This window comes from Rissa tridactyla, chromosome 1, assembly GCF_028500815.1.
Source record: "Rissa tridactyla isolate bRisTri1 chromosome 1, bRisTri1.patW.cur.20221130, whole genome shotgun sequence".
Classification (NCBI taxonomy): Eukaryota; Metazoa; Chordata; class Aves; order Charadriiformes; family Laridae; genus Rissa; species Rissa tridactyla.
In genome coordinates, this window is record NC_071466.1 from 163,092,922 (window position 1) to 163,162,530 (window position 69,609).

Genomic DNA, 69,609 nt, shown 5'->3' on the forward strand with positions numbered 1-69,609 from the left:
GATGGGGGGGCTTTGGGGAGCCGGGTTTGGGCAGGATGGGCGACAGAAGCTGGTTTTAACAAAAGCTCGCGGATTCAGCCCAGAGGGACAGGGAGCAAGCGATTAAGGGATTTTCTTCCATCTAATTAACACCCGAAGGGCGTCTCGGGCTGGCAGCTGTCCCCAAGGGGTGGCCACGGGCAGGACAAGGCGGGCCAGGGGATGCCCTGCCACGGCCCCCTGGGCGAGGGGGATGTTTGGCATGGGCTGCTGGCATGAGGGGAAGGAGATCCCCTGCTCTGAGCCAGATGGACCCACTGCCCCCAGTCCAACCCTCCCGGTGGGAACAAGGCAGCCCCCCACTGGCTGGGGGAAGCACTGGTCCATTGGTGATGCTCAGGCCAGGAGGGAGGTGGGGGTGAGGAAAGGGGAGAACCCTTTCCCAGGGGAGATTCCCCCCCGGCCCAGGGCTATCGCCCAGCTCAGGGGCACACCCAGGGCCACCCTGGCTCCTCCACAGCTGCAATCCCATGGACCCAGCTCCACCTTCTCCTTAGCCCAGGACGCTGCAGCCCATCTCACTTGAGGATCTTCACATAGCACGGAAATCCTGTCTTTTTTAATTTCCAGGTCTCACATCCCCACAGATGCGGCTTGTTTCACCTCCCCTGGTTACAGGGTCTGCCTGCGCCAGCACAGTCGCAGAGGACCTTGTTGGATGTGTCCGGTTAAGGCTGGCATCTGCCTCTCCAGCCTTCCTATGGCTCCAGAAAGTGTGGGTCAGAGGTGGCTTTGTTTGCTGTACCCGGATCCAGCCAAAAGCCCACTTGCCTCTGAGCAAAACCAGGGCGAGGGAGAGCGTGCCGTCCCCGCAGGCGCTTTGGCAGGCAGCGGTGGCAAGCTGAGCCTGACGGCACGACACAAATAGCACAGCACCTTGGCCGCACTCGGCTTCGGCGGGCAGCATTCCCTGCTGCCGGCCAGCCAAGATACGTCACTGCCGGAGAGGGCTCTCCCGTGACTTTCCCAGCCTCGGACACCAGAGAGGCATCTCAAAGCACCTGCAGCCTTGGCTAACGAAGCAGCGACTCCCCCAGGAAGCACCAGTTCCAGCCCAACCCCTCTCCCCTCTGGGCACAACCCGGATCACCACACCAAAGGGCAGCCCTGAGGGTGTTTTGGTCAGAACCAGATCCGTGGTGACACCCCACAGCTGTGTCCAGCCACTGCCCTTTCCCAGCACGAAGTACCGACTTCCCATGCTTGAAGAGCTGGTGCCCAAAACCCATCCGCTTTCCCCACCTGACCTTTTCCTGTAACCTTTTTATACCTTTCTGTGGGCTAGAGACTAACGCAGTGAATCTGGGACTTTGATTACACTCATTAAGAGTATTTTTCACCATATTTCTCAGATTAGCATGCTGTAAAGTGCACTCAGGCAAGCGTTTTAGAGTTGGGAAAAGCCTAAAGCACTTTTCAGCCACCAAGTGCATGGTCATGCTTGGATCCAATTCCATTTTTAAATGAAAAGGATGTGGGAAACCCACGCGAGATTCTTCAGAGCACTGTGGAGGAGCATGTTCAGGTTCTACTTGGTGCAGTTCAGCATTCACAAAGCACCACCCCCCCTTCCCTCAGCGTTACAGAAGACTCTGCCCAGAAAGGTGTGAAGACCCAAACCAGAACTGACCCAGGGTGCAGGAGAAGGTACTAAACGTGGCTGTATTTGACCGCAGAGCTGACTCCCCAATACCAGGTCGCTTACACCCAGAGCAGGTCACTGTCCACCACAGGAAGAGAAGACAACAGGGTTTGGAATGTAACAATTTATTGGGGTTAATTTTTATTTTTAATTTTTAACTCCCCATTTCTGGCATTGATACAATATTCAAGAGCAGCAGAAAGAACAAAATGTACAAGAATACAAGAGTAATTAGCACAACCCCCACCCCCAAACCTGGAGCAAAACCATTTTCTTGTGGGAAGTGCCAGGGGAAGGGGCGATTCCATCACCCCTCCAGTGGCTACGCCTCCCACCCATCCGCTCTAGACAGAGTTTAGCCAGCTGGGAACTGGATTTAAAAAAAAAAAACAAAACAAAACCAAACAAAAAACAACAAACAAAACGAAACTGAACAAACACTATATTTAAAATGAAAATTGCAAGACAAAAAAAAAAATAGATATACAATTCATCCGTGCACAATCCTTAAATGCTTTTTTTTTTCCAAAATAAAAAAAAAAGTACAAAGATACATATTTAGGTTTATTTTAAATAAAAAAAAAAAAAATACCACCTTCACTCTGTATGCCAAGTGAGGGGAAACAGAGAGACAGATGGGTCGCACCAGAACCACCAGCACTCTAGGAGTTAGGTCTGACCTTCTCTAAGAGAAAGGATAAGGCCCTGATGCTGCCAAAACTCAAGCGCAGGCAGAACGTGAAGCACCCACGTACCGCAGAGCTCAGTGGGGTAACTCGCCTGCTACAAGTTCGGTATTTGCAGGAATCTGCAGGATTTGAGCCTAAGCTTGGCACTGGGGAAGGTGAAAGGAAGGAACGGATGAGGCAGGCCCCTGTCCTCCACCACCGCTGGACAACTTTCTATCCAAAAAGAAAACAAAGAAGGGGGGGGAACAAAAAAATATTCCAAAAGAGAAAGAGAGAGTCCTCTATTCTTAAGGAGCGTACAAGGCTCAACAGCAGGGGAGAACAGAAGAGAGGGGAGGAGAGCACACCAAGTTCATTAGCTTGGGGAAGGCGCAGGCACAACAACTTTTGGGGTGTTTTTTCTAAGAAAAAAAGAGAGTCATCACAATGAAAATTTTTTTTTTTTTGGTTCTGTTTGAGAACTTGACCTAAGACTACGTCTCCCTTTGGAGCCAGGGGGTGGGAAGCAGTAGGCTCCCTCCAGGAGAGCTGAAGAGTGACTTACCTGCTGCTCTGCCCAGAAGGGAACCCTCGGCACCCCCAGGGAACGGGGCACAGCAGCCGGGGCGGGGGGGGCTGCTCGGGAGCATGTAAGGGCTCCGTTAGTCCTACGAGGCCCCGAAGCCCCACGAAGTGCTTTGATGCACCCAGCCGCGCTCCTGCGGTTTAGTGCAAGCTCTAAGTGCTCGGCTGAACAAGGAACGAAGTCAAGAACCGGGGCCCTGCAACGGGAATTAACACTTCAGCGGCTTGTCCTGACCATGCCCCTTCCCTCCCACCAGACACATCTTCTGAGCCACTGCTGAAGCTGGCATCACCCTGACTGCATCCGGCCGTTCTTCTGTCACCTTACTTCTTCCCTGCGTTGCCACACGGTGCTTGCTGCCCACCTCCCTGCTCCGCTCAGGCCGGGAGCGCAGAGAGCATCTTCATTCCTCCACCCACAGCGCTCACCCGAGGTGGAGGGACTCTCACCCCAAGGACCATGCTTTTGGATGGTCCTGGAGACATTTAGTTTCCCACCACACAGAAGCTGGAAGAGAAAAAAGAGCTGCCAGAGGCAGCCCACCACCACGGGAAGGACAAACTGGCTACACCTCCCTTCACTCCTGAAAGGAGAAATTTAAAGTAAGCAAGAAGAACTCGGGGCCCTGCGACTTCCTGGCAAGCGAGGCAGGTGGGACATGGGGCACCCCAGATGCACCACACAGAACACAGGCGAGGCTGCTGGCACCAAGGCTGCCGGCCCTGCACAGACAGGGCTGCAACCCCCACGTCAGTCTGACACAAGGCCAACATCAAAAGGGGAGAGAAGTAGAGGACGGAAGGGCAAAGGTGAGGACGGAGAATGACTCCAACATCTCCTCCCATCTACACTCCCCAAAAGAAACCATATGCATTGTGCTCTGGGGAGGGACCTAAAAAAAAAATTTAAAAAAAAAAAAAACAGAAGTAAGAAAAAAAAATAAAAATAAAGCCACTTATTTGTTCAACCCCAAAGCTTCGATGAAATGAAGATACTTGCTGGAGTTACCTAGGGAAGGAAGCACGGACAGGGAGAAGGGGATTTCTGAAGCAACACTCGGCACTCCTCTGGCTCTGTGCAAACGCCGCGGGAGTCGGGCTGCCAGCACCCTCAGCAGGATGGTCCCCTTCACCCACCGCCCCCTTGGCACCAGGGAGATCGAGGCACAGGGCAGTGACACAGCTGGCAGAAAGGCCACGGCAAACCAAGAAGGAACAGAATCCAGGAGGCACAGAATCCCCGGCCCCAAAATCAACCCTCTACAGCACACCGCCTTCAGAGCGGAGATGAGGAAGGCTGCGTGCGGGGTGGTGGGTGAGACAGGGTGGGGAAGGAGGGGAAAAGAGAGGGTTTCTTTTATATTTATATATTTATATATAAAAAGTAAATAAGATCCCAGCTCTTGCACGATTATTGGGCGATTGAAAAATGCAGCAAAAGCAAGCAACATTGGAGTAAAAGGATGCGCCAGGCAAGGAGGAAAAGGTCTCGTTCGGAAGGTGGGGAAGGAGGCGAAGGGAAAAATAAGCACTTAGCCAGACACGCACTCCAGGTTTGTTACACCTCCTTGGGAAGGACTTGCTCCCGAGCAGCCCCACTAATGCCATGACCTGGTGTGGGCAGAAGCATGGAGGACTTGGGACACCATCCTTCAGCATGGCAACCCCTTTCTGCCAGGAGGTCCCCAGGAAGGTGATCATCTCCAAACGCTGGGAGCTGCTAAAACCTCCTCTACAAAGAGGGGCTGGGAAAGGGAGTGAAATCCCTAGGAAGACTCAGCTCAGAGACAGCTCCTACCTGGTAAAAAGCAGGATTGTGGTTGGTTTTTTTTGTTTGTTTTACTTATTTCATAAAATCTCCCTGGGAACTTCGATAAGGGGAGACGCAGAGAAATGCTCCCTTTCTCTTTTGAAAACAGAAACTAAGCAGTGGCTCACCACAGCTGGGCCTGCTCGCCACACTATTTTCCCTGTTTTCCATCCCAAAAGGAGCTTGCATCTCATTAGCTTCACGCCTCCCCAGTCCCGCTCTGCTCAGCGAGGAGAGAAAGAGAGCACAAGACAGGAGGCTGCCGCTCCAAGCTGAAGGCCGTGGGAAGCACTGACAGAGCTCGATGGGCAGAGAGGAAAAGAAGTTCCCAAGAGCAGCCCAGGTTACGTGAGGCATCGAGACATCCGTCACCTGCCACTGTAAAGCCATGGGCACCAGAGAAGTCCAGACAAGAAAAGCTGTCCTAGTGTCCCCTGCCTGCCACCTTCTGTTCAGATACCAACATCTGGTGGCTTCCCTCCTCCCTGCAGTCACTCCCACGCACCAGATGAAAGCCCAAGCGGAGACATCTTGGATGGGGAAGCCAGCACGCAAAAGCTGCCTCCTCACTTTGAAGAAATGTTCAGGCAACTCTTGCCCGCCATCCCGCAGGAAGCGGGAGCAGAAGGTGGCAGCCCTACTCGAGCACAGTCCTGTTGGGGTGTTCCTCTCCCCATCCCAAAATCTCCAGCATTTGCTGGCCTCAAGAAAAGGGTACACTTCACTCAGCAACACAAGGCAGCTCTCTCATCTGCCTCTGAAGATCCAGCCACTGTCAGAGATGGGATGCCGGACCACATACATATGGGACTCAGTTTTCTGTCCTGATGTGGTGAATCCTATACGGAAAAATGACACTCCCCACCTGACGCTGGAAGAAGCTAAGAGACCCTAAGGAGGGGAGGTGTACCTGCTTCCTGGGATATAAGCCCACCGTGTGTAATCCTGCTTGGATATGGGGGGAAGGAAAAGAGAAGAGACAACGACTTGGCAGGAAAGGTACATGCCAACCCCAAATCTTAGCAGCTTGCTGTGCATGCAAAGAAAGTCAACTGTTTCCATGTTGGTGGCCCGATGCACGCTCTGGCAGAACGTGACTGGCCATTTCTGAGGGCCACTCGGCCGGAAAACCACTTGGAGACTCCACCTTAGCTCACAGGAGAGGTATGGGAGGGAAGGGAACTCACTCCAACACTTGGGAGGCAAGGACGGGAAGGGTTTGTAGACAGGGTTCCTCCAACACGCAACTTGCCTTTTCAGCTCAGCGATCGCTGCTTAGTCCCAGTATGCCTTTCCCTCCAGTTCAAGCAAGCCAAACACCATCCCAGACACACATGCTTCGATACTACAAAATACTCTTTTCTCTAAGGACCATCTAATACCACTACAGTTTGTGCAATCACTGCATTTATTATTCATTTTTAAACTCTCTCTCTCGCTCTCTCCCTGTAGAAATTTTTTTTAAACTTTTCTTTTTTTATGCAAAACTAATCATTTCACTTTTTCCACTCCATCATAAAATCTCCTCTAAAAACACGACGACAAGAGAACAAACATGGCACAGACACAGAGAATATTTCCCTGTTTTTGTTTTTCTTTTTTCCAGGAGTTAAGGGGAAGGGAAGGGGATACTTTCAAATAAACTCCTCCCTCAATCCCATACCCTTTTTAAAGGGCATGGATAGATCTTCTTTCCCACCTCCGTTAAGGAGCAAGGGCAAAAATTCAGAAGGAGGAGTGTAACCCACGTAAATACGAAGGTAGGTTAGTCAGCCTCAAGTGGTCCATCCACCCAAGGGAACTTGAGGCTGCTGCTGTGTTCAAGTTAGCAAACCTCTAACTCAAAACAGCATGGGATCCTCATTTCGGATCCAGAGGTTCAGGGTTTGGTTCCCACCTGGCGACCTACCCAGGGAGAGATTTGTCACACAAGCAGTCGAGCTGTGTCTGCAAGCCGGATCATACTCCTTTCTTCCTCCACAAAGAGGATCTACTGCACGAATTCCTCTGCGGCAACAAGTCCCCTCATCTCCTCACCACAGGAAGAAGGTCCTCACGGAGTATCCCTACAATGACCCACTGTTTTGCTCCTCACAGACAGTCCCCTTGCTTGTCACTCTGGAGAAAGGCAAAACCCCTTCAAATAAACAATTCCTGTCCCCTGCCCCCAAAGAACACCATACAAGAGACACTGGGGAAAAGAATTCTGCCAAGCCAACACATCTTGGCCAAAACACATCAAGAGTTTCCTATTAAAGTTCCCTTTTATCTCCCACTTAAACGCTTCAACTTTTTTTTTTTTTCAGAACCTCAATACCACGAAACAAAACACATCACCACATACACACCAAACAGCAACTCAACAACCTAAAGTGACTGGCCAGTTTGCATCCACCCCACAAAGAATCTCCTCTTATCTCACAGCCACAGAATAGTTCTTGTTGAGAAGGGGTGGGGAAAAAAGAGAAGAATCTCCTCGCTATTTCCCTAAGAAAGAGCTTTTCCCTATGCCTACAAACTGCTCATCTTTGAAGCTGCAGTCAAATGGATAGGCTATGCTAAAGTAAGGGATCCCCGGGTGTGCCAGGCACAGGAAAGATGAAAAAAAAAAAGAGAGACAAAAAATACAGGCAGGTATTAATACAGACACGCACACAAGTCCAACAAGTTATAGGAAGCCTTAGTTTAGTGAATGGATCGGGGAAGTCTCCTTCTCCCTGCCCCTAGCTTCAGCTGTGAATGCAGCTGCATCCCCAAACAGTCCACTAAGCTCTTCAACCAAGGAAAGAAAAAGAAAGAGGTATGCAAAGGGTGGTGCTAACAGCACCTGGAATCCCCCTCAGACTGTCTACACAGACATCGAACTGCAACTGGTGTGAATTCACTGTGCCCCACAGTGAACTGAATGCCACCCGCTGCAAGGCAAGGCTTGTGGGGAGGGCAGCAAAGATTTTATTACACCAACCCAGGCGCTGGAGGCGGGGAAGAGACAAGCTCTGGGCCCAGAAGCCCTAATTAAGGTCAGAAGCTGGTCTACCACCCCGACAACACCCCTTGGGCAGACAAATATTACGTCTCTCCCACAAACTGCCTCACTGCTACCCTCAGACCACTGCAACCACAAAATCACTACTCCACATGAGAGCACTCCTCGGAGCTGGTGGCTCCTGAGCATCATCATGTGGAAGCACCAGAGGGGCCAATTCCACTTGTGTTTACCTGCCCAGGGAAGGTTTCCAAGTAAGTGAGCCCTGGCGCAGGGAATTTTTTTCCACCCTTTTCACCTCTGCAGCATGTTATGTAGAAGTGACACCCCTCTGCCCCATCCCAAATCCCAGAGATAGGGTTGAGAGGGGGAGGCTCTGCCACAAATTGATCAGCACCTCTTTTCCTTGCCCCTACAGGCTGAGTCCTGTGCGAGTAGGGGGAGAAGGAAGAGCAAAGGACCGGCATCTCCCCATGAAGCTTAGGACTCACACAGAAATGAAGGAAGCCAGAAATGGCAGGCAAAAGAGAGCTTATTTTGGACATGAACAAGGGTGGTCAGGGAAAGAAGGAGCTGTGGGTAAAGAATAGCAAGCTGTGGTCTTGCTCGCTCCTACTTGCTAGAGGCAAAGAGAAGGAATTTTTAGATCGGCTCACAGGAGCTCTGGGGGAAGAGATCCAGCGTACATGCATACGATGTGAGAGAGACAGTTATTTCTTATTAGCACCTTTGGTTGACAGTTGTAAGGGCTGTTTCAGATGCTGAAAAGACAGAGGGGAATCCGCTTCCATGCCATCCACCACAGGGAAAGGAGAGCAGGAGAGACGAAAGGAAGTGGGAAGAGCAAACGACCTGCCTTAGCATCCGTCCCTCCCTCCTTCTGAGGAAGCGGTGGGAAGAAAAAAGGGTTGGGGGAAGCTTATGTGCAAGGTGGGAGACCAGCCTCACCCGGCTGAGGCAGCATCATGCTGTCAGCGTATTTTCCCCCAGACTGAAGGATGGACGCACGGCCCACTCCCACTTCCACCACAGAAAGGCCGGGGAAGGGCATTTCATGCCCACTCCCCCAGGCAAGTGCAAGTGATGAACACCAGGAGGAAGGTCTGGGCCAGAAGCAGACTCCCCTTTTCTTCCCTTCCCCCTGCAAAGCTGAGCAAGTTGGAAGATGCAGAAGAGGAGAGACCAGGCCACCTGAAAGCACCCATACAACTGCCAAGGTAGCACCAATAGTCAAAGGAAAGGGGAAGCCAATATGGGGTGTGTGCTGCATGGGGTACACCCCAACCACCCCAGCTTTGTCTCAAGCACCTTCCAGGCATGACGCTTCACCTGCCCCTCTCCCCTTCATTCTAGGGGCATCTGGATCAGCCACTGCCACGAGGACAGGATAGACGGCGGCAGATCCAGGCCACAGGCCAAGAACAGGAAGGATGGCAGGATCGGAGTCACAGCAAGGGGGAAACATAGGAATGGAAGAGACTCCATGCACATTGTGGGAGAAGGCTTGGGGGGAGTGGGCAAGGGCTCCAATCCTCTTACATCCTCCCCTCAAGGGTCTGGAGCTCCTCTTCAGTTTTTGTCAAAGATGGAAGGGGAAGGAGGGGAAAGAGTACCTTCCCCATCACCCCCACAGGCACACAGACACACACTCACCCATCCCTCATCCCCAAAGGCTCCACCGCCCGTTGGACAACACCACATTCAAGGACAAACAACCACTCCCCAAGCCCCACCACGACCCTCCCTGCCTCTCCTCCTAGCAGCAGTGACACCCAGGAATGGTGGGTGCCCCCACTCCCCCGCACTGACACGCTCCAGCCTTCAGGCAAGAAGGAGTAGGCAGGAGGAAAGGAGGAGGAAGGGTGGCAGTGAGGGCAGAGGGACAGCCAAGGGGAGAAGGAGAGAACTAAGGACAGCCATTCGCACCACGACTTCTCACAGGTATAGCTCCCCCCATGCCCCTGGAGCAGGGGGACCTGGCTGCTCACTTGCTGCCACCTCCACCACCGCCACCTGCTGCCACCTTCTCAAAATCTTCCGCGTTGCAGAACTCCTTGATAGTGACAGTGAGGAGGTTGCTGGTGACATCCGTGACCACCACATTAGAGCAAGGAGACATCTCAGGACGCCAGTCGCCAGCTTCATGCTCTGGGTCAGAAGAGGAGAGGGACAAGGAGGGTGTCTGCCCCCCACTGCACCCTCCTGGGGGAGAACGCTTGCTGGTGGCAGCCGACTCAGGTGGGATTGAGAGGTCGAGGACCTCCGACTCACGCCAGTCGGGGATGGCTGGGCTGAGGGTCTCGGGAAGCAGCTTCGGAGGGGAATCATCTGGGTCAGAGGAGGAGTGGGGGGCTGGCGATGGGCAGCCGGAGGAGCTGGAGCTGGGGGCATCATAAGGGGTGGAGCCCATAATGAGCCCACAGGAGGCCGCCTGGGAGCCTTCGGCCTCTCCTTTGCCCTCCAGAGAGGGGGCAGGTGCAGTGGACGGCTTATTATAGAGCGAGAAGGCACCAAACTTCATGTGACGGATCTGGGTGCGAAGGACGCTCTCGCTGAACTTCTTGCTCTTTCCGATGACGCGGTTTCGGGATGGGATCTTGGGCCGAGCCAGGCCCCCGGTCCCATTAGCTGGCTTCCCACCTTTGTCAATGACTTTGAGGTTGAGGATGATGCGACTGCGCTTGGGCTCACGGGGTTTCACCTTACGGTTGATGATGCGGACGGTCTCCGAGAAGGGCGAGACAGGAGGACGGATGCCAGCCCCACCACCCACGCTCCCGCCATTCTGGGGGTCTGGACGAGGCAGGGGGCGTCGGGACATGCGGTGGCATCGTCGGATGTCTTTCTTGAGCCGGTGCACCGCGGCGCTGGAGTGGAGCTTGGGAGAGGACGTGCTAGAACCAGGCTTGACAGAAAAGTGTACATCCCCAATGTGGAGGGCCTCCGCTTGGGCCCGAGCCTGCGGTGGTGGGGAGAGAAAAAAAAACAGGGTCAGAGAGGCAGCCTCGGTACAGCCAAATCTCAAATCTGGCATTGCTCACCTCAGGTCAAGTGCTTACCAGCAATGTCGCATCACATTTACACCCACATTAATGACAAGCACACATATGCACCTATGGACTACCAATAGCTATGGCACATATCCCATACAAGCACAGGGTACCGTCTATATTCTTTTTGGGCAGCCAATTACTCCCTAGGCACTGTCCCTGTTGGCACGTGCTTTCCCCAGGAGGAAACTGCCACCCTCCAGCCATGTTTCAGGGTTACAGTTAATGGTTCCCAAGTTGCTCTCTCAGTCATCAACAGCCAATGAGCACAACCCTCCACTGACAGCCAAACAACCAAGTGCCCTCCTAGGCACTGGGGCTGTTACTGTTGAATTAGCATCCAAAATTACATACTACTCCCAAGGCAGGGGACTGTATCTGGTCTTCTACAAAATGAGCACCAAACAAGGGGGAAAGGAAGAGTAATGCATCTAGTTTGCTCTTCCTCTCCCACAATGAGACTCATCTCCTCTGGAAAGTATGGTAGAAGGGGGTCTTGAGGAACTATGATGAAGGCGGGTGAGGGTGGTCTGATGGAGCTGTCTTAGCTAAACACAAGAAATGCAGAGATCCAAAGACTTAATTTTAACTAGAGACCATAAGCAAGTTGTTTATCCTTGCTTTGCTGTGGGAGAAAGGTCCAGTGTTTAAAGCCAGAGACCAGGCCAGCTGGAACTCCAAGTACAGTTTAAGTGCATTTCCACAGAAGAGATTGCCTTGTCATTTTGAACACCACACTTATTTGAAACCTACTAATGAAACAGAGTAGGAATAGCACTGTTTCAACTGCCTGGTACCAGCCCTCTCCAAGAGCCAGGGAAGGTGAACAAGACTTTTTAGCTCTTCTGGCACTTGGAGATAGTGCCAAAACCTGCTCTGGTTCAGACACCAGAGACGGGAATGTCTTCTGGCAGCAGGAAAAACATATTCATTGGTAAGCCGAGGCAGCATGACCTGAAGATCCTGTGGGCATGGAAACCCAGAGCATATTCTTACATCATCCCTTGTCAGTGCAGTTACTTGTAGAGTTCAGCCTCCCACCTGCACCCCATACTTTGCCCTAACACAGCCCCTTCCTTATTCCCTCTCAGCAGTCGTCACAGGCAGAGGTCACCCAGGCCTGGAGGGGACAGGCAAGGCCCCCCTCTGACTGCCCATCTAGCGAGCAGCTTCCCCCATCTCGTGGGCACAAGAAGAACTGCAGTGCTAGGACAAGACGGCTGCTTTTCCTCCCCAAGTTTTCCATCCCGTTGCCCCCTAGCACACGCCAAGACTGGGATGGCTTCTTGCCAGCTAAGAGCTTAAGCACTCCAACACCATCTCCTTTGTCACCCTGCAGGCTGTGCCTCCTACCACAGAAACGCCTGGGGAAAAAAAATGTGCGTGTAAAGGCGGGGATCTAACAGACCTAAGCGAGGGGCCCAGGCCCGCTCTTGCACAATAAGCTCAAAGCCCTGGCCCCACATCTCCAGAACTCTGTTGTCACCCAATGCCCGTCTTCTCCCACTGACATCCCCATGGGAACCACAGAAGATCCTAAATAAGCAGAGAACAGAGACACGAAGACATTTTGCTCCTCCCTGGCTAATGCCAGATCGTACCCTGCAGTACTATTTGTATGCTGGCTTTAAAAGGACTGCAAAGATAAGGCCTCCTTCCCCAGCTGCACGTGAGAACACAGACTGAAGGCTCATCTGCACCAGGGACTCTATCTAGACTTTGTATTAACCGACTGACAAAGAAACAGGGATGAGTAACACGACTGCCAAGGCAGGCACAGACACCCTCCACGTTAACCCTGGGCTGTACAGTCTGTTTCACCTAGCTGCAGGGAAGCATCCCCAGCCCAGACAAAGCCCAACACGTCCTGCTGTAGCAGGAAGCATCCCAGTGTCTAGCTAGTTTCTCTTTGCTCAGCCTCACGTGCTAGTCCGTGTCCCAAAGCATTCAGAAAATTAATAGTTAGACACGGTTCCTGCCCCAGGCATTCTACAGACTGGAGCACAGCAGCAGCACCAGACATAGTCCCTGCACCACTCATCAACTCTCCCCCTCCCATCCCAATGATCCACAACTTACGAGACCCCGCAGACCCCATCATGAGGTCACAGGCACATCTACAGCCACGCTTGCTCCCTGTCTTCACAGGTCCCTCTGAAGCAGACGGCAGACACCAGGACAAGCTACACAGTTTGCTTCCTGACATTACATACTAGCACAGCCTGGATTAACAATTTTATTCTTTTTTTCCCCCCCCTGGCTTCCCCACCACAGCCAGTCTTTCCAGCATTGCTGCTCAAGTGCTTTGGGCTTCTTGCCAGTTTACAACTGCTCAGCGTAGAGCAAAGTGCAACCCAATGTCACATTCCAAAATGCAGGACAGGGAAGCCAGGCAAAGGGTACTGACAGATGCACAGGTAAAAATCCTTGATCCACAGCTTCAGACACAGGCATCCTTTAGGGCCTCTCCTGCTGCCAACACTGCATGTATTCTAGATTAATTCCCTACCCTGTAATCATGCCTTGTAGTGAGGAGTTCTGCCCCCTCTGCTCAGCGTCGACTCTAATTACCACCTGCCCACAGTGCTGCCTTCCATCACCCATGTGAGAAAGAAGCAGGCTCCCCCCACATCTCCCCCAAGCCACAGTTGCCTTATACACACCAAAATTCCTCAGCAACGCTTCCCATCAACTGCATAAAATGAAAAGCGATAATGCTGGGATGGTCACTGCCTGGCCACTTCCACAGTCCTGCTGATTTTACTTTCTCAGCCTGTGCACATTAATCAGCTGTCCTGTTTTGACAGACAGGCCTGTCTTGGTTTTGTGCTTGCACAGCGGCTAGCACAGAGCCCTGGTCCATGGCTAGGACTCTTCCAGTGTGCCACAACTACCAGGTCTCCTTTACTTGATATTTGTCTGTGTTTCCAGTTACTTCTGGGGCACTTCCTCAAGGCTGAAGCTGTTTCTAACTCATGTTTCAGCTCTCTGCATTTACTAAATTCCAGTTTCAACAGTCTCCAGGTAGACCACATGCACTATCAACCTCTTTGGCCGGATTATTAAGAGAGAGGGTGAACTGGGACCCCAACCGTCCCCTCCAGGTGCTACAGTGCTGTCCCCAGTGACCAGCTTCAATGCAAGTTCCAAAGACCAATATGCAAATATCCAGCTTCGCTTGAGCTTGTTTTTCCAGGTAGGGTTTCAAGAAAAATAGTATCGAATGCTTTATCTCAGATCAGCCCCCAGAGCCCTCTCACTTGCGAAGCTCAGTATTCCTACCACAGGATCAGGTTTACTCAGGCATCAACTATACGAACTCAAGTCGCTTTCCTGCAGAGGACAGCACATTTTATGGGCTCTCCTCCCCCCGCTTCCAACTTTACGTTAAGTAACTTGCTACCTCTGGTTTGGGGAAGGCTCAGCATTCAGTTTTATCTGTTGGAAACGCACTTCTCCCTGCTATGGATCCATTACTCTATGACACTCACGAGCCGTACGAGCACGAGATCTTTGAAAAACAAACCTGTTTAATCCTTTTGGCTGTGTCACCACAGCTTGCTACTTAACTCAGAAGTTTCCCAAACGGAAACTACCTCTCTGGGTTTTGCTGTTTTCGCCTGCAGGATTTGCTCACCGCTGAAGAGGTACTCAGCATGTACACGAAGTAATTCACTCTCTACTTACAGCTCAGCCTACATCAGGATGCAGCTTCTGGAGGCTTGCTGCAGTGCTCTGTCACAAGAGCAAGGCAATTGCTAGGATTGCTTCCCTTCCCCCCCCTTCCCTTTTGGGATACGTATCACCTTTATTTAGCTTGTACAGCTTTTCCTCATCGCCCCTGGGAACGAGTATATCTCCCCTGTTCCCTACTATTTCTGAATAAACGTCCCTTGAGGCCCAGCAAGCATATTTGTTCATTCATTCCCTGAACGCACTGAAGCACACAAGCACGTACATGGACACGTGCTTAGAAAAGCCTCTCTTACCTGATTTGTATCAAAATCTCTGCAATTTGGAAGGAAAAAAAAAAGACGACAAAAAAAAGACCTTGTAAGTGAACAGATTTCTAGTTAATTATTTCAAAATCAAGTCATTTCCAGTAGCACTGCTGCACCACAGCAGTGCTACTCTCTCATAAATTACTGGTTCTGCTTTGTCTTTTATTCTCCACCTGCATTCCCACAGTCCCTGCTCCAAACAGCATTCGCAAGAGCTCTTCTTTCCCCTTTTTGGCTACCATTCTGCCTTTTTATTGCCCTCTTTCTTCTGCAGTCTTCCAAGTGACAAGGCAACAGCAAGCCAGTTCATAGCACAGCTCTCCCAAGCAACACTGCCATAAACTAAAGTTTCCCTACTGGATGAGGAACAAAATGCTACAAAGGGGAATGGTCTGTTTTCAAACCGCTCGGGGATAATTTACGAACAGGGAGGAGATCAAAAGAAACCCAACTCCAACTTTAGAGTTCAAGGAAGGGCAAAGCGACAGAACACCACAGTGCTCGGCCCCTTCTTCCTCTGCTCTCCCTTTACTTCTTCCTCTCCATTAACCTTCTCCAGTCCTTTCACCTTAGTATTTACAGCCACCCCGCCAAGGGGTCTTTGCTAGCCACCCACTGAGCTTGCAGATTGGGCTCTGTCTCTTAATAGCACTTGCTAGACTTCATTAGATTAGTTGGCGAGTTTTGCATTCCTCTCAGTGGACTGCCGAGGGAAAAGCAAAATAAAAAGCGCGAATCAAGCAGGAAAAAAAGAGGAAAATCACTGTAGTATGCGCTCTGTCTTTTTCTAACCTCACCAGCTTCCATTCTGACCTCCAGCTGAAGGGCCTGTCTTCAAGGATAACTTTTGCCAGACACCCAAGTAGTAAGGTAAGAGCCTTACGTACAGTGCTGCCCATCACAGATCAAGGACTCCGCTTCCCATAAACTCGGCACAAAACTTGCAGCATACCAGCAGCCGCCCAAGAATTACAACCTCCCGCCAAGCTTGATCTCAGCTGTGGGAAAGTTTGCCCCTAGTATGCAGAGGATAAAGACCCATTTCCTGCCCAAAACTTTGCAGTTGAAATTTGCAGGGGTCACTTTCAACACCCGCCATCTTGAGAGCGATATTACAATGCCTGGACTGTAATTTCCCCTTGCAGTCTGATCGAAAGGGCAAGTGTTAGACAGCTCTCAGCAACACGAGCCTAGCTTACAAAGGCAGCAGGTGGCCGAAGATGCAGCTTTCCAAAGCTTTTCCAAAGGCGTGGGCCACTAACCTGCTGGAATGCTTTCTGCAAATCCCCCTGGGTGCCTATCTGCAGCCTTTGAGAACTAATCCCAGGATAAACCTAGCCCCAACGGCAAACCAAAACACCCACACAAGCCAGGGGACTGAGCAGCGTATCAGGGCACTTATTTCAATGCCTTACTGGAGACTCAGACGCCTGAGTTTAAGCACTGATACACATGAAAAATCCCAGCAAGCCACCAAGTCAAGGGCAGACTAGTTTATCAAAGCAGTCCTAGGCCAGACTCCTGCTAAACATCATTGCATCCAGGCCTGATCTGTTCAGTTAACAGATCAAAAAGAATATTGTTCTAACTGCCAACTCCAAAGACTCCCTCTGGGATGCAAGAATCAAATTTCTTCCCCTGCTTCTGAAACTCTCACTCGGAAGAGATTCTGCATCTGAAAGAACTGAAAATATCGTTAGCCATGCGCGAGGCAGAACCAAATCCCAATCCTCCCACAGCAGCACGAGTGCTGCAGGGCTAGCAGAGGACAAACCTGCATCTTCATCAGGTCAGAAGAACTGACCAAGGGATGCACTCAACACAAGCTATCATGCTGGTGTCAGTCGTGTTTCTAGCCGCAGTTCAATTGCAATGGTTTGCCTGAACAGAGCCCAAACAAGTTCAGATAGGGCTAGCTGAGATCGCGTTTTTCTTCTTGCTCCCTTGCCTGGGGTGTTATTTTTAGGGTACTATCCCAAGTTGCAGAAAAACGGCAAGTCAGAGCTCTTAACAGTTTCACCACCTCTGCTTCCCAGAGCTGCAAACCAAGTAGCCGTGGCAGCGCTCTGCCCTGCCACCCTCTCCCACAACATGGCACCAGCCTTCAGGAGAGCTCCCTATCGCGATCCATCTTCTACAAAGTACCAAGCCAGCTCCACAAACCTACGGGTTTTCAGCAGCATTTGAGAAGCTGGCAGAAGGAAGATGTGCCACAGCAACATGTCAGGGACGTGATTCAAAGGATGCTGTTGAATAATTCAGGTTCCAAGTTTAGGGGCCTTTTAAAGGGCAAGGGGAGAAGAGGAGGAATGAGTAGGTTTTATTTTTGAGGTTGGGGGTTGTTTTTGGTGGGTTTTTTTGTGTTTTTTTTTTTTTTTAAATGAGTGAAAAACTGGCAGTGGATTTTGCCATATCACATTCAGAAACAAAAAAGAAAAGAAACTGATTACACACAGTAACATTAAAAGCACAGCATAAACGCTTCTCTACCACTCTGAACAATATCAGGTGTTACAAATACCAGTATTTTTTTAATTCATGCAGAGAACTATTTTAAGCCGGTGGTTTCCCTTTAAGCGTTCCTCTGCATTGTTGGAAACCTAAACACAAGGGTTTCATTTAATACTTGACTGCCAGAAAGAGAAAACCCAACTAGTCTAGTTTCCCTGAATAGAGAATAAGAAGTACTACATTGTCAGTTGTGTTTGTAGTTCTCAGTCTGCAGATACAGAATACTGTTAACAGAAAAACAGGCAATGAGGGAGAAGGACAGTTCCATCAGCAGAACTTTCCGAGGATTACCACAGTCCCCTGGGTTTTACTGTAAGCATCAGAATACGCCTGTTCCCGCATTTCTTCCGTGTGCTTCATTATGTCCTCTTAAAGCAGAGGAGAGGTGACACCCTACCCCTCAGCTCTTTTTCCGGTGCTCATACAGTTAAAGTGCAGTGCTGACTTGAGTAAAGCTCCTACCCCTGTCAGGCAAAGGAAAGTATTAACCTGTTTCACAGATGGGGAAACATGCACAAAGGCTAAATGACTTGCCCAAAGCCATAGGATGACTTGGTGATAGTGATGCCCTACCACAGGGTCTACCCTGGCTGTTGCAGGGCTTTATACTGGATCAAAGCCAGGGAAGCTGTGACTTCCCTCATCTGTCTTAATCGTACAAAGGTGTGTTGTGTTTCTACATTCATTTGAAGTCTGAGATCAAAATAGTTGGAGAGGGAAGAGGGTAAGAGTGGAGCAGAGCAAGGAGTTTTGTCTGTAGAGTAAGAAATCCACAGAGCTCACGCAGAAATCACACAGCTACCAGATTTCTTGATTAAAAAAAGAAAGTAAAAACAAATGAGGGGCTGCGTTAGGGACTATCTCCCTCATTCATCACTGTAAGCAAGCAGAGATACTACGACAATACTGTCTTGCAGAGCTGCTGGGTCTATCAGAGGGGAACTGGAAACTTCAGCTGCCATCCTACGCAGAGGTGAAACACTCCTCCTTCCCCCCACCCCTCCCAAAAAATAAGCAAAACAAGCCTACAGTTTGCAGATCAAAACATGAACCTTTCATGAAACTCTCGTGGAGCACCTACATCCTGAAACATGATCGGAGGAGCACAAGTGGCAGCAGGACTCCTGCCACAGCTGCCCGATTGCTCGGCATGCTGCTAAGTTGCAGGGCACGGGCTGGATGGAATAGGCTGCTGAAGGAAGAGGGAGCAGGGCTGGCTATCTCTCCACTGCGGCAGCAGAAGGCCGTAAAGAGGAGAGGATATTGGAAAAGAGATTGCAGCCTCACCATGCACATCCGTGCGTACCGACCGTCCTGCTGGGGCACCCGTCGCACGCACACACGCTCTCCCCTCACACGCTTCTGCGTCCCTGCCCCCCACCCGCTTTCCCGTCGGGTTGTCCCCATGTTCCCAGGGCCAGGCAGCAGACACAAGTCACTTGAAAGTCCAGTCCATCCAAAGGCACGAACCGGTGAGGTTTGAGAGACATTTGGCTAGGCCTAAGTTATTCAAATAAGAGTTACCTTCAGGAGAAAAGTTTTAGGCTTAGGTCCTCTCTTCTTGGGCCCGTACAGCTCACGCTCTCGTTCCCTTGAGGGAGTCAAATTTGTCAAGAAGTTAAGACTTGTCCCAAAGGGAGAAACAGAAGCATACAAGTTTTCTGTTTTTTGTTTTTTGTTTTTTTTTTTTTTTAAAAAAAAAGAAAGAAAGAAAAAAAGGAAGGGGGGGGGGGGAAGGAGGGAGCCTGGACGTCCTTTCCCGCTCGCCCACCCAAAGCCAAACCTGCTGCCGCCCCCCCAGCCCGTGGATGAGCACTCACTTCTGCTCGAAGGCGGCGATGAGGCGGGAGTCCAGGATGTTCTCCTCGGGTTCCCAGGTGCTGTACCTGCCGGGGGCGCGGGCAGCGGCGCAGGGGGAAGGACAAGCGCAGGGGTTAGCGCCCAAACCCCCCACATCCCTACGCACAGACCCCCCGTCCCGTGCCGTCCCCCCCCACCCCACCCCCGCAGCCCCGGGAGCGTCCCCCCCCCCCCCCTCTCAGGACGGTGGGGGCTGACGGCGGCCCCCCCCCCCCCAGCAGGATGCACACTCACTTGATGGCCCAGCCTTTCCATTTCACCAGGTACTCGATGCGCCCCTGCAACACACGGGGAGAGAAGGGGAGAGAAAAGGGGAGGGGGGGTGCGCGTATGTGAGGCGGGGGCCCGGCGAGCGGCGCGGCCGGAGCCCGGCAGCAAGGAGCCGTAAGGAAAGGGGGGGGGGTGTCGCGGCCTCCCCCCACCCCTGGCAGCCCCTCACCTTTCGGATGCGCCGCTTGATGATGGACTCGGCGGCGAAGACGCGCTCCCCCACTGCAGACAGCTCCATCTTGCTCCTCAGCGGCGGCGGCGGCGCCCACAGCCCATAATAATCCCGCCCGCCCGCCCGCGCCGCCCCGCCCCGCCCCCTGCTCCCCCTCCCCCCCCCCCGCCCCGCGCCCGCCCTCCTCGTGCCGCCGCCGGCTCGCGCACGCCCGCGCGCCCCCTCCCGCCGCGGCCGCGCGTGACCCTCCTCCCCCTTTCCCCTGTTATGAGGAGGGGGAAGATGGTTGCTAAGGGAAGGGGGTCGCGCGCAGGCGCTGGCCGTTAAAGGCACCGCGCGGAGGGTGGTGTGAGGGCGGGGGCGCCTCTGCCCCCCCCCCCCATCGTGAGGGGACACCCGCGTCCCCGTGGGACGGAGTTCGAGGGCCAGTGTCGGGAGGGGAAGCCCGCCCGAGGCAGATCCTCGGTATGGCGGCGGTGCTGGTGCTGCGCCTCCGGCGTCTCAGCGCCTTCCCGCCCGAACGGGTCCTTTTTTTTTTGTGTGTTTTTTGTTGGTTTTTTTTTTTTTTAACTTAAAACAATGGCGGCAGCGGGGGCCGCGCAGCCGCTTCTCCTTCTGCAGACGCAGATGCGCCGTCACCCACCTCCAGCTAGTGGGGTGGCACCGGCGGTAGGTGGGGGAGCCTACCAAGGCAAAAACTAACAATAAAGGCGCTTAAATCCTCTTTTCTTTTTTTTTTTTTATTTTTTCCTTTTTTCCCTTTTGGCTGGCGCTTGTACGTGCCCTCATTTTTGAGCCAGTATAAGGTACTGCAAGGTAAATGGGCCAAGCATGCTCCATAAGCCTTTAAAAAAAATATTAAAAAAATAGAAAAATGTTAAGTCACTTAGAGGAGTTCCCTGCCCTGAGTGTTACTGCAAAATCCTATTGAATTTGCAGTGTGCTTTACGCGCTCTCGCAGGTGCTAAAAAGACAAAACAGAAAAATCCTCAGTCACAAATCGTTCTCCTGGATTCAAAATGGAAGCTCGGGGCCCTGTACCTTCTTCGTGTGGAGCTCGTGGCCCTCCGGTACCTGGAGGTCCCACCTGGCACAGCAGGATGGCACCTTCTCCTGCTTTATCTCCATTTTTAGGGTAAGTAGGGGGTGCGTTTCAGAAGGAGACCCTCTGGAAGAAGGGGGAGCTGTAGGCAACATCCATCCTGCTTTTGATGCTCTTTCTCAACCCACCACTGCCTCACCGGGTACCCGCAGAGCACCGGCACCGCTCCACTCACCGCCTTCCAGACGGCCTGGCAGGGAGTGCTCACAGCCCCTGGGGCCTTTGCTGACCCTTTCTCCACATGCCTCCCCTGGATTTTGGAACTCAGAAGTTCCACTCGGGAGGAGGATATTCTGGAAATGGCTATAGAGATATATATCTCTATCTCCCAGTACCAGCTGGGATGGATTTCCCAAAATCAAGGTGGGCAGGTAGGAGAATGAGTGTTTTTTCTCACTGCCTACGATTCAGGCAAGATCCGTTACAGCATTTTGTTCTTTTTCACCTCAGCAGCTGAAGTGTTGCAGCCACCACAAGCTCTCTGAGCAGAGGCAAAAGTGACTCAAGAGAGGACGCGTTCCCCACTGCCTTGTCCTCATTCGAAGGGGGGTGGATGGAAAAGTTGCTGAAGGCGGACAGAGGAGAGACGGCGAACGGTCACATGGACCCTGGGTTCAGGAGATGCGAACAATTCAGAACAAGGTGTTTCTGCGGTCAGGGACTGAACCACAGCGCGCTTCACCACTGATAATTCTGCATTTAGGTCATAGCACTTGCTTAAAGAATAGGTGGTAAGAGGCCCTTTCTCAGGTGTTTGCCATCACAGGCCAACTGAGAACAAAACCCCAGCCAGATCACTCAAGAGACTCACCTAGAATGGGACAAGTCCTTCTGGACTGCCCCCTTTCTCTAGACACCATTTTGTTTAATTGCAATTCTTTATACGCTTGAAGGTGACTTCAAAAGAGCAAGCTGATCACACCCGTTGCGTTTTGCTTTTTGCTTTTTTAAACTTTGCACATTAAGTGTTCATTAACACCATCCACATTTAAGTTGGCGCATTTATTACTGTTCACTTTGTTTAAAAAACCGCTTTTACACTTGTTGGCGGAGTGTCAAATAACTGAACTTCCAACCACCAACATCATCCACCCTAAAAAGCAGGCACTCCTAAATCAAAATGGGGGGAAAGTCCTTACGCAGCTACACAAACACACGTGCAGTAGCTGTGACCAATGGCTTTGTCCTCAAACTGACAAACGGGTGACCAGCATCACGCCTCCCCTCGGGGCAGGAGCACAAGGCCATGGGGCAGGAAGGGCAGCAGCATTTCGGAGAGCTCTTCCCAGTCACCTTCTCCTTCCACCCATCAGCAGCACCTTCATTCCTGCCACAGCGAGCAGCCATTGCACGGGTACTGCCCAGCCCCAGCCTCTTTCAGCTGACTTTTACTCTCACAAAGCAAAATAGCAGCAGCATATCCAGCTGTTCGGAGCATTGTTGGGTATTTCCTTTGTTTCATTCACATTTCCAGTAAAACACTTTAAAAAAAAAAACAAACCAAAACCAAAACCACAACCTGGGAAGATGGCTCTCCCTGAACAGCTATTGTTCACTACGGGCACTGAAATTATTTTTTTGGCTCCTCACTGCCCTCAAGACCCTGGTGCTGTGGACTATGCCGCAGCAGCTCTTGCTAGCCCTGAGAAGCAATAAGCCTTGGGGACCAACAAGACCTTTCTCACCAGAATCCCTGGCGAGCGATGTACCAGCGCACGGGGAGAGCAGCAGGTGCAAGAACATTTTTGTTTATTTTTTTCAAATGGCACTAGATAACAGGGAAAAACTCACCTGCTCAAAGCTGTTAGCTGCCTCCAGGCTCATTTTTTTGCAGATCCGTGACCTGGCAGGAGTAAGACCGACTGTCTCCATTAGCACAGCTCCAAGGGTTGATCAGCTGACTCCATTGGTGTTTGCTGCAGGGAAGCTGCTGTCAGGAGTGGCAGATTTCTGTAAAGAAATGGTCATTCCCTCGCCTACACCAGGAACCAGAGCAGCTGCACACACCCTAGCTCCTCAAGCAAACCCTGCATGGGTTTTTAAAAAAAACCCTCGGCACTATGGTCCTCCATGTCAAAGTGTGGTGAGATCTCCCAACGGCAACTCTGAAATGCACAAGAGCAAAGACAGACCCCTCAGAGCTGACCACGGACCTCCCCGTGTGGCAGTTATGGGTGGCTCAGCGTGGCCAGAACAGCCACCCCTCCAGCCTGCTAACTTTTTGATGTAGTGGAGAGAAGGCCCATGGTGTTCATGCAGTGCCTACACCACTGGGGTACTATGATATCCCAGGGGCTTGCCTACGAGCTTCCACAGCAGGCCCAGCCACCCAGGCTGCCACTGGATCAGGGTGATAACACAAGTTCCCCGGATTCAGAGAATCATGGAATGGTTTGGGTTGGAAGGGGCCTGAAAGATCATCTAGTTCCAACCCCCCCGCCATGGGCAGGGACACCTCCCACTGGACCAGGTTGCTCAAAGCCCCATCCAGCCTTGAACACTTCCAGGGATGGGGCATCCACAACCTCCCTGGGCAACCCGTTCCAGTGCCTCACCACCCTCACAGTAAAGAATTTCTTCCTAATATCTAATCTAAATCTCCCTCTTTCGGTTTAGAACCATTACCCCTCATCCTATCACTACACTCCCTCATAAAGAGTCCCTCCCCATCCCTTCCTTGCATCCTTGCTTCCAAAACAGTCGCTTGGCGAGGAAAACACTAGGGAGAGAAGGACCAAGAGCAGGGAAGGCGAGTGGCGCTGAACAGAGGGGAGGTGACCGCCAGCTTCCTGACAGCACTTGCCATCGCAGGGGCCACACACGCTGCAGTTCACTCCATGCTTCTCAGAGAACACCGAGCTGCTCAAACCGTGCAGCTTCCCCTTTCGGGTGCTGCCCACCGTAGCAGGGGCTGAGTGCCCTTGTTCTCAGGCATCCATCCTACCAGGAGAGAGCTGCACAAGGCAAGTCGGCTGCACTGCACGGATCAGAGGGGCAGCATAGCAACAGATTATTAAAAAATAGTAGTACTATCCAGATTAACCTTTAATCCAACCAACACATGCATGTGAAAGGACAAGCCGTTACGAGTTTCTAGTGCCAGCCAGCCTCTGCAGCATTGGCAGGGGTAGGAAGAAACAATCTCCAGAGTAGGCTTTCCCGTAACTCTGCACTGCAGTTTCTTACAACTTCACCTGACCCACGAGCTGCTGCCAGAACCCAAGTGGCTGGCTGGAGTCCTGCTCCGATGCCATCACTCAAGTCCAGCCTTCCCCAGCTCACGGCAAGCACGCTGACTGCACTTCAGTAATGCGGGCAAGACCCAACCACGCTGCCTTGAGCCACGTCCGACTCAGGAAACACACCCCCTCCGCTTTTGCTCCATGTGCTGTTGTGATTGACGTCATGGCTGCGTTGGGATGCAGGGCTCACCCCCATGTTACATCTACTGGAGACATCTCAGACAGCCCCATTCGCTTGCTGAGGTACCTCAATTAACAGCTAGCCTCCCCCTCCACAGAGGATGAAGAAGCACATGCCTTGACAGGAGCAAGTCAGAAACCAAAGGGGACTAAATGACATTTGGGATTCTCTCCGCAGAATATCAGCTGTCCCAGGATTCGGGCTCCTCGGCCCAGTCCCACATTACCTGTGGTGAATCAGGTGCCAAACTCCACCCAAGAGCTGCTGTGCTCCCCAGGGAGCGCCTTGAAAGCCCTGCAGGCCATCCCACTGGAGGCTTTGGCTTGGAGGAGGGTGGGCTTCCCCACTGGCAGCCAGCACAGTCCATGTTTAGCAGCCCAGGTCTCGCCTCAGATTTTCTCTGTTCCCACAAGAGACGCAGGATATGGGGCACACCAGTGCTCTCCTGCCAGCGCAGCATTGTGCAAGGACATCAAGAACTCCCTTAACCCAGAGCAGCAGTCACCCTGCCATCGGCATTCTCCTCTTCAAATTCTAATCCATCAAAGACCAACCATCCCAGGTCACCTCTGTACAGCTTTAACTTACCCAGCAGGTTAAAAATTAATAAAAACCTAACCTCCTCAAATCAAAGTAATGAATAATGTCAGAAACAGCCTTTTGCAGGCTCCATTTTTCATCGATCCTTCTTTACTGGCCTTTCTCGCGCAAGCACACACATCTTCCATTCTTTTTCCAGCCACGCCACATGTTTATACCAACAGAAGTGACTGGCAGAAAATAACTCTGCTGTAGAATTAAAGCAAGAGGAGGTAAATGACCACACAAACAGACCATTAGGTAAATGTCAGTTCTCATATTTAATATTTTAATAATTTTGTTTGCAACATTTACCACATAAATCATCTAAATAAATAGATGCTGTACAGTCTCTTATCCATATCAGTACAAAAATAAAACCACACTTTGTGTCAAATTATACTTGAGCCTGCCCTCCCTTTGCTATTACAGTCTCCTTTTCACAGCACATACTCGCTCAGAAAAGGCATTATACTCCGATTGGTTTGTTTGGAATTGGTTTACTCCCTGTTCACCACCACCCCACCCCACCCCCCCCAGATACATTCAATTAGTCTGTACAAAAGCTAGAAGCTCATTCTGTGCAAAAGGAAGCTTTCTGTGTGCAAAGACTCAGATACTCTAGCGTGCTGACAGGAACAACAGCAACAACTGAAGAGACAAGGACAAAAATAGTCGGGGACCCTCCCCTCTAACTGACCCCATCCCCCATCTTCCCCCCGCCTCAGCAGAAGGGAAGTGTATCAAATTAGATGAGTCAGTGTGCAAGAGAATCCAAATGATGTGCGTACGCTGAGAGAAAAGGTTGGTGCTGAAAACCCAGCGAGAGAACTGGGCTTCCCCCAGCTGTAGAGCTGGCTAGGTGAGGGAAGAAAGATTCTCTCATCTTGACCTGCTCAAACGGCTGTTGAGATACGCAGAACAAAAGCTTCATCTAAATGATTTTAGTTTTTTTGTTGCTGTTGTGTTGGAGATGAGGTGAGGAAACGGCCTCTGGAAAAATCCAGCAGCTATTGAAGACAGCTCCTGGTGCGCCCTCCCTTCCTCTCCCCACTCCCTGCAGAAGGACAGATATCTCCCCGTTCCTCAGCTAAGCTAATAAGGTGCAATTTTTTCAGACAGGAAACTCTATAAAGATGTCTCCAGAGCTGGAAGAAGTGGTCGTAGTTCCAGACTAGGACCACTCAAACTGAAACACAACTTCATTTTTCCCTTTCCTCAGACAAAAGGAGGTGGGGAGGGAAGAAACCAACCTGCACCCTGAAGGCAAGCGAGGGACTCCGCAGGTCTCCTCTCCTCTCTTAGGGAGCCCTCCTTTGGAACATGCTCCCCCTGCAGCCCTGGGAGGGAGGCAAAGGGCCGGGTGGCAGCTCTGGAAAAATGATAAGGAGCAGCCAGCGGCCTGAAACAGATACATCTTTTGCTTTTCAAATGCCACTTTTAGACAGACGATAAGGAGTAGTTAGCACTCCTAGTGCTTTGCATTTCCAAAGTGCTTCAAAACATACTTCAGATTTAAAAGCAAAAAAAAAAAAAAAAAAAGCTGCTTAACATTTTGACAGATTTGCAAAAAGCTTCTTTGTGCTGACACTACATTTTCTGGTTAAAAAATAATAATAATAAAAAAGGCTTTCCATCTCCTCCTCCAAAATCCCCCTCCCAGTCAAAACTCTGCTACCCCAGTAACGAGATAAGCTGTGATAAGAGGTTCTGCACAGTCTTATGAGCTATCCCTTTCCACATCCGACTGGCGCTCTCAGACGTCATCCACACTGCGCTTCAGACAAGAACCCCCAGCATCCTTGCAGAGCAGCCCACACCAGATGGAAACAATCTCGGCAGCAAAGCTTCTGCCCCATCCCAACTTGGTAGCAATCCATCTCCCCCCATCAGCCATTACGTGATCCCGCTGAGCTCTGCTCCTCTCTACAACTCCCAATTAAATAGGGATCATCTTCCACCTGCTCCCTGCTAAGCCACTGTGCTTTAAGAAATTAAGGGTGCAAGGGAAAGAGAGCTGGAAGAGAAAAAGGGGTCATCACTCCATGAAGTGCTTGTTACAGGGAAGGATTTGAAGGGTTTGAATTCAATCTTAAGTGATTGCTTCTCTCTCCTTCCAACTGTCCTGGGGCTGTTTTGTAGGCCTTCCCATCTTGACCAGCTGCTTGGGTGGAATCCAGGTGGTTCGACACCCAGAAGGTTCATGCTTTCTCTGCAAGCAAAGTAAGTTCAGCAGGCAGAGGACAACATGGTCTCTTGATCATAAGCTGCTGTCTCAAAACAAGTTTACCATGCCCTTGGAGAGAACTGTTTTACACAAGTACGGCAAAAGCACGTTCCCTTTATCGTATGTGCCAATGCTATACATTCCCATGTAGAAGTTACCTTATGCGAGCTGTTAATGTACACATCTCCCTTGCTTTCCCAAGTGGTAAAAGACAGGTACATAAATGCAGCACTGACCATCTCTTCTCTGCGGGGCCCATTCAGAACTCCGAGGGACATCCACCTACTGATGCAAGGGATCAGCTCCATTACAAGTTCTTTGCATTTCTAACATGCTTTTTCTCTCAACACTCTGCCAGCTCACCCAGAGGCCTGTCCTCAACCGCCTAGCAAGAGCAAGTCTGAGACAACTCCTTCCCTCCCTTCTCTTCCCGGACAAGCAGCTGTCGCTACTATTTTCCTAGAAAGGCCCACTGCCCTCTTCTTCCGAGGCTGCAGGTAAGCAAGGGAGGAACAGAAGATGGGTAGATACCAATTAGCTTTAGAAAAGGAGGTTTTTGAACTTTCTCTGCTTCAGAAAGCACGTACTTAAAGCTTGAGAGGAGAGGAAGGGGTGGAGAGGTGATGGTAGATTTAGCTTCGCTCAAGTACATGGATGTGGCTGACAGCCCTCGCTGCTGTCTTCCGCACCCCAGCCTCTGTTGTGGCTACCACCAAGGGTCTTGCATGAGCTACCCTGCCTATTTTTTGACCTGTGCAAGGCCTCCCTTCTCTATTCCAGTGAAACCATCAAACAGCACTAGCTGGTATACAGCAGGAAACAGTACTGGGGCCAAGGGCCCCCTGTGAGGTGAACAAACAATTTTATACATTCAGTCACAAAACACCAGAAGAACAATTCTGGACAGTTTCACAACACTAACAACAAAAAAGAGCCATTCATTTCTCAATAAGCTTCTTTCTGTCTGAGGCTCCAACATAAGCAAGGGTCAATTCACTAACAAATTTGGGCTTATTTTGGCAAATGAAACTGCTTTTGGGTGTTCTCACAATAATATCCTGGCCTTGCTTGAAAAAGAAAAAAAAACAAAACAAAACCCCACCTTGGTCTGACTTCACAAGCAGAAGGGACCCCAAGCAAATGCAAGACAATAAGGAGCATGCAGGAGCTACCAGGCTACTTAATGCCACTATTTATGAGTTAAAACTTTCTGTTCCAAGGTGTCACTTATATAACAGAGCAATAGCATCTAGTTTAGAACCATCCAGGAACAGAGGCAGTCCTTTCCCCCTTTTTTTTTTTTTAAACCACAGTGTTAACAATAAAGGTTTTCCAATCTCATGAAGCCCCTCAGCTCTGTCATACATACAACCAGTTCACTGTGAGAAGATCTATGGAATAAGAACTTCTGTCCTCCAAATGTGGCTGGTAAGTTCTCACATCAAAACAGTTCTAAGAATGACTGTTAGAACTGTTCTTCTTCGAGAAGTTTGTTTCTTGCATACAGTTCAGTAATTTCAACTGGCTGAAGTTTGTTTTTCTTGTTTACAGCCATGGAGCCAAAGGAGGTATGAGAGAGTTAGCCCATTTCTATTCTCGGCTTGTGCTTCAAATAGAATTATTAAACTCAGCTTCAGCTGGATGCTATTCTGGCTCTTCTAATCAAACAGAATGCTTAACGAAGCTCCGAGCACGGCATCTGATTTTCATGATATGTTAGCCCAAGAAGTCCCAATGCAATTTTCAGATTTTGGGTTGAACTGGCAGATGGACAGTATTGGGAAGAAGAGACAAGTAAACCCAGACAACCTCTCTTGCCATCACAAGTAAAACCCCCATACATCTCTACACCTGTGGAAGTGGAATAAAGCTAATTTTAAAGTCCCTGAAGGCCAGCTCTACCAAGGAAGTTTACAATGATATGACACCAGACAATATGGAACAGAGCAACATTTTAAAAAGACCAAGAGAAAAATCTTCTCAAAAAGATCTTTAAGATAAGCAAGAATACATGAATGTCAAAAAAAAAAAAGTCCACACTAACACAGTAACTGCTTGGTTTCCTACCACAAACTCCTCCTCACACACATAAACCAAACCCATGCATATGCTACTTGTTGCATCTTAACCTGATAAGGGTTAACTCTTCACTGGACTCTACACAAAGCAGCATGGTTGCCAGGTACTTTGTTCAACCCTAAGTGTAGTGAGATGATTAGTCACCAGCAGAAAACAAGCTAGCCTGACCCAAAAAATTATTAAGATACGAAGCTGTGGGTAGATCCTCTCAGAAAGACCACCACAGGTCTTTGAAAACTCCATTGCAAGAGGAAGAAAAGATGCTTAAAGAGAAATGCCAAAACAAAACATTGAGAAGTCTCAGCTGGTGAGTGGACAGAAAAGCAGAAATACAGTTTATTAGGACAAGCTCTTTCCTGCTGCAGGATTGGTATTGCTTCCGATGTCAGCCAAAGACAGGAACCTTAGTAAATAGGAAGCTTTTTTGGTGTGTTTGTACACTGATATGAAGACAGGACAAAGGTGGCAGGAGCTGCATTTAGAATAAAGAAGCCAGATCCTATAAATGCCATGAAGATTTAGCAGGATGAGCTGGAATTCAGGACTTTTAAGAAAATAAACTAAAATATTAAGCTTCTGCAACCATAACCTGCTACAACCCTCAAGAATGGACTCAGCCATGTGGCATGTCCATGGGTCACAAGAAAAGAGAGATGCAGGTATTCAGCACATTTGGCAGGTGTCAGGAAGAGGGTGTGTGTGGGGGTGACGATGGCAACGCCATCTGACCCCACATCCTGCAAAAGAGGGCGATCCTGTTTATACGGTACACCTCCAGATTCAGAAGCCTCGCTCTGGACACCCACGTTCAAAAAACATCCTGAGCTTGTACGCTTACCTCATCAATTTGCCCTTGCTAGCTATTGCAAGCTTCTTTCCCACTCACTCTTCTTCCCACCACATAATTTCCTCCCCCTAGTTTCCACTTCTCACCCTCTCAGATTTCTCCATAATAAAGACTCCCATGTCACTTCTTTTGAAAGACAAAAGGTTAGTCCAGAAATTCACGATCTTCCCAGTGACCCTGAAACTGCTATGATGCAGTGGAAGACAGGCCTGCTCAAACAGCTCTGAGATGGAAGGGGAAATCCTAAGTCTACATGGAGCTGCCATATCCTGTCTTAGGTAAAATCTGCTTTTAATAAAAACCATAGGGGCAGTCCAAGTACTTTGCAAAAAGTAGATGTTTGGAGGACCAGAAGCCCCAGAGCTCCCAAATTCCACAGGTCAGCAGCCAAGCCTTTCAAAGGAACATATTTAGGATTTCCACAGGTGTCTTTACCTCATAGCTTAGAAGGCTTGTAGCTTCATTGAGAATAAGTACAGCAGGTAGGAGATGCATCAGGTGGGGGAGGGAGAGGAAACAAAGGATTTAAGGATAGTAATCATGACAGTAGCCAAAGTTACCCTGCAGCACTCTGTCCTGCAGTTCCGACCTTAGACTCTAGCTTACCTTTCTTGCTTTCCATAGGAAAAGGTCTATATTTAAAGTTTTACATTATTTAAATAAAATTTGCTTTTAAAAAATGGAAGAGAACATGCATGTGCAAGAACAGATACTATGCTAAACTACCAACTCAAAATACAGCAATTCTTCAAAAACCTCAAAGTGTCACAGGCAGTCCAGCACAAGGCATTTTTAAGTGCAAGATCAGACAGGGTCTATTGAAATGCAGACCACTTTCCTTGGCAAAGATTTTTAAGCCTTCCAAGGGGAAGTTCCCATCAGTAAAGTAGTACAGGATCACAGATACTGTGAGGAGACTGGCATCACGGAAGAATATTACTCAGGCAGTACAATCCAAGAATTCTCATTGCTAAGAATTAAGAATTTTTTTCCCCTCCTAAAATCTAATGCATGCCTTCCCCACATGTTGTTTACCTTGGATCTCTCGATGGGATCCAAGAACAGAATTTGCTGCTAATCAAGGTCCATTCCTAGCTCAGTTCTGTCCAATTCCTGTGTCCTGGGCCTGTGCCAGCATCTTGGATATCTTTGCAGTGACAGGCAATGCTTCAGTTGTTCTATCAGCCCCTCCTCCCAGGGGAGAGGAGTCAGTTTTCAACCAACTTATTACCACAGATTCAGGGCAGCATTTGTTATTAATACTGAATTTGGCGAAGGGTAAGAACACCCCACTTTCCGTAGTGCATTCCTCACACAGCCGAGCCGAGCCTGGAAATCCCGTTTAGCATATACAGAATGGTATGTCTCAACTGCTCTGGGTTTGAGCTTTTAATGAGGGCAAATTGAATTTACGTCATCGATGTAGATTTCAGAGATGCATTTCAGTCTTTCTGCATGATCAACAATCAAAGGGAGAAACCTCTGCTGTCTATACGGACCCGTGCTGCAAAGACTGACTTACCACAGGCAGGCAAAAACGGTTCTGAAGTCCTGACAGCAGGCCACAGGGAAAACAGCACTGGAGAGAAAGTCTTAACAGGCTGGAGTTATCTACACAGGTAGGCTCAATCACCTCTCACTGCTGCAGGAAGAGAGGGAGGAGGAAGGTGGGAAGAGCAATGCACAGAGAAGTATCTTTATCCAAGGGATATCAATTGCAGAACAAGGCAGCAGGCTAGAGATACAGCTCTCTCTCCACCTCCACATGCCCTCTCCCCACAAATGCAGCTGCTGCCACTTAACAGGATAAAAGGGGAATTGTTCAGCTTGCTGCTTTCACATCTAGGAGGGGAGTCTTTGCCAGGGAAAGGGCTGTCAGTTTTTCAGATGGACAAAGCAATGACAAACACACGCCCCCTACACTGCCCTTTTTTGCGTATCTGAAAGGGGAAAACAGCAGAGAAGAAAAAAAAAGGTGTCTGTAAACATTTTAAGAGGAGACATTTTGGATTTTTTTTTCTCAAGGGATAAAATAACCCTTCCCTAGCCCCACCCTAAAAGCACTAGTTTTGGGGAGCACTGAAAACAGAGATTCAGAACTGCGCACTCCGGTCTCGGAAGAAGCCCTCAGCCACTTGTGCTTCTCTGAAAGTGACGGTAATGGAGTTTGCCGTGATGTCCGTCACTGTCACTTCACTGGGGGGCACAGTGGGAATCCAAGGGAGGCTGCCATCCACATCTGCTGCAGAAGGAGAGGCAGATAAAAGCATGTTAGTGAGAGAGAGAGGTTGAAGGAGAAGAAAGGAGGAAGAAGCAAGGGAAGGGAAGTATGGAAAAGGGTCCTGCTTTCTGACAAACAGTGGGTGAAATCAGCCGGTACTGAGTCTGCACATACAAGGCAAGAAAGAGCATGGGCAAGTCCTCCCCTCAAGAGGCTAAGGAAAAATGGAGGATCACTGCAGAATATAATGGGAAAAGGAAAAAGTAGCAAAGGTGTCCAGACACACACTGGCATTGGAGCAGGCTACACAGTGGTCAAAGGACCCTGTAACAACACCCAGCTCATCTAATTATCCACAATTCCCTGATACCTCTTACCCCATCTCAGCGCCTAATTTGGTTCTGTATCAGCAAAGCACACTCATCCAGCTGTGAACTCAGCTGCTTGTAAATGCTCTACCCTGCTGAAAAGTCAAAAATCAAACTCTTACACACGCTTTTCAGACACTCCTACAGGAGTCAAAGGGATCCAAAATGGAGAGTCTTCCTTGTACTGCACCTGCGACACAGCCTGGGTGCAATTCTCTCAAAAATCCATCAATAATGCTTCATTGAGAGGCTGCTCTCCCTTTCTCATATCCTTTCTTTGCTCACCAATGGCTCCATACAAGAAAAATCAAGGGTCCCTGCACTTTCTCACTGTAAGAATAATTATCAGTCCCTCTGCCACCCAAAGCCTCACTTCCCCCCCAATCCCCAGAGACAGCCACAAAAATACACAGAGAAAGGAAAACATACCCTCTCCCTGTCACTATACCTGTATTATATATCTTGTCCCAACCTGGGCAAGGAACAATACACCCTTAAGAGTGTATTTCCTGTCCTCTTTCTCAAATACCTGGGGTGCCTACTTTCACCTCAGAAGGAGTCCAATCCCCTCTAACAATAACTGGAATTCCATGCAGGCAGCATGTCAAGGGGAGAACAAAAACAATTTCACATTTCTGTAGTGCCATTCACTCTTCTGATCCTCAAGCACTTTAGAGCCTAATGTTTTTAGGGGGAGGACAGCCCCATACGTGCCCATTACCAGGATGCAACACTGGGTTCCTCTGCTATCCCCATTGCTGCCTCCCTGGATTTTGGCTGCTATTCAAGTCCCTCTCAAAAAGGAGGGGATAGCGTTGACTCCCAGAACACAGCCCTCTCCCCCAAATCTTGCCTAATCCAGCCTGGCTAACAGCTTACTCCTAGCAAGGAGTAATAGGATTCCCTTAGCTACTACAATCAGCACAAGCCCTGGTTTTCCACTCCTCAGGAAAGCTACGCCTTCAGAAGCTCTAATAATGCAGGGATAGAGTTTCCCTGGTAACTCAGAGCAACACGCACATCCCACAGCCCTCCTGCACAAGATGCTGGTATCCTTCCCCAAAATACCAAATGTGCTTGGACATCTCCCATGCCTACACTCATGCTGCCTACTCAGTGCAATCAGGCAGGAGTTACCATCCTCACTTCGTGTGTCTCATCCCCCTCTCACATAGCTCTGTAGCACGAGACTTTAGAGGATGTGGGGTGTGGAGAGAAAAGGGAAGGAGGGGGCAGAAGAATGCACTATGGGTTCCTAGCGGCATTCTTGTATGGTCCTCAGAGCAGCACTATGAGAGAAGTGCTGGTGTCCAAGCTTGTCCACTGCCAGCCAAGCTCCTTTTAGCAGAGCAGCAGGCTGAACACGTGTGGATATGCGGACAGAGGCAGAGTTCACCACTATCAGACCTGCATGTCACCTCTGCTGGGAGGAAACGGTAAGAAGGGAGTAACTCGCAATATCTTCCACATGTTTTCTAACACTGGAAGGGACATCACTTATATAAGACTACGAGAGGCAACAGCACCAAAAAAGCAGATTAATCTGTGCTATTCATCCAAACAAGAAAGGAACTTGCAGACAAGACAGCCACAATGTGAGCCAGGAGGGCGGCTCTGAGGACCTGATCTAAATCACAATCCTAGAATGAGGCAAGCAATGAGGAAGCATGCAGTGCATCCATCGCATGCTCCAGAACTTCACAGCCAAGAGGTGTCTGACCTTACCTTCTTTGCTGGTGTGCTGCACGGCCTCCCAGTCCTCGTGGTCCTGCCTGGCCTCCAGACCCACTGCATCATTCAGGAAGAATTCATGCCTGCAGTTTCGGCTTTCCAGGCTTGTCATGCGGGGGAACTTCTTCCTCGACAGTCGCAGGTACTTCTGGTTTTTGCGTTGCTTCCGGAGAGAGAATGGCAGGACTGCTCCCCCAGTCTTCTCCGAGAACTCTGCCTGCCCTGGCTTGGCCCCTGGCAGGCTACTGTCTCCTCCTCCAAACCTCCGCGCAAGAGAGAAACAGAGCTTCTCCTTTCCCTTGTGGGCACTCCTCAAGTCCATGCCATACAGCCGCTGCCAAGACACCAACGCAGTAAGGGTCAGCGCATAAATCTGATAATACAGTCAAGGCTCCCACCTGGAAGCCAGGAAGCTGTTCTTTGTTCAGTCCCTGAATATCTAGATGAGCTAGGATGAGATGTGCTGCTTCTACAACACTGTTTCCCTCACCTCTTCAACTGCCATCTAAGCTCTTCCTAATACGTGCTTCCTAGGATTGGCAACTTTGCTCAGCCACAGTCAGAGCGCTGGAACTCCACTTCCAACCAGTGGCTACCTTTAACATGATGGAAAGTCCAAGCCCAACATGAAATTAAAAGAGCAGGCAAACCAGCTAACCTGCAACCACCCAAACCCAAAGTTCAGAGAGCAAGAGCTGTTGTTGGTTTGGGTTTTTTTGTTTTGTTTTGCTTTTTTAAAGACAAGTTAGCTGGCTCTTCAGGTAACAGGTTAAAACTATCTGCCTACCCACTGTTTTCATGTTGATGTGTTAGCTTGTTGCTTCCGATTTTGTCCATGCAACAGCAACAGACAGTTTCCACCTCCCTGTGAGCAGAGGAGCAGCACAGCAGCTAATGAGTTAGAAATACACAGAAGAGCAAGAGGCTACCTGCAGTAGGAGGCGCTTTGGTTTGGGGCCTCTTTTCCTGTACCCTGATGCACGGTCTCTCTCTTCCCTGTGAAAGAGGAACACAAATCAAACTGAGTACTAAATACCATGGCACAAAACCTAGTGGGGACTTCTATCTTTCGCAGCACGGGTCCCTCATTTCCTTCATTAAAACCCAATGGCAATCAGTGTGGGCTTGGAAAACATCCCAGAATTGCTTCTTGTAAGAGTGAAAGCCTTGCAATAAGGGAATATGGGAATTTCTCTGACTCAGCTGATCAAGGATGGGTTAGAGAAACTTATCACCTTGCATCACTCCAGTCCAGCCCTGGACCTGACTAAAACCTGAGACTGATTGCTCTTTGGCTCAATGCTGCTTCTTCTTGGCCTCATTTCCTGAACAGTGCCAACCAAAGCTGCTTTAACCCTCTCTTGTCTTCCTCAGCCAACACCAGGGTACAGAGATCAAGCAGGATTCATTGCTACACATCTCATCTTTGATTGAAGTAGGGACAACAGGACAACTTTATGCACACTATGAAAAAAAGACACTAGTTCCTTTTCCTGTGTCCAAGGAGAGAAAGAACATGCGCCCTTACTTTTCTTCATAAGCCACTACCAGGCGAGGGTCCAAGATGTGATCCTCTGGCTCCCATGTGCTGTATCTGAAGAAAAACATAAGGAATATAAAGTAAACAATACTTTAATGAAACATTCTCTCTGCAGGCCCGCTACCAGTAAGCTGAGGCCCTGGATACTGTCTTCACACGGGTCAGTGGGGCCTGCCACAACGTTTCGAGAGCTCTGAGGAATCCCAGCCATTCCCTCCCCAACTTCCTGCAGACACCATCTCCCCTTCCCAAAACAGGCAGGGCCAAGCGTCAAGCAGCTCTTTACAGGAAAACAGGGAAGGCTTTTCTCCCCAGGGCCCCCTCCATGCTGTTTGCAAAGCCTGTGCAGACACTTACAAACTGATTTTAAGTCAATGCCTAAACAGGTCTCATCTGCAGCACTCCCTCAAACCCAACAAACCCCATGCAACAATGAGACGTGATCTGATACAGCTTTCAGAAAAATAGGTCTCTCTTAATTTAGAGTGCTCAAAGAGTAAGTACGCTTTCTCACCTGCATTATTAATTACCTCTAATCACTGGAGCTGAAAGTACTCATTTAAGAAGAGTTTAATTTTTCTCCACTGATGCCATTCAACTAAACATGTTTAGACCTGGGCCCTGAGGCAAGTTAATGGCAACTTTCCAACTATTCCTCCTTTTGCTCGACTCCCCCTGCAGGTTATTTCTATCTAGCAGAGGTCATCAGTATTTCTGTACCAGTGCAGGAGGAACCCATCTGCATTGTGGTCAGGGCTACCTCAACAACTCAAAATAAGCCTGATGCTCTGAAGGTAGCCTATGAACAGTGTCGCTCACTGCCCCATCTCCCTCCTCGATTGCCAGACAGCTATGATAGGACTCAGATGCTCAGGAATGGGCTGAACCCACTCAGCAAACAATGCCAAATCCGGTTCCCAAAGTGCACAGCAGCACTTAATACCAGGGAGAAAACTTCCACTGTGGAAGGTGAAATATTCACAAGGTAGTCCTTTTGGCATGTTTGCTTCTAAGAGGTCATGTTTGCCCAGAAAAGGTGGGTGGCATGTCTCTACCATACAAACTCAAAGGCAAGAGAGCAAGTCTGAAACCCCTGATGCCTCAGAACATTAATTTTCCTGGAATGCAAGGTCCAGGGCCTGGAGGCAGAGCTGCTCCCAGACCCTGGGGAGAAGGACCAGAGAGAAGCCACATGCTGGTGGCAAAGCTGCATTTTTATCGGTGCCTTTAAGCAGTGGGAAAGCATTTTAGGCTGTTTACATTTCTGGATGAAGCAAGGGCTGCACATGACGGCACGTGATACATGCATATATGTACACAGGGGAGGTGGTTTGGGAACGCTTTTCACTTTCATCTCTCCATTAGACAGAAGAAAGGTATTGAAATACATGAGCATTCCTGGAGAATGGTTCTAGAAATGAAAGTACAATTCTTTTACAAAAGGGAGAAACAAAAATATAAAATTCAGATATCCCAAGGTGCACTGTACATCAGAGAGTTAAGAACAGACACGTCTTCGTAACCAGCTGATCCCTCCCACCCTCCCTCCTTTGCTTAAGCCTCCTGCAGCAACCTGACTGTGAGCTGTCAAAGCCAAGATGCTGTTTGAAGAGAGGAAGGTTTCCTCCCAGCTGCAGGGATTCTGGCACTCATTCTACAAATTTAAGAAAAATAATAACACAAGGTGGGGGAAAAGAGACATTTGATTGCTTTTCATGGGCAGGAGAATAAAGGGGATTTGCTTTTAAAAAATCCTGGTGGGTGTTGCCTTTTTCTCTGCAGCTTAGTTTCTGGCTTCGCTGCAGTGGCAAAACACTGCATATAAAAAAAAACATGGTTCAGTTTGCAATGCGCACGCATGCGCGCACACACACAGAGCTATATATATGGGTACACACAGCCCAGGCTGCAGCAGAACTGCAGAGAGCAGGCACTCTGGAAAACATAGATCATATGATCTTCCTTCCCCCTCCTTCTACTCCTCCTCTTCCCCCTCCCCTCTTAACTCCAACACAAGTTGTAAACAAGCTTGTAGCTAGAATCAGATTGTAACTCCTCCATTCCCTGACTCCAGCAGTACAATCCAGAAATCAGACGTGCCGCATTAATAAGAATTTTTAATTAAAAAGAAAAAAAAAGTGAAATACCAATTACGTGGGAAAGCAGCAAACTACTGACCCATCCTTATTCCCTTCCGCGAAGCCTCTGATGGGAATGATGGGATAACTGGTGCAGAGATTACAAAGAGCAATGTGACAATGTTGGGGAAGGGAATGAAGAGAAATATGACATGGGATGAGGATATGCAATATGTTGGAAGCAAACAGCTTGTAGTGCTGCATGCCATCACAGGCATATGTATGTTTAGAAACAAGGAACAGAGACTGCTAGCAGGATGAAAGTGTCTTCAATGCTCAAAGCATCTTGGTTTTATGCAACTCAAAACAACCGAGTGAACAGTTAAAATGGAAGGGGAAGGAAAAAAAAAAAGAAAGAAAATCAGTACCTTTCAGATTTGGGGCTTGGGGGAAGAGGGAAGGTGTTTGGACATGTCACAGCACCAAAAGAAGGGAACCCTAACATACCCTTGCTCCCTGGGCAGAGGGCTATGTTTATAATTCCCAAAGGAGAGTTTCTGGCTCCCCCAGAGTTCCAAGGCGCAGGGCAAGGAAAGGCAGCAGTAAGAATAAGGGCTGCTCTGTCCAAGGAAACATTACACCATGCCTCAGCCCACCTTCTTGGCAAGTGTCTTTACAAGAGAAGGACCTCAATGCGTTTGTTGAAAGGAGAATGGGATAAACATCAGTATTCTGGCCAAAAGGGGATGGTGCCTCACAGGCTACAAATACATTTCCCAACCTCTACCAGCTATTAAATTAGGCTTGGCTACTTAGGAGGCTGAAACGGTCCAAGAACTGACCCACAGTACATGGCAACTGGTACGCAACAAGTGTGCAAGGTGACACTTTGACAGCAGAACTTATAGTCAAGAACAAAGTCACCCTCTCCCACTACCACCAGAGAGGGGAAGCTGCTTATATTCACACACGCCCTATAAGCACAAGGATTACGCACAAGGATTAGGCACGCAGGAACACATTTCAACTTCTTGGACACTGGGTACAATCTGTCATAACCATTTTAGCAGGCCCCACTTTCCAACTGCAGGGATGAAACCAGTAAAAGCAGCCCGCCTTTGCTTAGCAACATGCAGTGCAACTGCACATGTAATGCAGTCATACCCACACACACTGTGTATGTACACACACAGAGTTACAAACAGGAAAGCAAAGACAGGTCCCCATATGGGTTGGCCAGCTAGCTGGACTGCTAGCTAACATAGTAATATTCTCCAGTTACCTAATCCTTTTAATCTCAAAGCATTCTACTGACTGTTTAGGCACAGAGCAATCACTCTTCTTCAGAGGCAGATGCATTTTAATAAAAGAAGTATCTGTACGCAGTGCACAGCAATACTGCAATAAAAAAAATATTTTCCCCTTTTTGCAACATAGCGACCAAAGCAAAAGCAGAAAAGGCGCTCAAAATAATAGAAGGTTTAGGACAAGGAAACAAAGGCATGGCGGTAATTTTCAAGGGACAAAGATCACCTGCATTTGGCTACAATCAATACATCTGAAACATTGCCCCTTTCCGTTTGTGAATTGCAGAGGGAAAGTAGTAAAACAACAAGACAAGACCATCAACTTGTTTCCTATTTTAAAAGGCTGCATATAGCCCTAAAAATAATGTGGGGCCACCTTCATGCTGACTCAGAAAAGCAGGAGCATTTCCAAGTTCAGAAGAATCAGGGTTCCCTGCTGAACTCATAATGAATTTTTAAACATTTGTATCTAGAAAGCATCTCAATGGAATATTTCAGTGGTGGCAAAACCCAGTGAGAACAGATTGGTACACGGTTTGTATCCCTCAACTGCCTGTCTCGAAATAGATTTGGTTTTGGTTTGTGGCTCTTTGTTTTTGTTTATCGTTGTTTGAATGAGGCAGAAAAGGTTACCCATTACGAATGAGATGCTCGGTTGCAGAGATACAATGTAAGCTATTACTGAATATTAAAGAAAAAGAGTAAGAGACAAGTAAAACAGAACTTACTTTGGGGGCCATCCTTTCCACTTCACCAGGTATTCTACTTTACCCTAAGGGCGGAAAAAGGAAGAAGAAAACAGGTGAACTCCACAACCAAATATGGGCTACAGTAAGAGATGCAACCAATCAACAGACTGAATTCTGCAACTGAAAAGCTCATTTCCCATCACCTTATTTTCAAAACAAAGCCACTTCCTTATTCAACTACACTTGCTATACTTTTTTCCCCAGAAAAGAGGCACGCAGGGGTATTTAAGAGTGCTTGAAATACCATCAGCTTGGGATCATATCTTTGCAGAAGCCTAGCAGGCAGAAGCCCAAAAGCCAACCGGAGAGCAAGACTACAACCACTCCTGCATTTACAGGCAATCCTACAAGAAGTCAGCATGCATAAACACGAGAGGGAGATGTATGCCAGGAGCAAGTGTCAGAAGAATTTATTTTTTTTTTAAGCAGAGACAAGAAATACAGTATTTCAGAACCCATGAATTGCCTCTTCGGCATGTTCCCTTCCAGTTGCTACACGCTTTACTCAAACACATCACAGTCCATCACAGCCACTCAACCTTTTGACCCAAGCAGACAGCAGCTCACAGCTGAAGTTCAGTTATCCATTTATTTGTTCGCTCTAAGGACAAGATTTAAAAAGAACAAAAAAAGCAAAAAAGAAGAGTAGTGATTGAAAATCATGTTCGAGGGCTCCACAAGGAATGTGCATAACTATCAAAATATTTAGCATGATACTGAGGGACTTGTTAAGCACTTCCCAAAGCACGGCAGAGGCCTTTGTGTGTGCAGGATGACCACCCCTCGAAGTGCCACTCTTGCAGCTGGGGACACCTTCGCAGGACAGCACAGCAAAGCGTTGGGGTAAATGAGCCGGGGGGAACAGTTTCCTTTTCCTCATGGGGGGCTCATCAGCTTCCCAATGTGCGAAGACGCTGCCCTATAAGGAACTTCCCCCACCCCCCCACCCCGCGAGGACATCCACACGGTGCGTGTTTACAGCTTCACCCTCCCTGTGGGGAGGCAGAGCGTTTTCACCCGTGGGGAAACTAAGTCACCGATCCGGCTGCCAAACCTTCCCAAACCCTCCGGTTTGCTGCCACTGATTTTTGCAGAAACTGAATACCACCCCCCCCCCCCCCCCCCGCCGTGCAATGACACCCCCCCTTGCAGTGACACACAGACACAGAACCTCACCCACGGAGACACCCCCCCCCGGCAAGCACCCACACACACACCCCGCGATCAACTCCCGCCAACACGCGCGTCCCTCCCCCGCCGGCCCCAGGCAGGTGCCGCTGCTGCCGCCGCCCCCTCCCCACCGCCAGACCGTTACTCCGCGCTTGCGGGAGGGACGGTGTGTGTGTGTGTGTGTGTGTGTGTTATCCCGCTGCCCCCCTCCCCTTTTTTTCCGCCGCAGCCCACCTTCCGCACGCGCTTCTTGCGGATGCTCTCCACCGCGAACACCTGCTCCCCGATGGCCGACAGCTCCATGCAGCGGCCGGGACGAGCACCAGCGGCCCCCGCGACCGGTGGTGGAGGGAGTGAGGGGTGCTGGGGATTGAGGAGGGGGGGTCCCGGCCGGTCGCCAGGCGGAGGGAGGGTGGCCGAGCGGGGCTGCCTCCCGCGGCGGCGGCCGTTGCCCGCTGGCGGCCGTTACCCGCCGCTCCCCCTCACACGCCCCCCTCGCGCGCGGCCGCACCCCCTCCCCTCCTCCTCCTCTTCCCCCCCACCCCCCCCGGCCCCTCTTTAGAACCTGCGCAATGTTTTCCCCGGCGCGCGGGGGGGGGGCGGGGCGCCGGTTGGGCGGGAACCGCCTGAGGGGACGCCGCCGCCTTCTCCTCAGCCACCGCTTCCCCCCGCCACCGCCTCCCCTGGCTTCCCGCCTCCCTTCTCCGGGAGCCCGGCTGCCACTGGCGCCCCGCTTTCCTCACGGAAAGGGCCCGTCGGTGTCCAAAACCGGGGAGAGCCGTGAAGGAAGCGCCGCCCGCCACCGGCGCGGCCTCCAGCCGCCGCAAAGCCCGCGGTGTTTAATGAGTGTTTTCCACAGGAATGGCCCGCGGCGATCGCGTGTCAGCGGCGGCGGCGTGTGGGGAAACCACCGGGTGACCAAAGTGTGGAGGCAGGAGGGGCACGGCCCGGTGCAGAAGGAAGCCGGTGTGGCTCGTCTTGTCCGGGCACCGGCTCCGAGTGCCTCCTCACGGAGTCCTGAGGGGCTTTATGGGCATTGCACACACGGGCTGCCCAGAGAGGCTGTGGAGTCTCCTTCCCTAGAGGTATCCAAAACCCACCGGGATGCGTTCCTGTCCAGCCTGCTCTAGGTGAACCTGCTTCGGCAGGGGGGTTGGACTAGATGATCTCTAAAGGTCCCTTCCAACCCCTACCTGTGTTTATTTTTTAAAGTCTCCAAGGATGTTTTATCGTCGGAGCAGGGACTTATTTCTACAAGTGTAGTTGCTACCTTTCCTCCCACAACTGTGCTCCATTGCTCCTCCACTGTGACTGCACGTCGCTGGATGCTCTTTGTATGCAAAGTCTGAGAAAAGGATGAACCTTACTGTACAAACAGCAAATGTTACACAAAAGGAAGCCTACAGTGAGAGCGAGTTAAACATATATATTAGTCATTTAGTTTGAAAGTGTTAATTTTCACACAACATACCCAATCCATAAGTGTGGATGCAGTAACTGGTGGGGTGCTTATTCTTGCCACAGCCATTTAAGAGCTCAAAGTTCACTGTCGGGAATTGTGATCGTTGGGCTAACCATTAAATAGACTTAGCAGTTTATAACACAGTTTTGTCTTTGTAACATCACAGCCGTTGAATATTCATGGTTTTGGTACTATATTGCAAAACAATAATAATAAAAAGCTTTGATCTTCTTTTTAGTCCTTCCTTTCTCACTTTAAGCTTCTGTGATTTGGAGGGAATGCAGAAAAACATTTAACATAAAATTTACTTTGTGTGTCAAAATTAAGAACTTCAGAAAAACTAGAGACAAAAGAAGACCAGAGCATTTCTCTGAATTGCAACGACCTGTTTTTAATCCCTTTCCTTTCACTTGAATCCAACTACTGTGGTGCTGGACTGGAAAATGGAAGAAACCATGTTCCAATGACCACTTTAGGATTACAAAGAAGTTAAAGAGTTACAACAAATTATCAGACAAATCCGTTATTGATAAACCATTGCACTTCTTAGCATAGGGTATTTGCAACTTGTTATTTAATGTGTGTCTTTTTAAAGGAGATGATAGATAGATAGATAGATAGATAGATAGATAGATTGATTTCAAAATTAAAGAGACTTTGTTAATGAATACAAAGCAAACCAACCTGCATTTTGATTGCAAGCTGTAATACTCTTATAATTAGAGGTACACAACAAGAACCCACGCGCTCGATATCAGCAGTATAATTTCTGTGGGATTATTCCCTTCTTTCTTTCTGCTTTCCCATTTTCTCACACCAGCAACTGACCCAGGTGAAGTTTAAGCAATATTTGCATCGGTTATGTCGCAGCTTTCGAAAAATGCGTTCCTTTGCCTGGAAGTGGTGCAAGGTGACATCAGCATGCAGCAAAGTTCCAGGCGAAGCCCACGACATAACCAACAAATGTGTTCCTTGTTTGCTGGGGGGTTTTCCCGTGCAAATCCTCCATCCTTCGCGGAGGCTCCGTTCTCAGGTGCGGCTGGTGGCACTGACTGCAGAGAAACCCGTGTGCCAGGAGTGCTACGAGGACAACGCTCCCCCGGTTCTTTGAGTGTCTTCTCCTGGAGGCATCTAAAAAATGGGTAGACTTGGTGCCTAGCGACACGGTTTAGTGGTGGTTTTTGTCAGTGTTAGGTTCATGGTTGGACAAGATGATCTGAAAGGTCCCTTCCGAACAAGACAATTCTATGATTTGAGTGCCGTGGATCCCAGAACACACTGCTTGTGCCTCATTTTACTTTTCAGAAAATGCTACTAAGTGTCTCACAATACTCTGGTCAGTTGGTTGTTGGTTGTTTGCTTGGGGTTTTTTTTTGTGTTTTTTGGTTTTTTATTGGTTTTTTTTTTGCAGAGGGTTTGTTTATTTGGTAGTGGTGGTGGTGGTGGTGGGGGTTGCAACATTTTGGACAAAAGTGTTACTTTTTAAAGCTGTTACACCCCAGTTTACTTTTCATTCTACTAGTGTAATTTCGGTAGCGTTTTTTTTGCATTGACATCCAAAAACTGAAGAGCAAGAACGTCTGCCTTCCCCCCTCGCCATCCCAAATTGCGAATTACCGTTAAGTGAATGTTACTAAGCCAATTTACAGGGACTAGAAATAATTAAGACAAACAATTTAAGCAATCAAGTTTTTCAGATCTTAAAGCCTGTTTTAGCAGTGCTTTGAAAGCAATTCTGTGATAAAAGACCTTTTCTAAACTATATCAAGAACTAGATTACAGCAATCTTTATTGAAGTTGTTCTCGTTACAACTAATTGTACAGTCACACTAATATATAGCAGTGAACTCAATGTCCACAAAACCAAAGCAAATATTGAACCTTCCTTAGTACAAATTCGGAGACCCAGATCCAGGAGCCTTTAATCAAAATTCCAATTAACTTCAAAGAGTTTTACTGGAGTCAAAATTGCAAGCAGAATCTAGTACAGAAAAATTACCATTTTAATTACTACGAGTCTGATTAAGTGATTCAGCTTCCAGTTGATACAAGCACTTACATTAACACTAAAAAATTTATTAATGGTCATTTATAGTCTACCAAGCCTAATCCTGCCAAGGATTTTATTATTTTTTTTATTATTATTTTTTTCCCAGAAGACTGCAGCAAAGATCAGCACAGCTTCAAAACAACCCAGCACATCCCCTGAAGAAATACTGCTTGATGAAGCTTCAAGAAATGACCTTGCAGCAGAAGGAAGCCTTGTCAGCCGACAAGCACAGTGCTGCCATGACTCCGTAACATCACGGGAGCCGGAAGCCATGAAGAACCGTACTACCAATGCCGTTTGTGATGTGTCACTGCCTCGGTGCATGAACCGGCCTCTGTCTCTCTCTCTCTGCGGTGCTGTATGTTTAATTAGCAGTAGATGGCACTCATCATGCTGCTGTGCAAGCGCAGGTCCTTTTTATATATCCCAGGCAGGATGCACTGAATATCTGTGCGGTTAAGCCCAGAAAAACAATCCTGTTGGTATGCCCATATTGATTAGTGCTCTTAATATTAGTTTCTTAAAACCTATGGAAAGAATGCAGCTGTCCTCTGCTGCCAGTTGGCAGCTCCTCAGTTCATCCAGAGCCCTTGTGATAGCAGCCAGTGAACAATGGGTTTAAAGCTACGCTTTTTCTGTGTGTTCCTCACCTGGCTCTGATCCGCGCCCAGCACAGGGATTTCCCGACAGTGGATGGATGGCCAGCAAGGCACAGCCCCAGCTCAAAGTAGTGCTCTGCTTCCAGGGGTTACACAACAAACACACACACACACAAGGAAAACAAACATGGAAGTCCCCTTGCCTTGGCCACAGGACATAGTCCTAGGGGACAGAAGAAAGATCATCTGGCCCAAGCTTAGGTCCCTCTGAGAACTCTGGTTGGGGTCTACCATGAAGAAAAATACCTCCTGTGGGTTCAGTGTCATTTCACTTCCCCTCTTAGCCCCTTTTTGACCAGCATGGGGTTTCTCCACCCCTTACAAGGCATACATGACAGTTGCCTACTGCAGCCTTTCATCCTCTTTAGATCAGAGCACCCAGCATTTCTCTTTCATTGTGGCCATGCCTTGGGCACAGGTCTGTCTGAGGCACCTGGACTACCATCTAAATGGGATGGCAAGCACTGAATCCCAGACTGTGATCCTCTAAACACCGCACAGCTGGCACTTGTCCCTTAGTGTCATCTCAATGTCATGGCAGCTCAGTTTTCCTCTGCACTTCAGCTCACACCCAGGTGTGACTGGGAACCACCTGGTAGGTGTTTCTTCCCAGTCTTCCTTGAAGAGCTCAGCTACTTCACAGACCAGTATCAGTGCAGAAAGTGGCAGCTACCCTTTTTCTTTGAAAATGCCGCTGGGAGAGAACCTGTTGTTTTCTTACCTGTTAAACGTTAGCTCAACAGTTATAGCACACACCCAGCAGTGCTGGTGATCAAGGTCCGGTCCCTCCTCTGTCTTCAGGGCCATGAAATCCCATCTTCTGGGAAACTGCCTCAAACACCAGACTGTTATCTATCTCAGGAGGAAGGGGAGCACACATTCACCACTGAAGTTGTTTTGCTTGGTGCAAGACAAATTCAGAGTTCACTGGGCCAGGGAACAGGTGTGACACATCTCACCTTCATGGTCATTTTCCTGGGCAAGAGGACATCTATGTCCCAATCCCGATCCTTGACTGTGGGTACATGTTATCCATTGCCTGACTCATGCGAAATGCCTAAGCGGGTCCTAGTGAAGGTGCTGAAATGCCCGTCTCTGCTTTCCAAGATAAACACTTAGCTAGAGAATGGTCTTCCTTCTCTCTGGGCCACTTTGACTGCCGAGTACTTCTGTGTCACAGCATGAGCAAAGTACGCTGGTTTGGTACACAAAGTACACAATTCAGATAAATTCCTCTATGGGAAGCTGTGGTAGGATTTTCAGTGCTCTGAAGTTTAGACTTGAAGTGTGGGTGGGCAAGGGATAATAAATGCTTTTGTGGTTTGTTTTTTTAAAAAATATTTTTGTGGTTTCAATGAAATTGAGCTTTGTTTTTTCAATTAATTTGAGTTTTGTTGTTTTAGTGAAAGCCTGCCCATCTGTGGACACATGATATGTCTTTGAAAAGCCTTGGCTCCCACATGCTCTATAGAAACTTCAGCTGTTCATTGCTTAAAACTCCCAAAGACTCCCACTCTCATGTATGATCCTCTCATGGTACCTCCTGCCTGTAGAGCATCCAGCCCTAAAAATGTTTGGGTTTTTTTTTCACAGAGGACTATTTGCATGAGACAGTGCACGGCCCCTGTTCCTTCTACTGTGAGAAGGGGTCAGAGAGGCAGTGCTCGCTTTCTTCATGCCTGAAGCACTCTGAAAATTTTGAAAGACTTAAAAACCAGGTATGAGGCCAGAGTCTGTTTCACACTTAGCTGAGGGTCCAGCATCTGTGCAGTCTGTGGCATGATTGGCACTTGTGTTCAGATCTCCTGCTTTGATGCCAGAAGCGGGCACCCAACCTTCATGGCAGGACGCATGTGGGTTACGCCCTTGGGATGCAGAAGCTAGGAGGTGCTCTTCATCCGTATTACAGATATACCGCATCAAACCACGCCATGCCATGCCATGCGGGGTAGGGCAGACTAGGCTTGTGGAAAGAGTGTGTTACAGTCTCTCCAGGACGTGGAGAACACCTAGTTCAGACCTCCCACTTCCTGGGAGAGGGCTCTGACTGCACAGATACCATTTACACGCATGCTGGGCTCTGTAAGAGCACTTTTACAGGAGGTCCCTGCTCTGGTGGGTGCCTGACCTGAGATCATGACAGAGAAGGTAAATGGAGGAGGAGGAATGCACAGCTCTAACTCCTAAGCTCCAGGGAGAGACTGAGCTCTCACACATTTTCTGCCTGCTGCCTCCTTGTCCTGGGCGATGGTTTGCCCTTTGGGATGCCTCCTTATACCAGCAGAGGCCATAAACCTGAATGCAGTACTGGGAGGAACCTCAGTCTCTTGCTTTCTGGGTCTGAGAAGGCAGCTGTGACCAGCACGAAGCTTGCACTTTGTATGGAGCATTTGTTCTCCTTCTCTTTGATGATTTCCTATGTAAAGACCGAGGACCAGCTGTTTTTTTCCTGAGGGAATGTCATTCAGGCCCTTTAGAGCCGTTCCTGATCGTCATGCCTGACAACTGTCCTTGCCAATCAAATGGAGCCCAACTTCTGCCTCCTAAAAGATGGGAGTTCATGGCTTGTCACTCAGGAGGGTGACACAGGCAACAAGGCGGCAAGTCCCAGGAGGAGGGTGCAGGTTCCAACACTCTGCACCGTGTCACCTCTCTGCCCTGTCCCCTGGAAGCTGTGTTTCCAGAAATGATGCAGAGAAAGGAGTTACCCTAATTTTTTGCTCAACTACCATTGACTTGTCTTGTGTATTTGGGCTTGGCAAAAGGCTGCTCTGTGTCTTGTCCGCAGAACAGGACTAGGATTATCTGCTGCCTAAAGCCTGGGTTGCCAGGCTGGAATAATTAATTTTTGAAGCACTGGGAGAGGGATGAAAGGCATTAGAGAAGAATGAAGTGCCCCGAGGAACCCTTTGCCTGATTTCCCTGCACGCAACAGCATGAATGTGGACTCTGAACGGCACTTGTTCATTAGGTGGCACTACAGGCCCAGGATTTCACGGGCGAACGCAGTCTCCAGAGGGCTCCTCTGGGTCTGAGCAGAGGTTTGTAGGCTCAGATGCTTCATTGCCCTATTTGCGTGCTTTTTTTTTTTTTTTCCTGGGGAAACACGCTGTCCTGACAAATCCTGGAAGAACACAGAAGTGGTATTGCAAAAGCAAAGCAGTAGCAATCAAGACTTCCGATATGGCTGCCCGGGTCTGCAGTCTCCAGGAACTGCATGGTGGGGAGGGGGGTTGGAGCTGCTTGGGGTAAAACCCGTGCAGAGGAGCTGCAGTCCACCTCCTGCCCCAGCTGCACCAAGGCAGGGAAAGGGCAGCACCATGGGGCTGCTGCTTTCCCCTCAACGGGGACACAGCAGAGCTGGTCCTCTCAAAAATCTCATCCTTCCTCCAACAGCCTGCAAAGAGGCCTCAAAGGCTGCTGATGATCTGGACAGACATAATCTTTGAGGAGAGGGCACAATGCCACTGCGGCTCTGCCTCCTACCTCCGCTGTGGGGCTGGCAGCAATGCCCGGCACCTGCCCCGGGGCCCAGAGCTTTTGGGTAGAAGGTACCCAATACATCTCAGGTTGTGCCCTTTCCACTGAAATATCTGGAGCTGAACTGGGGTAAGTAAGGTGCCTGTGTTCTTCTATAGCCACCCAGACACCTTTTTCCTCACCTTGATGTCCTTGGAATATCCTTGGGTAAATGTTTATACATTTTTTCAAAGCCAGGGAGCGCACGGGCAAGATCTGGGAGCACTTCCCTCTAACAATTTAGTTGGAGGTGTTTTCACTCCCTCCCGCAGTGCTGCCAGTTATTGTAGCCCTGGCTCAGTCCTCGCGAAAGCCCGGCTCTACCAAGGCACACCTGACTTGGCTGGCAACTGCCATGGCTATTCCCGTCCCAGAGCCCCTCTAGAGCCAGGCCTGGGCTCTTCCATCCCAGCCGGCAGTCTAGTCACTCTCCAGCCCCGGGTCAGTAACCTGCAGCCTACTCAGTGCCCCTCTGTCTGAAACTGAAAGATAAATGCCCTTGAAATCTGAAGTAACCATGATAATTTTATTTTGAACAGGAAAACGGACTGTTTTTTCCCCTTATCTAATTGATTAGGAATGTCAAATATTCTTTTCTGTACACCGTGCATGCCTCTTATTTATGTAGGAAGCAGCTGGTCTAGGGATTGAGCCAAACACTTTTTTTAACTAGAAAAAATTAAGCTTTCTTTTGGGGCTGGGGTGGGGGGATGGGGGGGTGTCACTGTATTTCATCGCCAGTTGACAGATAGAATCCATCTCTCTGCTTTTCCCTCTGCGCCCTGACATGTCTCTGGGAAAGGCTCACCACGTCCCCGCTTCAAAGAAAACTGCAGGTGTCTGGGAGAACTGGGGCTCAGAGGGAGCGCCGGGACACAGTCAGGCCGACGGGATATTCGCAGCTCAGCAGCCACGTCTGGGTGCCCAAATGACATCAGAAAAAAAAAACCTTGGCTTTTGTCTGTGTGGATTTCTGGCCACTTCTATTTCTGCACATTGCTGAGCAGTACTAGATGCAGCAGTTACTATCTAGAGGATGATATTAGCTTTGCGTCCGCGTGACTCTAAGTAATTCCTTTCTGTAATGGGCTTAAAATGGAGCGTATGTTCCCATTTTTCTCAGTAGGCAGTTATGCTTCCCATCCGAAATCATACAGCCTTAGACTGCATTTCAGAAAGTTTTCTTAGAAGAGCCTGAAATTGCAGCATAGTTAGATTTGTTGCTGAGGAAATCTGATTGACGGATACAGCACCGTCTACTTGCAAAACCCGAGAGAAAGACGATTCTTGGTAGAATTTGGTCAAAAGGGTAATTGAACCCCCTAAAAGATGCAGGAGTCTGTAGAGTCACTGGTCGTCATAACACCTAGAAGTTCATGCAGAGAAGGTTGCCAATCAATAGAACTATTTTATAGCATAACCACGTAAATAATTTAAACATGAGGAAAAATAGACAATCAACATTATAGATGTCACCATAAAGCTGTCACTATGGATGTGCCTCATCCCAAAGCACTCTGCTGAAGCTCCATATGACCATGGCCAGTGGTTTTGGGAGTAGGCAGTTTGTTAAAAGGGGATGTACAAGAGAAACGGTAATGGAAACACTAAGTAAGGCCGCATATTGCATGAGGAATGTAAAAATGTATCTCCGGTAACACCTTTGTTCACAGAAGGTGAGGGCAGCGATGGGTCATACTTGGTGGATCATTGAACTAGCAATCTTTCATTCAGTGTAGGGTTGGCCTTATCTGTAGGAGGTTTATACCTGAGTGGAGAGACCTGGGAAATACCAACTAAATGGGGTAGTGTCTTACGTCTCATTTTAAAAATACTCACATGACTTTTAATCGCTAAGCCATGGCTGAGGTCACCACTATTGCTTCCCACTTTCTGTGATACAGATCAGCTTGGAGGGTTTTCGTCACATATCCCAGATGTGTACCTGCCTCCGTAACCAAAATGGGATCTTGCTGGACTTTGCCATTGTAGTTAGCAGAGGAGCCACAAATGGGGTGCAAGTGGGGGAGAAAATAGAGCTAGAGATGGACTTTCCCAGTTGAAAGAGCACATATTCCCTGTGACGGGTTGCTGTGGGAAGTGATCGTTCTGATACTCACCTTGAACATACCTCAGCCTGGTGAGTTGAGAGGACACTGACACAGCTTTCAACGTGCGAGATGTTCCACGACCAGCAAAGCCCACCACTTATCTGTACAGGCCTCCAAGCCTGAGTCCTGAAGACCATTAAAAATGGTTTGAAGAGCGTGTTCACAGCAATATTGAGACAACCTGGCCTATCCTGACATGAGTATTCCCCTTGCTTTATCCTAGTTGTGCGGCGTTTCCAAGAGCCATTTCAAAGCTGAACTCGTGGTTGTCATTAGGGCTGTGACCAGAACAACATTCTGTCCCTCAGAGGTGAATATTCAGCAGGAACTCAGCTGCTGAATGCTGCTCGATGGGCTCATAGGGACAAGGCAACTGAAAAGGCTTGACTTCACCTGGTCTGGCAGGAGGCGCTGGGATTTGTTTAATCAGCTAGCCAAACAACCTCCAGCACCCGCTCCCTTAGCAGAGGAGGCCAAGAAACAAACATTTTGCGGGATAAAAGTTTCCACCAAGTTCTCACCGGTGGGAAGGAGATCTGCTGGGCAGTGCCACCCTCCATCCCTGAGACCTGTTCCCAGGGGATGACCCGGACATAGAGGCAAACATGGTCAACCTGGTTGCTCCCACCAGGTGTGAGGACCCATAGACACAGTAATCTGGGCCAAATCTTTGGGTTTCGCTATCCCAGGTTTTTACTTGTGTTATCAGGAGCTGGTGAATTGCCAAAGGTTTGGCGGCTGATAAAAACAAGTGCCTTGCCAGATCCAGGGAAAACCCCATGCTCAGAAGCAAGTTGCTCGCCCCAGCAACTCTTTCCTACATGTTTCAAGGTCCCCGAGGGACATATTCTTTGACAACGCTGTTGGAGGACGAGGCATGCTCTGCATGTCAAGCAAGCCAGATTTTGCTGAGGCAGTGGTTCCCATGATCAAATTTTAACACTAACTGTAGTCGTTACATAAATCAAGACAGGAGCCGTGTTCCTGGACTTGCTGCTGCTTGTCATACACTGGCACATTGTTCTCCTGAGGTGGGATTCACTGTGCTTGGTGTTTGCCAGCTAAAAATTAAGCACCTTAAATTGAGCTAACTGAAAATGAAGCAGTCGAACACTAGCAAGAGACAAACCCTTGTCTCCTTCTCTAGACAAAGGAGAGCGTTGAGCACTGCCACAGCGTGAGTCATCCCAACCTTCAAAATATTAAGCCAGGGAATTAAGTTACTTGCTGGACTTGCCCTTTTCACTCTGTTGACTGTCGAGGGAGCTGAGACAGATGGCTGAGACTTCAGAGCCAATGTTTAGGTGTCTGCTGCGAGGTGAATCCCACTGTTGGCCAAGAAGGTTTCTCTGCCTCGGTGAGTGACCGGAGTTACCACCACACATGGATGGGTTTGGGTACGCATGGAGGGCACTGCGAGCACAGGGGAAGAACAAACACTTCTGCGGGGCTGGGTGCTGCATCCCAGCTCTGCCCCAGTTTCCTTCCTAAAGACCTCCCACTAATCCATCTCCAAAACCTCTTTGACATGGCTAAAGTTTGCTCAGAAACCAGCTTTCATTGACCAAGAGGTTACCCTGACAGATGAGTGACTGACCGTGTACAGCCTGTAGCAGGGGGACAGGCTTGTCTTCTGGGTAGGAGAAGAACAGACCAAAACAGTGCCAAGAAGACGTCACCTTCACAAAGCATTTATTATTACCCAGAACACGAATCCATCACCCGGAGGCAGGATCTGGTGTTTGAGCCCAGACAATGCAGGTAGGTGGGACCTTGGATCTGGCTTTTCTGGATTGCCTCAGGAATGTCAGCGCACAAGGTCAATCCCTGAAACAAACGAGTTTGCTCAATTTAGGGCGTCAGTGGACACGTACGTCAAATGCCTACTTACATCTGCCATCTGCTCCTCCACTGCAGAGTCTGTCCCTCTTTTCTGGTGCCAGGACAAGGCCGGCCAGCTGTGCACGCTGTTGGCTGAGCACTGAACCTTGTCGGTAACGGAGGTGTGCCGTGTCTGTGAGCACCCAAGAACTGCTGGGTCCATTTTGCCCAGCAGCCTGTGTCCTCACATAAGAAAGTAAAAATCTGGGGAGACACATAGACAGCTGAAGTAATGCCATTTTATGTCCAAAGGCCCCATTTTGATTTGTAAAAGGGCAGCTCCTTTCTTTCTTGCACCTGCTATTGAATCACAAATCCCAATAATCCTCAAAGAGATGCGGACCTGATCAGCTCTGTGAAGACGGCTGATTGACACTGCCAACGAACAGGAGGCGTGGTGTCTCAGATGCTAGATTTCTCAGGAAAGAAGTTAGAATAAACAAAAGCAGTTTTACTTGGATTCCTCCGCAACGCAGACATTTAAATACAGTCGGTTGGGTGCCAGTGACACTGTCACCGGGAAGAGAAATCACGAAGAAAAGACAGCTGAGCGCGAGCCACATGGGAACCGAAGACCCAAGGTGCAAGTAACAGGGGTTCCCCTCATCCCAGCCTGGAAGCCTGGCCAGAAATGTCATGAAACCGTTCATCCCACGCGTGATGTATATTGTTTTGTTATTCTGTGGGGTTTTTTTAATCTGGCAATAAGTTGACGTATATGATATCACCGCCGTGATTAGCTTGCATGGATGTCTTCACAGCTTGGGTTTGGCTACATGGCAGTGGCTTGGGATGGCTACCTGGCTTACCTCGAGGAGATATTATCCTGCAAAGGCTAAGCCTGGATCACTCCGGTGGGTGGGAGAGGCTGGGAGAAGCGCCAAAGAGCCCCCCGCTCCCCACAGGAAAGCCGGGGGACGGCAGGTGGCCCTTGCTCCTCCGTGGCCCTGGGAACGGGCGATCCACGGCAGCGGGGATGAGCAGCAGCCCCGAAATGCCGATGGTGCCGTGACAGGAGCCATCCGCGCTGACCGACCCCCGAGCGGCGGGGGAGAAAAACAAAAACCGGCCCAGGAGGGCCTTGTTGCGAGAAGGAAATATTATTTAACGTGCATTGTGTTGGGAAAGGAAAACAAGGGTCCTGGCGCTGGGCCAGGTCGATTGGCCTCTTTTTTTTTTTTTTTTTTTCTCTTTTCTTTTCTTCTGGGCAATTGTTCTAGTGAGGCCAATTTTTTTTTTTTTGTGTGGGGGGGTTCGCTTTGTTTTGTTTTCTTTGGTGTTTTTTGGAGTTGACAATGCACGGGGTAATTTCTCGGCGCTCTTCCTGTGTTTTGGCACAGGGGCTGCCCGAACGCTCGGCCGTGTTTCCTGTGGCAGAGACGCCACCACCGACGCCACCGCCACGGCCATGGCCATGGCCACCGCCACCAGCCTGCGGGTTGCATCATTGGGCGAGCGAGGGCTTCTCGCCTTCCCTGGAGCCCAGGAAGCGGGGGAGAGGGGACAGGAGGGAGAGGCAGGAGAGCGGGCAGCGGGGGTGAGTCAGTGTGGAAAGGCAGTGCGCATTGCTACGGGGTGACTCACCAGCCCTTAGGAAGAAAAAAAAAATCATAAAAAAAAATTCCAGCCAAATTCTTTCGGGGAAGGTAAACAAGGTCACGCAGCGCGGCGAGATCCTGTTTACCTGAGACAGGACGTCTTTGCTGAGCCCGCGCTGGAAGCAGGGGGACGTGTTGACATGACTCAGGGCGGCTGATGTGGGGAGACAGGGCTGGTGCCACCACTCGGCTTGAGGGTCCCGGCTTCACCACGGCGAGGAGGGGGACAACCCCCACCATGGGGCTGGATGGTCCCCTCTGTAGAGGCTCGTCCCGCTGCCCTGCAGCTCTGCCAGTGGGGAGAGCAGGGGACGAGGGACCGCTGGGCGATGGCAGGGCTGTGCCAGCACTCGATGCCCACCTCCAGCCCTCCCCGGTGGCTCCAACCTGCTGCCACCCTCCTGCCCGTACCCTGTCACGACCAGGGGGCATTTTGCCCCCCGGCCCCACGAAGAAGGCCCGGTGGCCACACGGTTAATCAGAGCCCATTCCAGACGCTGACTGAGTGTTTTTTCCTGATAACAAGACGTGTGTGAGTGTGTGTCGCTCGGGTGAATATCCTGTTCTTGTGACGGGCCGGAGATGTGGGGGGCAGCCCGGGGGGGGGGAGCAGACGACAGGGCAGCGTGCCGGGATTTCACATTCCTGGCATTCCTGCCTTGGCCGGTAACTGCAAAACAGCCCAGCGGGGGGGACAGGGCACCCACGGGTGGCCACTCCGGCCACCTGCGCACCCATGCTTCGCCTCCATCGCCGTCTCCCCAGTGAGCTCAGCCACAGCATCAGGGCAAGGGGTCAGCTTGGACCAGCCCCCCGTGGCCACCAGGTGCCTAGATGAAAGCAACCCGGCCCCTTGGCGTCTCCACTTTCCCTGGCTGTCGTGGCCTGTTTTCCCGGCACCTGTCCAACGTTTTGACCTTCCCGGTTGTATCCCCGGAGCGTCTTCTCTGGCACTGCCCCCACGCTCTGGCCCTGCAGCAGGACGCGCTGGCGTGAACGCACACTGGGGGGCTCGGGGGCACCTGCTGCAGGATGAAAGGCTGCGGAGCCTTGCCAAGTCCACGTGTCCTGCCCTCGGACACCACGGCCAACCGGCAAAGACACACTGCAAGGACTTCGCGCTCAGGTCTCACAGTCCAGGGTTTCACTGGATGAGGAAGCCCCGCTCTCTTCCCCACTGGGGGGTTGTGCACGAGGAGGACAGGGATATATGGGAGTAGAAGTTACCCTGGTCTGCGCAGTTGAATTTAGCTCTCAATAAGCATGTTTCTCCAGCCCCTTCCTTTTCCACAATCTCCAACCCATCAGCCAGACTGAGCTTCTCACTGGGTCCAGGGAAGCGAAGGATGATTGGCACTTCCCCTGCTCCCAAGCTGCCATCGGGAACCAGCACGGTGATGGAGGATCCCAGGGGACACCCTCCTTCTGTTGGCATGCTTCAGCTCTCAGGGATGGAGGAAAGCACCCACAGCCCTGCTTTACCCCCCAAAAAAAGCACAGAGCCCAAGGGTTCCCCTCAGCCAGCTGCCTGGACCCGCTCCCAGCCCTTCCACCCTTGCAGCCATGAGACGGGATCTCTAGTCCAATTTCAATTGCTGCAGCAAGAAGAGCTCTTTTCTTTCTTTCTCCCCCCGCCCCCACCTTTTTTTCATCGACACGACAAACCAAACAGGGCCAACACTGACCCTTGGCCAGCACTTTGTCATGATGTTTTTTTTCTCACGGTCAAACCAAGATCCTTGGGTTCTTGCATAACCAGGTACTCGGGAAAAGAAAGATTTCTTTCTTTCTTTCAAACACACCCCTGTTCTGCCTTCTCCAGCTTCCCGCTTTCCCCTTTCACAACCTGCCGGCGTTTGGTAACTTTCTCAATGAAATGGGCACACGTCGCAGCCCCGTGGACGGCTAAAAAGAAGGAGAAGGAGACTCCCCGGCTCCCATCACCAGCTGCAGACACATGTGCTGGTGGAAGGGGAAGGGATGGGGAGGAAAGAGGATGGTGCCTCTGGTCACATGCAGAACCCCGTTTTTGAGGAATTGAAAGCATGTTATATCTGCAAGATTTCAAAAAAAACACCAAACCAAACCCAAACCCAGGAGTGCTTCTGCATTTTAGGAAGCAGCCAGTGCAGTCGTGTCCCTGGGGCCTGGGCAGGCCCGGCGATAGCCCCCCCTGCAGCCAGTGGGGAGAAAATTGGGACAGGCTGGGTGCTGGTGCATCCCACGACTGGGTGTGCAGCAGGGATCCCAACCTCATCCCAGTGCCCACCGCCTTCGCCCTGGCAGCTCCGGGGCGAGGAACTGGTGAGGTCTGGGGTTTGTTTAGGGTTGGTCTGTTTGGGGGCGGTGTGGGTCTTACCGCCAAGCCACTGCTATTTTTTTAGATTTGTGTATTTCTTTGGTGTATTTCTGGCGGGGGGAATCCCCTGTGCAACAAGGGTCGGGGTATCTGCGGGACTGCAGTCAACACCAGATGAGCTGCCTTCGCCCCACGTGGAGACAGGTCCTCCCTGTCTTGGGGCCTGTCTCTGCAGAGAGGAGCTGCCACGCATCAGTCCCAATTTTCTTCACAGCGCAGAGGTCCTTTTAACCCCCAAAAGGAAGGGGACTAAGCCACGCTGTGGAAGAGCGCTCGGTGCAGGACAAGGCAAAAGGGGCTTCTGCAACTTTGAACTCAGTCCCTAGTGCTGTGCAGGAGCTCCAGGAGGAGCTCCATTTGCTCCTAAGTTCCTTAAATTCAACTTCTTTTCAAACCGCCTTTTACATGTGCAGCCGAGGAGGGCCCTGATATCAGGGAAAGGTGGGAAGATTTTGAACGACATGTTGACCAGCACCTTATAAACACATGTAATGACCCAGGGTCCGTAGAAGAAACAGCATCAAGGTCTGACACGCGCTGGCAAAGCCTGTCCCGGACTGAGATTGCTTGGGAATGGGTGTGTGTGAGTCCCGTGCTGCCCAGAGCAAAGGTCCAAAGATGAGGAGCTTAATCTGAGGAACAAAGCTCCGGTCGCTCAAGGACTTCAGCCCTGATCAGGGCTCCCAAGCAACCCAGGTCCTTGTGAATGGGAAAACCCCAGCAGAGATTTGTTGGACTCCCAGAGGGATTGCAGCCTGAATGACTAAACCTGTTAGGTCACCCAAATGATCTGCTTCCTTTTATGGTCAAAATCAAGTGTCAGAATCACAGGTTTCCTCTTTCCTTAGAACTGGGCTTTCTCGATACCACAAATCCTTCTTGCAATGCTAAAATTAAATGTCTGAAAGCACATGCATAGTGTTGCAATCTTGCTGCTTTGCTTACTGGTCTGTGTAATGCATGAGTTGAGTAACAAACAATAAAGGTTGGAAATAGCCGGGACCGAGATTTCCTCTTTCAATTGCAGAATTGTTTCCTTGACTGGTGCGTGCTTAAGCCAGGTGGCAAAATGCTTGCCCCGACCAAGTTTCCTGGCAAGTGGAAGGGGTCTTTGGGTGAGGGGTGGAAAGGAGTGAAAAGGAGTGAAAGAAAAAGCTCCCAAAAAGCAGCCCCTGCCTTTCTCAGGCTTAGCTTCACCCTCCTACTCCTTTACAAGTTCACTCTGTCTCCCAGTAGCTGGTTCTTGCAGCTCCACACAAACGTCTTAGGTCCATTTTCAAACCTGTGGATGGGAACTATTGCCGCCCCATACGAGTGATGGAGACCTGAGATGCAGACACCCATACCCAGAGAGCCTCTGATACTGCCAGCACCTGGCACTGTGACCTCTCCTATCCAGTGACACATACCCCAGGGAGCCAGGTCCTACCAGCCCTGGGGAGCAGCAGAGCTTGTCGGTGTCCCAAATTCAAGAACTCCAGTGACCGCTTCCACCCCTACCTTCGCCTGCAGTAAGTCACAGATGGTACCAGCTCCAGTTGAGTGTAGACATCCCGGTCTCATCAGGCTCTTATTTCCCTCCATTAAAATTCAATAAGGACTCATCACACCTGAGGTTCAGGGCCCACCTGCCTTATCCCGCTCAGCAGGAGGCCTGGTAGGGAAGTTGTCATGTCCTGGTCTCTAAGGGGACCCACCAGCCCATCGAACACAGGTGGGGAGCTTGCAGTGGAGCAGCTTTCCTGGGTGCTGTATACACAGCTGGGTGCTTCTGGTCCTGGTTGTGCAGGTAGAGTCACCTACACGTACATGTTCCTGCTTCTGAAAAACCCAACCGCGCCAGGTCCCCTCCAGACCCTGGTGTTTGTGTCCTGCCTGACTAAAATGGCTGTGTCTGCCGCACTCAACTGTTGTGACCCAAGAACGGGACCGCAGGCTGGGAGGTGTAAGGTGGCTGCCTGTCAAGCTTGTGACGCTTTGGTTTTGTGGCCACGAGCACCCCAAATGCCAGGGACGCTGCCAGCAGCGATGACATCCTTCTCCGGCTGCACCCAGAGCGCAGGTGAAGCAGGGCAGAGGGCACCGCAGCACCCTGCCAGCTCCCAGCGTTTGCGGCCCCAGGGCCTCTGCTTCCCGGATGGGTGTTCACATGCATCCAGATTCCTTAGAGATTTGGTTGCGTGGTTTTTTTTTAATCCAGGTTCATAAATATTCATGTTTTCCAGCTGGCAAAAATCCTCTGTTGCTGGCTGGCCTTCATCAGGGGCTGGTGGTGGATTGGCCCCTGCTCTCCCTCCCCATGGCAGTGGGGAAGCCTCTGAGCTCCCAGGGCTTCTCCTACACCCATCCACCCAACCCGGCCCTCTCTCCAAAAGGAGAAGCAGCTCCTTAACCCAAACCACTCCAACCAGATAACCTCTTTCTTGGGAAAAAACCACACAGGATGAACTTGCAATCAAATATCCGACTTTCTAATGGCTGGGTTAGAGCAGGGAAGGAAGGGAAGAAACGGGGTTTGGCTCTGGGTTTGGGGACTGCACCTGGCTCTGCATCTGTGTTCAGAGCGGGAAACTGGGGCAAGTTTTCTATCCCACACGGTAGCAGCATCTGGTTGCTCCTTCCTGGCCATGAGCTTTGAAACCATCTACAAAACCTGAGTAAATAAATAAGTACAATAGGTCGCAGCATACCCAGTGGGACTATCCATGGAAAAGGGAAAATATGTATCATGGGGAAAAACCGCAAATCCTGTTCAGCTGCTCCTTTCTGTTTCATTTAACGCACTTGAAGGCGGCCGGGGTGGGAAAATGCTTTATTCGATTACTGGGCTGTTCACACCAGCCTCAGCGGGGCCGGGAGAGCCTCGTCCCAGCCAAACCTGAACGCAAAGAGGGTCCATTTCAATCCTTTTACAACAGTCACGCCACAGTTCATCCGCAGCGGCCCCAGGAAAATGACAGGATGACAAAGCCGGTGGGATGCTCTGACAAGCAGAGCCTCCCCCATCCCTCCCTGGGGACAAACCTGCCCCACTGGCCACCCACTGGCCACCCACCTGGCCGCAGCAGGTGCTGGCCCTGCCCTTTGCAGACCAAGAGCCTCCTCTGGGTTTGTGCATCCTGCTGGGAGGGAGCTGCCCCTCGCCCAGCCTGGGATGCCCCAAAGCGGGGTCCCCCGCAAGCGAGACATGCGCTCCCCCTTCGCTCCGCCAGCCAGCGCTGCCTCAAACTTTCCAGGGCAAGGCTACGCTGCCATCCTGGTGTTTTGTCCACGGCCACCGGGTTTATGGGACACCAGGGAGACCCCCCTTTTCCTCCCCTCGCCCTCCCCGCACAAGCATTTTGTTTTTCTTCTTGATTAGTGGAAAAAATTCCTGAACCTGTCAGAGGGAAGGAAGGTCTTTTCTCTCTCTCTCTCTCTCTTTTTCTCTCTCCTCAGTCCATTAGTGAACTACAAACAATTTCCATCATCACGGTGAAACGCTTTTTCCACCTAAATAACACCTCTGCGGGCTGTAAAGGTGCAGGACCCTTTGCAGAGCCCCGCCCTGTCCCGAGAGATGCCCTCCCGGGGCCACACCGGCGCGGGAGGGGGGTGGTTGGTCCCCATCCTGCTTTCCTGGGACAGGCACAGCCAGCCCAGGGCTTGGGGCACTGCGGGCACCTCGCAGAAACGCAGGCACCTCCTGGGGCTTTTCCTCACAGACATCAAGCCAGCGTGTGTCGGCTCATGGCAAACCTCCCTGCCCTCCTTTCTAGGGGCAGCCAGTGTCCCAGATGCCAGCTCTCCTGAGTGCCCCGCCAACCCGCTGACATCCATGGAGCCTGCTGGCATCCCCAGCCGAGGTCAAATCCCCAGATTTCACCCTGGGGAGTGGTGAAATCCCCTCCATGGACATGGCCATCCCCGGGACCTCTTCCGCACCCGGCTGCGCACGCCTGGCTGAGCTCCGTTGTCCCCTGTGCAGCCCTGCCTGCGCTGGGGGACCCCGGCCCTGTCCCGATGGAGGGGAGAGAGAGTTATCCCGCCTGCCATGGGCGCTGCAGAGTGCCCCCTTACTGCCCCCTGCCCAATTTGGGCAGCCAAAGCGCTCGTGTGGGTGGGTGGTGTGGTTCACATATGACCCCATGCGTGTATGCTGGGCCATCCATGTGCTGGACCTTCATGGAGTGAAGCCTGACGTTGCTGGGGGAGAAGATCCCCTCTGGGACATCCAGAGCCCTCCGGCCGGCCGCGAGCTGCGACCAGGCACACAGGTCTGAATAAGGGCTTCTCTCTCAGAACGCACCTTGGTTCATTCATCAAACCTTTTCCTGCGCTGATGCCATCTGCTTTTGTCTCCGACGCCATCGCTCGCAGCCGGCTCTGGGCTGCAGGGACCAGCAGTAGCTAACACCTTCCCCTCTGCTCCTCCCCAGGTCTGTGCCGGGATTCATCCTGAAAAATAGTTTGTCCTCGTGTGGAAAACACCAGAGCAGAGCTCCTGGAGGACAGAGCTTGCCTTCACTGACTGCATCGGCCAGCGGTGGCCAGGGCCAAAGGTCGGGGCATTTGGGAACTTGGGATTTTCCAAAGCTGCTGGGGCAAGACCTGCAGTGGAGCTGCTTGCCCAGCATCTCTGCACCATCCGTCCGTTATTTTTGCAGCATGCGCGAAAAAAAAATAAATCACAGCAAACATTTTGAAACACGCGTCATTGACTGTCAAGCCACAAACCTCCCCGCTGCCCGGGTCCCCGCTGTGTTTGGGTTTCTGCTTAATCGCTTCCAAACAGCTTCTTTTATTGAGTTAGTAATTACAAGGGGGTCATTTCCCTCGAGGTTACTTTCCTCCGGGCTTCCCCATGGCCTTTGCTGCGAACCCAAGGGCTGTTTGGTATCTGCCCGGCTGGGGGAGGAAAAATGGTAGGTGAGCCCTGCCATAATTGTATATTTTGGTCTCTTCGCCCCCCTGGCTCCTCTGCCCAGAGCCCCACAGACCCACCACTGCGAGTGGGGCTCGCACCTTAACCCAGTGCCTGCACTGCCTGCAGGGAGGCCCCAAGGTCTGGGGTTCCCTCCACTTCCTGCCTTCTTCTTGCTCATTTTTTTGGGAGGGGGGGTGTCTGTTGTTCCTTTAGCCCTGTGATGAAAGCTGAAAACAGCCGAGGCTGCCTGGCTTCCTCCCAATGTCTTTTAAGATGGGAGATTCCCAAGGCTGCAAGAAGTTCCGTTGGTCACGGGCAGATCATGGCTCGGGGAGGGGCAGCGTCGTTTGGTCACGGTTCACATGAAGGCGAGCGGGGAACAGCTGCACGCTCGGGCAAGGGCATTTTGGGTTTGGGGTTTTTTTTTTTCTTAAATAGCTTTTAATCCTTCATATTTTCCTCCCTCTTTGTACACGGCTTTTCCCTTGGCACAGCCAGCTTCTCCGCCCCCAGGGCCCACCAGGCACTGGTGCATGGACAGCAAGATGGGGCCACCCTCTGACACATTCCCATCCCAACCCCGGGGTCCCACGGGATGGCAACGGCTCCCTCCAAGCCCTCTCCCAGGCACATCTGGAGCGTGGGCAGGGAGGGCAGCGGGACAGGGTGGCCACCATGGCGGGGACGGCTTATGCCAGGGAAGCACAAGCCAAGCACGGGGAGGGAAATACCTGTGTGGGCTTCGTGCCACGTGGCTGGGCTGAAGAAGGCTCTTCCTTCAAGCCATGGCCAGGTGGGGGGGAGACTTTAAGCAGTTCGTATTCCTGAGTGACAATAAAAGAAGCAGTCAAGGGTCTTCCTGGGCCTGGTGAGGAAACACTTGCAAATTGATTTTTTGCTTCGTTTGGCCACACAATGGCTTTAGCACTGCAAATCACAGAATGGTTTGGGTTTGAAGGGACCTTAAAGATCATCTAGTTCCAGCCCCCCTGCCATGGGCAGGGACACCTCCCACTGGGCCAGGTTGCTCGAAGTCCCATCCAGCCTGGCCTTGAACACTTCCAGGGATGGGGCATCCACAACTTCTCTGGAAGATCCTCAATGATAAAAACCCCCAAGCCTGGCTTTAAAACATGGAGGTTTGCTTTTTACATTTGAATGTCCCATCGAGCTCCCGCTCCTGTGTGCCTGATACTTTTGGGAGCCGTGCTCTCGCAGGAGGACCCACCGCCGAAGCTTCTCTTGCCGCCTCCAAGGCTGGATGCGTTTCCTCCAGCAAAAGCTGAACCTCCTGTGGAATGACACATCCCGAGGCCGGGCCTTTAGGTGAAGCTGCAGCCGAAGCAATTAAAGCAGGGAGAGTTGCCAAGGCTCCCTGGGCTCCTCCGAGATCACCTGTAGCAACCAAGTGAGCCAAGCTGGAGGAGATGCTTTCTGGCGGCGTGCTGCAGCCCTCCCGGGGCTTGTTTCGGGATTTCTTTCCCGAGCTTGGCTTTGCGGGGTGGATGTAAAGCAGCTGCTCCAGCTGCCTGCGCCCCACGCTGACCCGTGCTGAATGGGTGCCAAGGCGCGGCGAGCAAACGGCGTCCGGGCCAGCTGCCGAGGTGTCAGCTCCAGGCTCCCGGGCCCGCAGCTTCTTTCGGCACCTATTCATTTCCAGCTGTTAAAAGCAGAGGTGCATGCTTGCGGATGGGGTTGCATGCCTTTCCTCCCACCCCCAGCCCCAGTTTGCCAGCCCCCTGGGATGCCAAGTCTTTCATCCCACCCCAACCCGGTCCAGGCTGATGCACCCATGCTTCCTGTACCCCTCTTTGCACCCCTCGCTCCCCAAAATCCCTCCTGACAGGCCCTCAAGCTCAAAAAAGCCTCACGCCAAAAACCTTTCTTGTCACCGGGTTATCCTAAGGAAGTCAGAGCAGGGATGTGATTATTATCCTTGCTGTGATTTTGCCCGTGCTTTCCATCCTCGAGGGCGGATGGAGCTCACCCCTACTCCAGCTCCCTTCAGAGGATCAGGGAAAACGTGTCCTCACCCCAAAATGAACCGTGCTGGAGCAAGGAGCACACTTGGGAGTGCCAGGCTTGTCCACCAAGGACAGCTGGGAGCACACCCGGAGACCGAGCTCCCCAGGCTCACCATTGCAGCACAAGCCCCCGCTTGGCTCTACGCTGCACTAGGGGTGCTGTGTGTGTGCGGGGGGGGGGGGGCCCTGAAATTGAGGTACGGGGCAGCGGCTGCCTTGGCTCCCCCCGGCCTCGTGCCCGAGTGCCCCTTGCCAGGAGGAAAGGGAAATGCAACGGCCTTTCCGACCGAGGGAAGGACCGCCGCTGTCTAGACGATGTGACTAACGAGGGAAGGGGCCGACTGTTTGTACAGCTTTGGGGAGTGTAAACACCGCCGACTGTCCCAAGCCCTTTCAAAGCAGAGGAATCCGGAGATCGGATGAAAGCACAGGGAAATTCTGGCCGGGTGTCGGAACAGAGCAGCTACGGAGAAGGGGAGCTCTTTGAGATGAAATCCCCAACACCTGAGTCATTTCAACCCAGCCCGAGCGCTGGGCGACGGGCGGGAAGGCGGAGCGTGGCACCACCGGCTGCGGGCAGGGCTGCGCGTGGGCTTCCAGGATTTTCCCAGCTTTGGTTGCTTCTCTCTGCAATCTCAGAATTAAGCATCCTGAAAACGAAACTGGAGGCCCTAGGAAGCCTGCTCTGCCCCACGGTGAGCTGGTTTGGCCTCTGCATTTTGTTCAGCTCACAAAAGAAAGAGAAAATGCTGTTTGAGAGGTGGTTTCTTTTTTTTTTCCTTTTTTTTTTTTTTACAACTTTAAATACAGTACTGAGTATAAATTAATCTTACATTTAAAAAAAAAGGCAAAAAAAAAATTAAAATAAAATAAAACCTCAACATCTTTACAAACCAAAGGAAACAGATTTTGGAACAGGAAAACAAAGTGTCTTAAGACTTGAGGGCTTGGGGACGGAGGGAGGGAGCGACGTGCTGCCTCGGCGGTGGTAGGAGAAGTGCTCTGGGCTTGCAGGAGGCGAGGGCTGGGTCCCTCCACAACTTGTGGCAGCTCTCAGGTCACAGCTTCACCTCCTTCCCCCAGCTCCCGCTGGGGGCTTTGCCCCAAAACAGGGGTGCGTGTGTGTGCGAGGGGGGAAGCGGCTGGAGGCAGGAGGGGAAGGGGAGGGCTGCCGCGCCAGCTCTGCTCAGGCACTTTCTTCATGTGTAACTCTGGAGTGCCCAGCACGGCATGATCCGGGGCCGGGACCCCAAGGTGACACTGGAAATTCCCATCATACGTAACATTTCTGCTAATGGCGAGTGAGTATTAGGTGTGCAGAAATAGCCCCCGCACACAGAGTCCTCCTCCCTCCTCTGGAGCAGGCAGTGGCCTGGGAGGAACTCAACAACTGACCATCCAGTTGCCCTCCGAGTCCTCCTCGCTTAGAAGAGCTCATTTCTGTCTCAGATGACTGCTGCCAACTGCAAAGACCATCCTCATTTCCTTCTCTATATCTACACAGACCAACTTCCAAGCTAGGTGTGCTGGGAACACCTAACGGGCAAAAATCCAGAAGGAATTTGAGAGGGAAAATGTGAGGAAAACGATGGGAGATGCGGGGACATCAGCAGGGGGAGAGCAGTGAAGAGATGGTGTGCAGGACACCCGTGAAGGGGTTAAAAACCTCGAGGGAATGGCGTGATTCTGCTTTGAGGACCACAGAGCAGGCAAGGACAGCTCATGGAGATTAAGTCATGCTTCTAAGTTTGGCCGTTGTTGGTCTTGTTGTGGTGCCGCTTCGCCTCCTGCAAGGAAGTTGTGCTGGGGGGTTGGTGGAGAGTGAGAGAAAAGGGCAACAAGACAGAGAGAGATCAGATGATGTCTCTGCCCGTCCCGTCTCGGACCTCGCAGGCACGTTGCACTAACAGTGTGCTTTTCTGCCGGCCCAACGAAGCCGATGCGTGCATGTGCCGCCGAGCTTCCTGCCACCGGGGAATGAAATCCATTTAAGAACATATATATATATATATATATTTATATATGTATGTATAAATACACATACACACACACGCACGCACGCACACGTATATATATATATATATATACACACAGATACACGCGCACACATACAGAGCAAAATTAAAAAATAATTTGAGTCCAAGCCTGGAAAGTTGAATTCTCCACCAGCATGTGCAAAAATGGCTCCCCTTGGCAGGGGCCGGGGGCGTGGAGACGATTCTGCCGCTGTCTGCTCCTTCCCCACGATCCAAACACCTTCCAGTCAGCACCAGGAGCAGGAGGGGAAAGGGAGGGGGGGAATGCATTTGGCTTCTTTGTTGTTTGTGGTTTGTTTTTTTTTTTCTGTTCTGTTTCCCCGAGATGTTGTAAATCTTAGTGGTTTTGGTTTTTCTTTTTTAAAATAAAATATACGCCCACATGTTAAAAATACATATCTGTCCAGGTAGGGCGATAAAAGTCCTTAGTGCATTTTCCATCATCGGTCGCTGCTAGCAATCTGAGATATGCCTGTTTTCAAAAGGTAGGTCCAGTGCAAGTGTTGATCTCAGGCGGGCCCCCAGCCTTACCAGAAACAGGAGGCAAAGAGAGAATATTCCCCTTCCACCCTCTGTCCATTTGTTTTTCTTCTCCTCTTCGAAGAAATTGGACCCACTTTCCTTTTCACATTTTCCATCCTGTCCTCTGGAGCAGGGAAGGCATTGTCCTGTCCTCGTTGCGTATTGTGGCTGTCGGGGTTCATGGTTTTATTTGTACTTTGTTCTTTTCTCATATATATATATATATATAGGTCATGTTTGTCATCCTTTTTTCTTGTGTGTAAAACTTTACAATTATGCTAATAAATGAAAGAAGGGAGAGGCTTTGGTGGGAGAAGGTCCACTGATGGAAAGGGAAGCACCAATTGCCGTCTGAATCAGACGTCGAGGCAGACGGACAAAGAGGAAAAGTTATCAATCCAAGGACCCCATGGGGGCAATACAGCAAATACATTAAATAAACCTGGAAGTGAAACAAAAACAGACACGGCATTAGAATATGTAACCCTCTGTCCCTGCAACTCCCCTCCTCTCCCATTTTCTCCTCTGGAAATGTTTGTGTTGAAGTGCCAGATCAGAAGCCCAAGAGGGCTTTTGACCTTCTCTATTTTTTCCCCTGGACAGCTTGAGCCAGAGCTGAGATTTGCATGGGTTTGCATAATTTCTACCCTGGGAACCTCGGGCTGGCCAGGAGGATCAGGATAATCAGAGCCCTCGTAGTGCTAAGCGTGGGAATACCAATCCCCAGACACCGCCTGGTGCCCCTCATCCCCATCTCCTGAAACGCCACAGGGTGGAAGCCCATCATCCCCTCTCCTGAGGCGAGGGCAAGGGAATGTGAAGCGAGCGGCCCGGGCTCATTCAAAGGGCTGCGGCACAGCTGGAGCTGCTGAGTCCTGAGCCAGGGCTTTCCCTGTTAGTCTGTGCCACCTCTCGCTAGATTCAGCTCCTCGGGTCCATGCCCTGGCTACTCTTTCTTTTCTGCAGCTTTCCCTCTCATGGGGAACCAGGGCTTATTCTCCTCTCCCTTGTACCAGTGAAATTCTTCTGATGACGAGGGAATTACTCCTGTTTACACAAGTCAGGGAGAGAAGAATCAGACCCTGGACTGACAAAGTCCAGATCTCTTGCCAGAGATTCCAGTTCTCCTTTCCCCTGGTATGACCCTTCTTATGCATGCAGGCTTCCCGCTAGGAGAGAGATGAACCAAAAGTGTTGCTGCTTTTCTTTTCAGTCTTTCTGCCAACTCAACTAATGAAATAAAAGGAAAAGGGATCCCCGGAGCAACATTAATTCTCTGCTTTCAACGGAGAATCAATAGAGAAAGGAGAACAGAAGTTGCTCCACAGAAGAGATGAATTACATGGACCCCAAGGGGATTTAGGTGTAGAGAGAAGTCAGGCGCGCTCTCTGCCTGTAAGGGAGGCAGAGAAAGGAGAGGGCAGGGCCAGAGAGCGAGTATGGTTGCAGCATGATCCTTCCACCTCTGCGAAGTGGAAGACCTCCTCTCCTTCCACCTCTCCTTCCACCTATTTATGCTATAAAGCCATAAATAGGATGCATGCGTTGGGTCCCAGCCTAGTCCTTCCCCCTCCTTCAACCCGGGCTTTATCACACCCAGGCCCTGCAGAAGCCCCACACTGAATGAGTGGTTGGTGCTGTGGGAAGCGTCCAAGGTGCTCAGGCAGAACTGTGTCCTGGGAGAGCATTTCTCCCAACGGGAAAAGCAGCTTGCTGTTACCTGCCTTGTGCTCTCTCTCCCCTGCCAGCACTTCTATGCTACGAGGATTTCTTTCAGCACTTTCTTATCGTTGACATGCTTGTACTTCTTATGTTTCCTCTTCTGCACCGGCGGTCGGCGTACTCGCTGCCTCTGTGAGACAGCGGCTGTGGTGAACGATGGCGACAAGCCTGCCAAAACAGAGAGGAGAGTGTCTGTACAGCGAGGGGCAGCCGGGTCACGTTGAAATACCTTTCTCCACACGCTATCAACAAAGAGCTCTGCAACAGGAGGGCCACAAGGCTTCCTTCTCCTATTCTTCTGTCCCTTGTCCTCTGTTCTTCACCGTCTCTGCCCTCTCCCTTTTCCCACGATGCCCTTCCTCTCACCTCTCACCTTCCCCTCCTTCATTTCCCTCTGTTTCAGCCCCTTGCTGGCAGGCAGACATCCTGGGAAATGTCCCTCAGCTGGTATAAACCAGTGAAGGCCCATGGGATTCACTGGAGCTAAGCAGATTAAAAACAGTGGAGGGCTCTTTCCTCTCTCCCCAGCCTCTCTTCTCACGCCTCCCTCCGCTCCACTAATGCCAAGATCCTTACGTTTCTGTTCACGTGGCCCTGGCCGGCTGTTCCTGGGGGGCTGACGGGACACTGCTTCACACCGACACTGCACGTGGTCCTCCAAAGGCACAACGACTTTTTTGAATTTTGGCTTCCTCTGGACAAATTCGATCTTGTTCACCTATTGGGAAGAGAGAGGCAAGCAAAAGATGAATACAGCTGCAGCTCCCACTCAGTAAAAATAATCAGTGTCAGTACCCTTCAGTACTGGCTTTCTTCCTAAAGGGTCAGAAGGCAGTTTATAGAGCACAGTTCAAATTCAGGGGTGGTGTGTACGGGAGCTAATTCTGCGCACACCAGCAGAGCAGACCTAGACCGGGCAAGTTTGGATGTGACTGGTTATTTCCCCCACTCCTAACTACTGCCACTGCTTAAGCAGGATGGCTGGTTGATCACGGACAGAAACATGGGATGCGCAGAACACGCTAGCCTGTTTCTGACAGCTGTGATGGCAGAGACCTAGGGGCAACCAGAATTAATTCCCACAGGATCCTACAGGAAGGGCAAAAGGAGAAAAACTCAGGCCCGATGCAAGCAAACGCAGCTTCACCCGCTCTGCTGAGGCCTGTCTGAATTTGTCTCAAGCTCTTTAATAACTCACAGGGCTGAAGCCCTCAGCTCTGTGTTTCACGGGATAGGTGGTGCTCTGGAAATTCCCTTGGACTCTCCACCAGTGCTGAGTCAGAGGGAAGACTCACTGCTCCACATCCCACCACAGGGCACGAGCTTTCTAGGGGGTCCTCCCACTCCAGGAGCAGCCCAGCCTGACCCCACTCAGCTTATCTTAGAAGACCGCAGTCCCTGAAGTGCTCCGCAAGCTATAAATACTTGCTCTGCCGCGCGTCTGGAATTGAATTCCTCCAAACCCACTGCCCCCAGCAGCATCCCTCAGCCAGCGCCGAAGCAGCCAGGCTGTTTATCTTTCCTTGAAAGCCCACTCCACACGCTTCAGACCACACGCTGCTCACTAGACAAACACTTCCAGCCAAACAATAGAGAGACCTCTGTCCTCAAAGAAACCATTTCCAGGTCACTTTTTCAGGCTGGCTTTTGACCTCTCACTTGTTTTTTCCACAAAAACAACTCCTGCTCCCCCCCACAATTTTCCCTCATTCCGCCTGGCTTTTCTGAGAAAGGAATTTCCTGAT

General features: G+C 50.6%; 3 protein-coding genes across 13 annotated transcripts in view; all 3 read right to left on the minus strand.

Annotated features, from left to right (window-relative positions):
• Positions 1–1,790: 1,790 nt before the first annotated feature.
• Positions 1,791–19,697, minus strand: CBX6 (chromobox 6). 2 transcript variants are annotated; one of them, XM_054219030.1, is made up of 5 exons: positions 19,592–19,697; positions 19,387–19,430; positions 19,113–19,178; positions 18,817–18,883; positions 1,791–10,635 (listed from the first exon to the last, which is right to left on the minus strand). In XM_054219030.1, the coding sequence occupies exons 1-5, from the start codon at positions 19,658–19,660 to the stop codon at positions 9,715–9,717; spliced, it is 1,167 nt and encodes a 388-aa protein (XP_054075005.1). In that variant the 5' UTR covers positions 19,661–19,697; the 3' UTR covers positions 1,791–9,714. The 2 variants fall into 2 exon arrangements, with proteins under 2 accessions (XP_054075005.1, XP_054074995.1); XM_054219020.1 differs by having other exon boundaries at positions 1,791–10,689.
• A 601-nt stretch (positions 19,698–20,298) lies between these two features.
• On the minus strand, positions 20,299–41,523 carry CBX7 (chromobox 7). Of its 9 annotated transcripts, none has more exons than XR_008466655.1 (8): positions 41,250–41,523; positions 39,825–39,868; positions 35,700–35,765; positions 35,101–35,167; positions 34,166–34,505; positions 31,959–32,093; positions 31,374–31,493; positions 22,488–22,646 (listed from the first exon to the last, which is right to left on the minus strand). XR_008466655.1 is itself a non-coding variant. In XM_054203221.1 (7 exons), the coding sequence occupies exons 1-7, from the start codon at positions 41,316–41,318 to the stop codon at positions 31,477–31,479; spliced, it is 735 nt and encodes a 244-aa protein (XP_054059196.1). In that variant the 5' UTR covers positions 41,319–41,523; the 3' UTR covers positions 24,961–31,476. The 9 variants fall into 9 exon arrangements, 6 of the variants coding, with proteins under 6 accessions (XP_054059204.1, XP_054059216.1, XP_054059196.1 ...); XR_008466656.1 differs by having other exon boundaries at positions 22,491–22,612; XR_008466662.1 differs by lacking the exons at positions 31,374–31,493; positions 31,959–32,093 and adding an exon at positions 20,299–20,438 and having other exon boundaries at positions 22,488–22,612; positions 41,250–41,522.
• Positions 41,524–64,350: 22,827 nt separating this feature from the next.
• PDGFB (platelet derived growth factor subunit B) overlaps positions 64,351–69,609 on the minus strand; it is a 17,636-nt gene continuing 12,377 nt past the window's right edge. Inside the window, exons 5-7 of one of the 2 annotated variants that reach the window (XM_054186449.1) lie at positions 68,441–68,582; positions 67,863–68,032; positions 64,351–66,584 (exon numbers count right to left, since the gene is read on the minus strand). In XM_054186449.1, the coding sequence (XP_054042424.1) occupies positions 67,896–68,032; positions 68,441–68,582 (279 nt within the window). In that variant the 3' untranslated portion in view covers positions 64,351–66,584; positions 67,863–67,895. The remainder of the gene's footprint in view (positions 66,585–67,862; positions 68,033–68,440; positions 68,583–69,609) is intronic. The other variant, XM_054186441.1, reaches the window with a different exon arrangement.

Coding starts and splice junctions, on each gene's coding strand:
- CBX6 (XM_054219020.1), bottom strand. CDS start 19,660: ATGGAGCTGTCTGCAGTGGGGGAGCGCGTCTTCGCCGCCGAGTCCATC. Junction 18,884..19,112: donor ATCGCCGCCTTCGAGCAGAA/GTGAGTGCTCAT, acceptor GACTCCCTCAAG/GGAACGAGAGCGTGAGCTGT. Junction 10,690..18,816: donor CTAAAACTTTTCTCCTGAAG/GTAACTCTTATT, acceptor CCACCACCGCAG/GCTCGGGCCCAAGCGGAGGC.
- CBX7 (XM_054203195.1), bottom strand. CDS start 41,318: ATGGAGCTGTCGGCCATCGGGGAGCAGGTGTTCGCGGTGGAGAGCATC. Junction 35,766..39,824: donor TGGAAAGGATGGCCCCCAAA/GTAAGTTCTGTT, acceptor GTTTTTCTTCAG/ATACAGCACATGGGAGCCAG. Junction 35,168..35,699: donor GTAGTGGCTTATGAAGAAAA/GTAAGGGCGCAT, acceptor CCTCTTTCACAG/GGAAGAGAGAGACCGTGCAT.